Genomic DNA, 72,089 nt, shown 5'->3' with positions numbered 1-72,089 from the left:
CCATGACAAGAGGCTGAACTACCTGGCAGTTGAACTGCTTTAAAATCACAGACCAATTTTTGTTAACCCTTTTAGTCCCAGCTCGCGTTTTATTTCCTTAATAGTTATTTCCTGGCTTGTGTATCTCCATTCCTAGAACCTTGTGCACATTTTAGCCGTCTCTGCTTTCATACTTTATTATAAACTCTGAACACCAATCATCATTTCTTGCGTATAGGAGATGATCAGAAATGCCTGGTGGATTCATGAAGGAGTCAACAGAGCATTTTAGTTCTATTTAAACATACATTGACACAAGATTTTAAAAATTAAATTAGCGTGTGGTTAATAAATACTTGGTTACTATGATAAATTGATAACTCTCTTAAGGAGATCATGTTCCTTTTTAGAAAACATTTTAAAACTTATAAAAATGAGCTGTGATTTTTATAAGTGATTCCAATATTAGCTTTTATTTGATTGAAATGCTGTTATACAATTTAAAAAGAGGCCTAATCCTCAGTTACCCAGTGCAAATGGTCAGGCCATCAGTTTTCACCATACTAAAATTTAATAAGAGTGTAGAATTGTTGTTCTGAAGAGGCTCTAAAGTCAAATTACAAGTCATTTTACAAGAACTGTATTCTCACTGTGATTGAAAATATTTGTTAGAGGGGCACCTGGGTGGCTCAGTCGGTTAAGCGTCCAACTTCGGCTCAGGTCATGATTTCACGGTTTGTGGGTTCAAGCCCTGCATCGGGCTCTGTGCTGACAGCTCAGAGCCTGGAGCCTGTTTCAGATTCTGTGTCTCCCTCTCTCTCTTCCCCTCCCCTGTTCACACTCTGTCTCCGTCTCAAAAATAAATAGACATTAAAAAAAAATTTTTTTTAAGAAAAAAAAGAAAATATTTCTTAGAAGAAACGTAGCTTAAATTTGAACAATCTTTTAGCTACAAAGTGTTACTTTTCAATTAAAGGAAACTGAATGTTGTTTTTAGGCTCTGAGTGACCCAGGAGTGGACAAGTGCAATGAGAAACTACAAAGATTTTTGTGTGTGCAAAGTTTAGTCTATATTTGAAGAGAAACTATTGTTTTCTATCTTCATAATAGAGGATAAAGAATTAAGAGTGTTATTCCAGCCATATTTATCGACACATGATTTTTTTCCTTCAAATTACTCTGGCTTGTGCATGTAACCACCATAACTTTTACGTTTTATTGTGGTTTTCCATTGGCAGTTTTTAAAGCTTTTCCAGTGCCAAGAGGGAAAGAGATGGCAACATTCTGGATTTACAGGGGTTGAAGGCTTCTTTAAATACTTTTGGGCTTCTTCAGTATGGACTGATTAAAGAATTGGATGTTGTAAGAACATGATTTTCTTCTTTCCATACCTTAATGGCAATTATCACCAGCCAACCAATGACACAATCCTTGTATCATATCCCATATCTCTCAAGTGCGAGTGATATTATATAAGCCCACACATCACTTTCCACCTTATGCCACCCCAGCTCATATAGGTGAAGATCTCACTGATACTACAACATCCCAGGGACAGTCACATCCTATTTGCCACCAGCAATGGAACCCTGTTGGCATGTACATGGTGAGTGATCCAATCCAACTATTGTGTCCCAAGGATTTACTTTTGGTAATGTATTAATTTCACTTCTCCCCACCCCAAGTATAGTCTAAAACAAGGATTTGAGTTCAAGTAGTTTATTGGAAGGTAGATTCTAGGTAGCATGGAAAAATGAGGTCGTGGAAAAATGAGACTAAGAAGGAAAGAAAGTTGACTAAGAGATTTATTATTGTGGTCAGCTGAACCTGGTTTCACACAAAGTGATAGCCTCACGTTTCACACTCGTTCACCGAAACTCTGAGGTGGCAGTAGTATTTACCTACAAATTTGTAGATACCAGCTGTTAGTGTCAGGCGTTGTGCAGGGCAAAGATAGGAGTTAGAGTCAAAAAGAATTTTTGCAGTTTAAGGCTTTATTGGGAACTAAGGTTCCGGGCGAGGTTCCGTGACTCAAGGAGGGAGTCAGGGAAGTCGTGCCCGAGTATGGTGGGGTAGGGTTTTTAAGCTGTAGCAGTTCTGGTTTTAGGCTCCGGTGGGTCTTTTTCTCGGGCCACGTTGTGCTGTTACTTAGTAATTGGTTGACCTTCAGTTCTTTCTGGAGAGCCGCTCGGGGCTTTCCGCTGGGTTGTGCTGGCGCTCGGTGATTGGTTGCCCTTCAGTTTCTTCCGGAGCACTGGCGAGAGGGCCGTCCCCTTCCAGGATATCCTAATGCCAGCCATTGCTTGAAAGATGTTAAGGGAGACTAGAAGGCAGATATAAACTATGCGCTATTGCAGTTGGCATGGGCAAAGTGGAGCAGCTAGAAAAATTCCTCTGGCTAAGAAATACACATGTTGACTATTAGAAGTAAGTGTTACATATCATGGTTATTCTAGGAGCAAAACTGAGGAGCAACCAACAAAATCACTTCTCACTTTATATAACCCCAAAATATCAAGAGCAGATGAGGAGGAGGCTACTACAATGCAAAAATCATTGATCTGTTACCCCGTTTCTAGATGTAAGCCATTTCTCATTCCCAGTTCAAAGGGAGGTTGGGTGCTGTTAAGGAAGGACCCTATAACACCACAGCAGGCTTAGTAGGTATTCCTAATCTGTCCCCGGAGGGATCCGTGATATGTGTCCATATCCATATACATATATGCAAGGAAGAAGAATACTGAAATTCTTCAAGACTGTTGGATACAGAGTTGAGTTGTGACTGATACTGATGGCTCATTTTATGGCATAGGAGGTACGATAGACAGCATATGACCATGGACCCCACTGATTTTACTATATAACTTACCACCCAAAAGATGCCAGGCTGATAAAATTTTGGAATGGCCTCTTAAATGCCCAGCTGAGGCTTCATTCTGAGGATGACACCTTGAGTGATTGGGGGGTTGGGATACTGTTCTTTAAGATGCTGTGTGTGTGTGTGTGTGTGTGTGTGTGCACGTGCGTGTATTTTAAGTTTATTTGAGAGAAAGAGGAGGGGAGGGGCAAAGAGGAGGGGGTGGGGAGCTGGGAAATCGTAAGCAGGCTCCACACCCAGGATGGTGTCCAAGGCGGGGCTCAGTCTCACTAAGGTGAGATCATGACCTAAGCTGAAATCAAGAGTCAGACACTTAACTGACTGAGCCACCCAGGCACCCAAGATGCAATATATATTTTAAACCAAAAGCCATTATATGGTGATAGTTTCTCAAAAATCAGAATGCATGAGGGGCACCTGGGTGGCTCAGTCATTTGGGCATCCGACTTTGGCTCAGGTCATGATCTCATGGTCCATGAGTTCGAGCCCCACGTCACGCTCTGTGCTAACATCTCCAAGCCTGGAGCCTGCTTCAGATTCTGTGTCTCCTTCTGTCTCTCTCTCTCTTTCTCTCTCTCTCTCTCTCTCTCTCTCTCTCTCTCTCTCTCTTTCAAACGTAAATAAACATTAAAAAAATGTAAAAAAAAAAATTCAGAATACAAGAGGCTGAGTCTCAGGCATGGGAGCACAGGTAGGCTCTCTTATCATTACTCCTACTGGCCCATTTAAGGAATGTGTGCTTAACTCTGCCACAACTTTAGTAGGCCCTGTGGCATTAGAGGTAGTGGTTTAGGGAGGAGTATAGAATGGAATGCTTCTATCAGGAGACAAGGCAAGGTTTTGCTACTAAACCTATAGCTGTGGGTGCCACCTGGATATTTTGGATTCCTGATACCAAAAGACAAGTGAGCAAATAGTTACTATAGTGGGAGGGGTCATGGGAACTGATTATAATGAAGGGATAAAGTTGTAGCTAGTAATCAAGGCAGGAAAGAGTAAGTCTGAAGTTGAAATGGTTCTCTGGAATGTCTCTTGCTGCTTTGTCATCCCCAGCGATAACCATGAACAGACAATTATCCGTACACAACCAGTTATCACACAACATTTTGATGCCAGATTGATATAAAGAATGTCAAGATACTGAGGAAAAAAAATCTCTAAATTCAATTGAAATTGAAAAAACTTAATTGTTATCATTATTTTTCAGTATCCCTTATCCTTATAGAATAATTTTTTTTAATTAGAAAATGAGTTATGGATAATGTACAATAAAAAGAGATGATGTGATATATACAAAATCTAATTTAATACCAGAGCTTGTTTGAAAAGCTACAGTGTAATAAGACTTCAACTGAGAACTGAGGAGGTTAAGCCGTTTGACAGAGAACATCTATTTCTAATTTCAAAGATTATTAAAATCAATGGAGAAACTCTGTTTTGCCTCCATCTTCTTATTCCACTTCATAGCACTCGTATTGACCCCACGGGGCTGGCACAGTCACAGCAAGCCAGCTATTGTGCAGCAACATTTTAAAGCTTATCATGTAGTCATTAAGAACATTAATTTTTTTTCTAAAGTAATTTTCATATTTCTGATTAAATCTTTACATGGATTTATTTAAAAAGTTGTGGGACACATCAGAGAGGTATGATACAGTAAATGGAGCCCAAGTTGAAACCTTGTTTAAATCACTCTCTGATATTTTAACACGTTTAACCAATTTGCTTCTTGTGAGGGAGTAATTTTTTTGAGCTTCTCATTTTTTGTTTTGTTTCCACTGCTGTGCTGACTACCTGCCAGCATCCCCGATACCTTCTCCATCTTTTCCCACCCTGTTTTGTGCCTCGGGATGCTGAATTCAGCAGGCATCAGTGATACCCTTGCTCACAGGCTTTGGCTTCAGCCAATGGGACAAAGTCGGGAGATTGGAAAGAGTGAGGAAAGTAATGTCAAGATACGCATTCTTTCATATCCTGAACCTGGCTGTCTGTGGTCTGCTGACAGGCCACCTTCTCTACAGAGCTTTCATCTCTGAGATCTGATCAATGCTACCTCCCCTGGCCTCTTTCGGCCTAAGGTTGGTAAAGGTCCCGTGTTGTTAGTTACATAGGCTCAGTGCATCTCCTTGATGCTTTTTCTAAACTATGCTTTCACCATTGTAAAGTCCTTTTACTGAAAAATCTTCTTCATGACCAAACCTGAGTGCACATGTGTTTCTTACTTCTGATTGATATAATTACTCTATATTTTTCTTCACTACAATAAAAATCCAGAAAAGTTGTAACAGGCAATAATTACTTTAGAATTCATGACTTATACCTGCAATACTTCATTTCCTTAGACACACACTCCTGAGCTTGTAAACCCAATCTGGATGCCTTAAGTTCTTCCTTTACAGACAGAACACCTTTCTTCCTATTTTCTCAAATCAGTTTTATGATCAGTTTACCTTCAGCTCCTTTCTTGTGCTTCTCTCCTCCTGTTCTCAGCTTCCTCCTAGTGAACCAAAGATCTATACTACATTTTTCCATTACATCAGCCTCCTCTCCAACCAAAGCCTAGAATAACTCTCTCACTTTGGAAACATCTTAAGCAGTTTTCAAGTTCTACCTTTAACCAATGTCCAAATGAATACAATCAGTTATCTACTGGACATTTCTACCAAGTTATCTAGTATCTCTGACTTAATATGCTCAAATATTGTCTTGATTTTCCACCTGGTTTGCTATTTTTCTTGTATAATAAATGGTAGCATCATCCTTACCAAGCTATAAACTGTGTTGTTCATCCTCAACTTTTCATTTTTTCTTTCTTTCTCTGACATCAAGTAATAATGGTTATTATATTGATAGCACCAAGCATGAATTAATTACCCTATATGTCCAAGCTCTAAAATGAGTACTTCACATAAATAATTTTGTGTAACATTTACAATAATAGCTAATATTTATTAGGAAATTACATTTTTCAGATATCATGCTGAGTTTAATTTGTATTCGCTCAATCTTCATAACATTACTTTGAAGTTAAATATTATCTTCATTTTCCCAGATCATACTAAAGCACAGTTATATAATTTCTCAGTGTTACACAGATCATAACTAGCATGATCTGAATGCAGGTAGCTTGAGTTAAAAAAACGTGCTATTACCCACTACTTCCCCCCACCCCAATCTATAGATATGGGAGAATTATTATCCCAATTTCACAGATGAGAGAGCTGATTTTCAAAGTGCTTAATAAACTTGTCCAAGATTATATAGCCAGTCAGATGTGAACATAGGTACAACACATGATTTTTCTTTCAAAATTTCCAGAAACATAATTCTCATTAGAATTTGCTCATAAGTTCTCCAGAAAATATTTTTTTTTTTAACATTTATTTATTTTTGAGAGACAGAGGGAGACAGAGCATGAGCAGGGCAGGGGCAGAGAGAGAGAGGGAGACAAAGAATCTGAAGCAGGCTGCAGGTTCTGAGCTGTCTGCACAGAGCCCAATGCGGGGCTTGAACCCACGAACCGTGAGATCATGACCTAAGCTGAAGCCAGGCATTTAAATGACTGAGCCACCCAGGTGTCCTCAGAAAATATTTCTTCTAAAATATCCCCCAAACCTCAGTATTTGAGAAAATCAGTATAAAAAAATAATATTTATGGACCATTTTTAAATAAAAATTGTGCATACAACTTATGTTCTAAAAATACCAATACTTTGTTATCCAGCTAGCAAAAAGAGGAACAACGATTATGACTACCACAGTCTCACAGCATAGTCCAGCTCCTTCATCTATTCTGTTATTAAATATAGGAAATAACTCTTTAAATTGTTTCTATTTCCTCTCTATTTCTATGACTGCTGTCTCACCATTCCTTTTCTTGAGTTACCCCAATAAGTTAGTAATTGTTCTTCCTTTTTTCTTCTTCATTTCTCCCAACTCACCACTTACACTGTTTTCTGAAGGGTTTTTCTATAATCAAAATCCAATTACAGGGAAAGAATATTTGTAAAACATACATCTAATAAGGGGATACTATCCAGAATATGAAAGAACACTTACAACTAAACAATTAAAAGACAAATGATCCAATTACATCCTGGAAATAAAATCTGAAGAGACATTTCTCTGAACATGACATAAAAATGTCCAATAAGCACTTGAAAACAAATCAATATCACTAATTTATTGGGGATATGCAAATCAAAACCACAATGAGATATCACTTCACAACCACTAAGATGACTATATTCTAAAGGATGGACAAAAACAAGTGTTAGCAATAATGTGGAAATATTGGACTCTTCATACATTACTGGTGGGAATATAAAATGGTACAGTTGCTCTGGAGATAGTCTGTCATATTCTCAAAAAATTAACCCTAGAGTTACATAATACCCAGCAATTATACTTCTCAGTATACACCCAAGAGAACTGAAAATATATGTTTGCACAAAAACTGTACATAATGTTCATAGCAGCATTATTCATAATAGTAAAAAATAGAAACAACCCAAATGGCCATCAATTAATGAATGGGTAAACACAATGTGATATATTCATGCAAAGGAATATTTCAGCCATAGAAGGAATGAGGTACAATATGGATGAACCTTAACATCATTGTAAATAAAATAAGCCATTCACAAAAGGACACATATTGCATGATTCTGTTTATCTAAAGTGTCCGGCATCAGCAAATCCATAGAGTCAGAAAATAGATTAGTGTTTGCTACGGGTCACAGGAAGGAGAAAATGGGAAGTGACTGCTAATGTGAATGGGATTTTTTTAGTCCAAGCCTTTTACTACAACTGTTATAGTAGGTTATATTACATATACTATGTTAGTCAAGATAGACTTGGTAATGCCATTGGAATAAGCCATAGTAAAATCTCAGCAGCCTAACACAGTCAAAAGTTAATGTCTTATGAGTGTCATGAGAAATATCTCATATTTAGTATCATTTACTAGAAAAAAATCAACTTGACAAGCCACCGGTGAAATGTTAACTGTATCATACAGAGAATAAAGGGAAAAACAGATTTGCTTTGACCACCTTTCCATTGATAGCGTCCTTAGTAAAATAGATTTTTACAATATAGGCTATATTTTGCCATTTTTTCCCTTAAAAAAAATCCCTTACTAACTTATTAAATTTGAATGAAGCCCTGAAAATTATTACCCTTTAATGACCTATAAAGCATTTGTCTTCCTAGTTTAAACATGTTTTATGCCTAATTATAAATAAAATAAGCATCTCCATGTGGTGAATTTTCATATCATTTTATGACTATAAGAAATAAAATTGAATTTTGTAGTCAACAGCCTGCTAATTTTTGTGGTTTAGTAATAAAAGCTTAGATGTAATGAAAATATGTAGTGATTTAGCTTGTAAATTAATCAAAATCAAGTCCATTAAAATAATTAAGACATAGTTTTTTAGGATAAAGTAATTCATTTTTTGTTACTTTGAAAAAACAAATAGTTAAGACGTTACTTCTTAAACCTTAGAAAGTATTCAAAAAGTTCTTGGCAGTAGGTCAGATTTCAAAATTGCTATATTTCAACAAAATTTTATTATACAATGAGGCAGAATTTGAGAGTTAAGTAACACAATCTGTAACAGTAGGCCAGCCTCTTGAGCAGACAAAACAAGGGTTGGCCTATCTGATAGAATTTGAGGGTATGTCTCCAAAGACACTCCAGCTTGCTCTTCTGTCATAAATTCCAATTAAAGGTTCAGTCACACAACAAATATTTATTGATTATCTACTATGTATCACATTTTGTTCAAAGACTTGAGAATTCAACAGATAACAAAAACAAACTATGTCCATTTTTTGGAAACTTTATTCATTGTCACTTGGATAATGCTTGCCACGTGTATGTTTTCTGTGTGTGTCGTGAATTTATTAATCTCATTTGAGAAAAAAAAATAACTTTAAGCTGAAGTTATTATTAAGGGAAAAACAAATCCTGTCATTGGTGTGCTGGATAGTTTTTATTTGCTCAACTAGAACACTATTTGTTTTCCCCCTACTCTGTATTCCGGAGGACTGGACTTGTATGGATTACATCACCAAGCTCCCTTGTCATATGACATCCTATTCAATTGGGTAAGCCTCAGCTGGAGATTAGACGAAGGGAGGAAAATGAAGTCTGAGTATGTTTTTTTTCCCTGGCTTCCTTCCTGTAGAGTGACATGGGTTGATGGAGTCCCTCAATTAGATCTCAGCACCTGTCAAGAATTCCTGTCAAAACCATCCTTTTTATCCCTTCTCTCCTAAGGGTGATATTAGTGCCATGATTCACTCGTCCCACAGTCCAGCACTATTTCTTGTTGCTTCCCTATACTTTGTCCACACACTTAAAAAAAAGGAACAACAATCATTTTATTAAACATTCCTCAAATTATCCAATTTGAATGTATAACTTTTTTTTCCCCTGCTAGGCCCCTGACTAGCTCAGTCATTTATCTTCTGAAAAACTTCAGTGGTTTGGGACCAAGTATTCAGCACATACAATTAATCTTTCATAAGGAGACCTAATTTTAAATGGCATTTTACCATAATTGTTTTATATTTCAGAGAAAACACTCCACACTATCATTAAAAATCTGGGTCCTTGTTCTCTATTCTGTTATATCTTTATTTAAAGAGGGGAAAAAGTTTGAGAAATAAAACACAAAATTTCAAAAATAGCTAAAATCTCCTATTGTAAACACATATCAAAATAATTGTTTTTCTTGTTATAAATTAGTTTTCAAAATTTAATGACTGGTTCTGGCTACCATAGAGTAGCTAGGAACAAGCTTAAACTCCCTTGTGAATATAATAAAAACTGGAAAAAACTTCTAAATTTTATTTCATTTATTTATTATTTTTTAAATATAATTTATTGACAAATTGGTTTCCATATAACACCCAGTGTTCATCCCAACAAGTGCCCTTCTCAATGCCCATCACCCACTTTCCCCTCTCCCCCACCCCCCATCAACCCTCAGTTTGTTCTCAATATTCAAGAGTCTCTTATGGTTTGCCTCCCTCCCTCTCTGTAACTTGTTTCTTTTTCCCCCTTCCCCTCCCCCATGGTCTTCTGTTAAATTTCTCAAGATCCACAACTGAGTGAAAACATAGGGTATTTGTCTTTCTTACCTGACTTATTTCACTTAGCTTAATACCTTCCAGTTCTATCCATGTTACTACAAATGGCCATATTCCATTCTTTTTCATTGCCAAATAGTATTCCATTGTATATACATAAACCATATCTTCTTTATCCACTCGTCAGTTGGTGGACATTTAGGCTCTTTCCATAATTTGGCTATTGTTGAAAGTGCTGCTATAAACATTGGAGTACATGTGCCCCTATGCATCAGCACCCTGTATCCCTTGGGTAAATTCCTAGTAGTGCTATTGTTGGGTCATTGGATAGTTCTATTTTTAATTTTTTGAGGAACCTCCACACTGTTTTCCAGAGTGGCTGTATCAGTTTGCATTCCCACCAACAGTGCAAGAAGGTTCCCAAAAAACTTCTAAATTTTAAAAACAATAATTTGTAGGCAATGAAAAGCTATCACCCATGGTTACCTATGATCCTTGAGCAAAGGGAAGAAGATAAGGTGAGCCCACATTCACTGGTCTCTCACTGAGGCATTGTCCAAACAACAATCCAGGAAAACAGAGCCCAATCAGAGAGTGTATTCTCACTGGTTGAAAAGAAAATAAAGATCAGAGCTCAGAGTTACATAGTCAGTTGGGATTTGAGTATGAAAGCACTGAAGAGAAGAAGGCCAATAACATAAACCCCGAAAATCTGCATAAAAATTTCCCTGGTCTTTGGCCAACTCCTAAGCTTTGTAGGTTTAGTAAGAACCACTGGGAGGTCTAGCAGGGACTAGCTGTTGGGATACTGAAGGGCTGAGCAGAGATGTTGGAAGCTGTACACAACTGTGCCTTACAAGGACAAAAAACAAGGAAGAAGAATATAGAAACATAGACCAGGTCTACAAATCCATATATTAGCCCTTTTGAAGTGGGCGCTGTTAATTTATTGCTTGCTAGAGGAAAACATGACAGAAGCTAGAAGATTATAGTTAAGAACTACCACATAAAAGAATTCACAATGTTTGACATAAAATTAAAAATTACCGGGGCGCCTGGGTGGCGCAGTCGGTTAAGCGTCCGACTTCAGCCAGGTCACGATCTCGCGGTCCGTGAGTTCGAGCCCTGCATCGGGCTCTGGGCTGATGGCTCAGAGCCTGGAGCCTGTTTCCGATTCTGTGTCTCCCTCTCTCTCTGCCCCTCCCCCGTTCATGCTCTGTCTCTCTCTGTCCCAAAAATAAATTAAAAACGTTGAAAAAAAATTTATAAAATTAAAAATTACCAAACAAGCAAAAAACAACAGCAGGTAGCCAATTATATTTAAAATGTAATAGTCAATAGATTCAGACCTAGAGATAACTAAGGAAATGAATTTGAAGAAAAATACTTAAAATTACTGTGATTAATATACTAAAGATAACAGAGGAAAATGAGGAAATGAATGGAAAATGATTTCTATAGAACTTTAGAATCTATAAACAATTTAATGGACACTTTAGGACAACAGAATAGCAAAATATAGTATTTGAAATTAATAACATTCAATGGTTTTAGCAGCATACTAAGCAGAGAAGACAAAATTAGCAAACATGGGGATAAAACTTGACATAAAATCCAAGAAAAGTATGGGCACCTTCTCCAAGACTGTGGCACCCCAAAGTTTCTGATTTTCACACTAGTTCGTGCCTGCATCCCACAATTCTTCAAAGTGACATTTAAGTGTTCCTACCAATTTGCAATCCCTATCAAAATAATACCAAAATTCTTCACAGAGTTAGAAGAAACAGTCCTAAAATTTGTATGGAACCAGAAAAGACCCCAAATAACCAAAGCAATCCTGAAAAAGAAAACCAAAGCTGGAAGCATCACAATTCCAGGCTTGAAGATGTGATACAAAGCTGTAATCATCAAGACAGTATGGTACTGGCACAGAAACAGACACTCAGATCAATGGAACAGAATAGAGAACCCAGAAATGGACCCACAAACATATGGCCAACTAATCTTTGACAAAGCAGGAAAGAATGTCCAATGGAAACAAGACAGTCTCTTCAGCAAATGGTGTTGGGAAAATTGGACAGCAACCTGCAGAAAAATGAACCTGGACCACTTTCTTACACCATACACAAAAAATAAAATGGATGAAAAACCTAAATGTAAGACAGGAAGCCATCAAAATCCTCGAGGAGAAAACAGGCAACAACCTCTTTAATTGCAGCCGCAGCAAATTCTTACTTGACGTGTCTCCGCAGGCAAGGGAAACAAAAGGAAGAATGAACTATTGGGAGCTCATCAAGATAAAAAGCTTCTGCACAGTGAAGAAAACAATCAACAAGCTTAAAGGTAACCAACGGAATGGGAGAAGATATTTGCAAATGACATATCAGATAAAGGGTTAGTATCCAAACTCTATCAAGAACTATCCAACTCAACACCCAAAAAACAAATAATCCAGTGAAGAAATGGGAAGAAGACATGAATAGACATTTCTCCAAAGAAGACATCCAGATGGCCAACAGATACATGAGAAAATGCTCAACATCACTTATCATCAGGGAAATACAAATCAAAATAGCAATGAGATACCACCTCACAGAAGTCAGAATGACTAAAATTTACAACTCAGGGAACAGATGTTGGCAAGAATGCAGAGAAAGAGGAACGCTTTTGCACTGCTGGTGGGAATGCCAACTTGTGCAGCCACTCTGGAAAATAGTATGGAGATTCCTCAAAAAATTCAAAATAGAACTAGTCTGTGACCCAGCAATTGAACTACTACATATTTACCGAAAGGATACTGGAGTACTGATTCAAAGGGACACATGCACCCTAATGTTTATAGCAGCACTACTGACAATAGTCAAAATATGAAAAGAGCCCAAATGTCCATCGACTGATGAATGGATAAAGAAGATGTGGTATGTTTAACGGCATATTACTCGGTGATCAAAAGAATGAAATCTTGCCATTTGCAAGAATGTGGATGGAACTAGAGTGTATTATGCTAAGCGAAATAAGTCAGAGAAAGACAAATATCACATGACTTCACTCATACGTGGAATTAAAGAAACAAAACAGATGAACATAAGGGAAGGGAAGCAAAAGTAATATAAAAACAGAGAGGGAGACAAACCATAAGAGACTCTTAAATACAGAGAACAAACTGAGGGTTGCTGGCAGGGTGTTGGGTCATGGGCTAAATGGGAAAGGGGCATTAGAAGGGCACTTGTTGGGATGAGCACTAGGTGTTACATGTAAGTGATAAATCACTAAATTCTATATCTGAACTCATCATTACACTATACGTTAACTAACTTGGATTTAAATTTTAAAAAACATTTAAAAAAATAAAAAAATAAAGAGCAAAGGGAAAAAAATACTATCCAAACTAACAATTTAACTTGTATTATCCTGAATTTTGCCTATTTTGGATTGTTTTATATGAAGAATAAATGTTCTTCACCATGGTTGTATTGAACATAAGTTATTTTGGAATATAATTACTGGCATGTTTTTCCGTAAATGCATTTAATATAAATAAGTAAAAAACTCCAAATAAGTACACTAGGTCTAATAATTTATAAGCAACTATTCAAATTCACAGAGGCATCATGATTTTTTTCCTCAAGTAATTTGGTTTAATTCTACTTACATCTTCAAAACATTCAAAAGTGGTTCTTAGTTGCTCACTTGTCTTTGATGAGTTTAAAAATTTAATAATCAACTATAAAAATGAACTAATTATGTCCTTTTTCATGGTTTGGTAATAAATTTCCAAAAAAAAAAAAGAAAAAAAAGTGTTCCTACCAGTTTGCAGCTCCAGCAGCTTCTGCTCCAGGGAAGCTGATTTCATCTGTGATTCTTTGTGTTTGCTGATCTCTTCAGATTTGCATGGTGGTTTGCCTTGCAACCTCAATTCTCCAATAAGCCCAAGATAAATCGCTGATTTGCAATGTTTTTCAGCATTTTTCTTGTTGCAAGAATCTGGGTGATGACTTCTAAGTTCTTTACATATCAGAGTTGAAACTGGAAGTTTGCATACATTTTAAAATACACTTTTTAGGGGCGCCTGGGTAGCTCAGTTGGTTGAGCTTCTGACTTCGGCTCAGGTCATGATCTTGCGGTCTGTGGGTTCGAGCCCCGTGTCAGGCTCTGTGCTGACAGCTCAGAGCCTGGAGCTGCTTCGGATTCTGTGTCTCCCTCTCTCTCTGCCCCTCCCCCGTTCATGCTCTGTCTCTCTCTGTCTCAAAAATAAATAAACATTAAAAAAAATTTTTTTAATAAAATACACTTTTTATTTTACAATACTTACATAGAGTTTTCAAAGTTTTCTGTTAATTCAAAACTAAACCATGCCCCAATATCAAAGAGACATTTTTCTGAAGGTCTCTTTTTGGTTTTTCTCTTTTTGATTTCTTCTCCCCCCCTCCCTCTTTTCTCTTTCTTTCTTTCTTTCTTTCTTTCTTTCTTTCTTTCTTTCTCCCTTTGTTTTTGTTTTTGTTTTTACAGAATTAGTCTGTTTCCTCCAAATGAAACGCTGTATCTATACTTGTTTCTTGCATGTTTGCAAGTATCTCAAATGCAATTTGGGAGAGAGATGACCGTCTTCATTAATAGTGTTGGGCCGATTGGTTTATGCATATATTTTTTAAAAAGAACCTAGACCCTTATTTTATACCACATACAAATGATTTCAAGATTGCTCTCAGATTTAAATATAAAAGCTAAAGTGATCAAACCTTTACAAGATACAAAGTAAAATATTTGCATGCATCAAACCATAAAACTATTGTCATTTGTTAAAATTAAGAACTTCTGTTTATTAAAATAAATTATTAAGAGAAAGAAAAGTGAGCCAAAACTGAAGGAAAATATTCTCAACATATTTATATGAACAGGTTCACATCCAGACCTCCTAAAGACTCCTACTATTAAATGAGAAAAAGAACATTCAATTATTAATGAGAGTAGTATCTTAAGAGAGAGTATCAAAATAACCAATAAATGTATAAAAAGATCCCAAAATACTAGTTATCAGAGAAATGCAAGTTAGAACTACTCCACATCCACCAGAGTAGCTTAAATGAAAAAAAAAAAACAAAAAAACAAAAAAACCGAAAGACGATGGCTGACGATCTGGAGCAACTGGAACTTTTACTGTTCTCACCAATTTGGAAAACTATCTTTTTTTCCTGCAAATGCTAACCATACTTCCTGATCTACCAACTACTGCACAGTAATGAAAAGGAATTTACTGCTGATACGCATGGCATATATACATCTGACAGCCTTAATGTTGAGTGAAAGATGGCAGGTGCAAAAGAGAACTTGCCCCTGTTTATAGGAGGTTGAAAAAGTAACAAAATGCAGTAACAAAAAGTAATGTAGTGATTAAGGTCAGAGTAGTGCTGTGTGTGTTGATGGGGAGCAGGGAGGAGTACTGGTGGGTCCGGCAGGAGGGAATCTTCAGGGAGGTCTAGAACATTCTATATCTTGAATAGGATAGTAGCTCTGTGACTGAATCAGCATGGCAAAACTTAACCTGTGTATTTAAAACTTGAGCGCTTTATCTTATGTAACACATTCTCCTTTCCCAGGCAAATGAAATCAATATAAGGTAGAAATCTTTCCTCCCCACACAATCAATTTTTTAGTTCTGCACAGAAAAAATTGGGAGACATTATCTTCCAAAATTATAGTACAAATTTTCCTTTACAATTTAACTGGTAATGTATTTTTATAATAATGTTAAGCTTCCTTTTAATTGTTCATGCTATAAAATACTGAAGCAGCCCATTGACAAGTATTTACAGAACCATCTATCCTAATGTTTTGTTCAAATACTGAGAAGTGGGAGTGTGATACTAATCAGATCTAAAGCAAACATATTTTTAGGGTTCAACAAAAGTTTCTGTTGGATATTGCCCCTATAAGAAATGCCTCCTTCAGTGGTCCCTTCATTGTCTACTGAGGAGTCCTTAAATTAAGAACTAAGAACCATAACTATCCAGTTAACTTTTTATATATAGTTTTCCTTAGGTTTGCACAATATTTGCTTAGTAACAGTCAGTCAGTTCCACTTAAACCAGTAAGCAAAAATGTAACAGACCAAAAATCTACATGTCGGACAAGGGAATGTTTACAGAAACAGGGTCCATGTATAAGGTAAATTAGTGTAAACAGAAATACAGTCCATGTGTAGTATTAAATAGCTTTGGGGGCATTTTGTATTAATGGTAGATCAGCCATTTGGGAGGATTTTAACACAAAGATCCTGAGATTAGGAATCTGGCACCAACCCTATTTAATTACGGAGCCTTGGCTAAGGCTCTGGGTCTCAACTTCCTTATACATACATATAAAATGAAGGGTTATTTCTAACGTTCTCCTATTGGCTAAGAGAAAGTTCTATAATAATTTTTAATATACTGTATCATGATTTTCTACATCAATAGTCATTTATATATGAAGGCTTATTAGGAATTTAATCATTTTTCCATTTTATATTTAAATCAGTGCTTTGCTAACTTTTATATTTAAATCAGTGCTTTGCTAACTTCCAATCTCCTCGAAAAAGAGAGTCATTTTGTTATGTGTGGCAATACAATTTTAAGAAAATTTCATAGTATGCACAGGACTCCTCCATTCTCTTTCCCCTCTTGCACTGCAGCATGAAAGTATCATAAAAATACTCATCGAAATCAGTCATTTCCTCTCAGTCCTATACCAAAAGTTGTACCCAGTAAAGCCACTATGCCCTGTTACACAATCAGGTCCAGGTGTCCAACCAAAACACACAATAAGCAAGCCAACAAACTGTTAAGTAAGATATATTCTACTTTGGTAAAAACAAATACAGCCTTACAATTTTTTTTTTTTAATGTGGGTAAAGGGACAGTAAAATGGATAGCATAATCTCAAAATTAATTTCATTTTTTGCCAAAAACATTGTGGGACAAGGCAGCCTAGGCAGCAAAAGGGGAATTTTCTGGAAGGATTTAAAGTTTCTTTTTATCTGACCCAGTCCAGGCCTAGGATCCTCTGACCACTTGGTGATCTCAGGCCCCACTTCCTGGACTCTTCCTTAAAAGTCCTGTAAGAAGCCTGAGGCTAAAAGGCCATGCTCTATTTGAGACTTTTCAGAGTCTTCTTTGTTCTACAACTAAATGTAGTGATGGCAGGAATTGGTCCAGTCCCATCTCCAACTCTCTCCACTCTACCACCCACTCTTCCTCCCCAACCCTTCCATCCCCAGCATCACTCACCAGCCTCCTATGCCCAAAGGACACCCTCACATCCAAGACCCATGGACATCCCTGCTAACAGCTGTCTCTTGACCACTGCTGGGATATAGGCATGAATACACTGGGCTGAAAAGTGAGCTCAGAGTTTGTGGAACAGACATCCAGAGTCCTAGGCACCCATGGTCTAGATGGGGGAACACGATCTTTTGGATGGTCACATGCCCTTAGCCCTAAAGAGAGTGACATGGTGAAGGACAACTCCAGCACCTGCTGGGGTAGAGGCCCCTGTTGTCCAAGTCTAAGGGATGTAGTGATCACAATGGTGACCACAGCGATGTTCACCATGTACAACAGCTGTGTTCAAATATCAATGCTGTAAATAAATAGAATGCTGTCAAGAATATCCAGTGAATAGAAAATATGACCAGAGGCATAGGACTCTGATACTCATTGGCAATCATATCTGCTGCCAGGCAAAACATAAAGCATGTAGGTTTTGTATTGCTGTCCTCCCACCTATGTCCTCTCTGCCCTCTCTAGATAAGGAACCTGCTTGGGGCTCCTGGGTGGTTCAGTCAGTTAAGCGTCCAACTTCGGCTCAGGTGTGCAGACAGCTCAGAGCCTAGAGCCTGATTCAGATTCTGTGTCTGCCTTTCTTTGTCCTTCCCCCGCTAGTGCTTTGTCTCTCTCTGTCTCTCAAAGTGAATAAAAATGTTAAAAAATTAAAGAAAGAATAAGGAACCTGCTCAAAACTTGGTACAGACTTATCCCACCCAGAATTACCCTCCACATTAGGATGTGACCCTATTATTTTCTTTCTTCTAGAAATTCCCTTTACCTTAAGGAAAGTGATGTCACCTTAAGAGAATGGCAGAAACCAAGGATGAGAAGAGCAGTCTCTTCAACAGAAAAGTCTCAGAGGATTTTTCATTTTAAAAGATGATACTCACTGGCAGGAATCTTTCATTGGTGAAGATCGCGATAGTACAGCAAAACTTGTTGAAGAGATTGTTTGGGCCGATGTTTTCTACCTTTAGCTACCTAAGTTGAAATGAGGGAAATACCACAATCAGTGGTATTTTGGAAAATATGATAAAGATATATAGGGTTGTGAGGATTTTTTCCAAACTTAGTAACATCAAAAATACTATCGTATTGTATAAATAGTGATGGAGGGGAGAGTGGAAAGGCAGAATAGAAGACGTATAAACATAATGTATACAGTTTCTATTAAGTAATCAATTAAACAGACAAAACATCATTTCAATCTCTTCAGCGTAAAAAAAAAATCAAAATCTTAGCTGTCTTCTCCATTAAAAACTAGTAGTGTTTCTTTTTTTCAAATTCTTTATAGTCATTTATACACTGTCTATTCCAGATTTTTTTTTCCTACTTTATAACCTAGGAATGAATTTTTAGAGGCACAATTAATGACTCCATTCTCTTTCACTAATATGAATATAATTATTTCATTGGAAGTCACTACTATGTATTATTTTATACTTTATTTCTTCCATAACTTTGTTCATATATTAGACTCATACAGTGCCTACCTTATAAGATATTATAAGAAATCAGGAGAGATTTAATGTAGAAATAACTATGGTATATGATATCCCTACTTATTCATTTATGCTTGTATAACTTCAGAGGTGCTCAAAGAGTTCCACAAATATTGAGTCATTAAAGCTTAGTACCCCTGTGAGGTGCACTTGGTTATTATCATTATAGCTTATTATTATTCCTACAGATCAAGTTTCCCCTGGAGTGCTGAATGGCTCTTGCAGAAAGTGTTGGCTTTTTAATATTCTGCATCTGAGAATCACATTTCAGGCTTATAAAATTAGCTCATTTTTCTTTCTCTTGTGAGTTACCAGCAGCCATCCTCCACTTCAGGTTCTCACCAAGCTTTTAGAAAGCCTTCAAGTTAAAAGGGCATTTTGTTTCCTATCAGAGATATGGAGAAAAGGAAAAATACTTGAGGGATAAAAAGTAATCACTGGTGGGTGGTTTGCTTCCCACACCACCAAGCAATTCTCCAATTTTCAGTGAACACCAACTGGATGTTCCACAATTTTTACTCAATTCTGACACAATCTACCTGAACATAGCATCAGATCCTGTGGGTTTAGGCCTCAGCCTCATAACACTGCCCCTAATTCAGACACCAATTTCAAGTCTAGATGATCAGACGTCAGACCCACTGGCTAAAACCCGGGGATTCCATGACCCCTTCCTTGAATTGAATAATTTATTAGAATGGCTCAGAGAGCTCAGGCAAACATTTACTTATGTTTACGCGTTTTTATACAGGATACAGATGAACAGCCTGATAAACGGGTACATTGGGTGAGCCTGGAACCTGGAGCAGAAGGTCCTCAGTACAGGTGCTTCTGTGTCCCTGGGACTGAGATTTGTCACCAACCCCTACCCCCCACCCCTGCCCCCAGCACCTGGAAACCTTCAACCTGAAAGCTCTCCAAACCACATCATTTTGGGTTTTTATGGAGGTTTCATTAAACAAAACATGGCTGATTACATCATTGGCCATTGGTAATTGAACTCCTATCTCTAGTCTCTCCCCCACAAAAATCTCAAAGGTGGTATTGAAAGTTCCAACCTCTAATCACAAAGTTGGTTCAAGGGTAACCACCCCCCATTCTTAGGGACTTTCCAAATACCACCTCATTAGCATAAACTCAGGTGTGGTTCAAAAAGGATTTGTTATGAATAACAAAAGGCAATTTTATCACTCTTATCACTTAGAAACTCCAAGGGTTTTAGGACTTCAGTGCAAGGAATTCAATGAAGACCAAACACTGATTTCTTATTATAAATCACAACATCACAGTAGGTGTCATGTAAATTACTAGTAACTTAAATAGTATCAAAATACAGAGTATTTAAATGAATCAGTGTGGTCTTACATACAATCTTCTTCATACAGTAAAATGTGAGTTGGACTTATAGAAGTACACACAAAGAATGAGCTGATTTTTGACACAACAGCAATGTTTTGGCCTCCTTTCTGCATCATATTACAGAAGCCACCACTAAAATCAATAATGGCAAAGTAATGATGAAACATTATATATAACTATATATGTATATATATGACTATATAACTATATATATATATAAACTAAACCATGTGTTTTGTATTGGCTATTACAAATAAAAGACCTTGAAAATATTAAAACATGTTTAAAAAATTTTTTTAACATTTGTTCATTTTTCAGAGACAGAGACAGAGTACAAGCAGGGGAGGGGCAGAGAGAGAGGGAGACACAGAATCCGAAGCAGGCTCCAGCCTCTGAGCTGTCAACACAGAGCCCAACACTGGACTCAAACTCACGAACGGTGAGATCATGACCTGAGCCGAAGTCAGATGCTTAACCAACTGAGCCACCCAGGCGCCCCAAGAAGGTGCTGGTTTTAAAGTAAGTGTGGTAATATGAATATTCAAATAATGTACTTTTAGAAAATTCCATATTGCTTATATAAGCAATATGTTATCTAGTAAGTACACAAATTAACACATAAACAAGTGGGGATGTAATTTTGAAAAGTTACAATTTATAATGTGAACAAGTAACTTTTGGGCTAAAAGGCTTTTCACTCAAATTAGACAATTTCAGATACATGAAAGTTTACATCTGAATAAACACTTTCTATAAAACAGTTTAACTTTAACCTTATTCTTAACTTTACATAGGTTGTCACATATACCCAGTATCTCCTTTTGTATTTGTTCTCAACAGTAGAAATAATTGTTCACAAATTATCAACAGGGCAGAAAACTCAGTTTTGAGAAGTGTACCTTTAAAATTTAAGAAGTAAATATTTGCAGCATGTTAAATAACTTGGATTTAAATAAAATTTAAAAAGCAAATAAATAAATATCTGAAACAGATATGGGTTTAGAATTCTTTGTAGTTCTAGTCTCTTCTGGTAATTTTCTTTAAAAAAAGTGCTAGTAGTCTTAAATCTTTTTTTTTTAGTTCCCTTTGAAGACTAATCATTTGAAATATTGTAAAAATGGACATCACTAACTAGAAAGTTAGCAATTCCATTTTCCCCCTTTATTGCCATTTTTAAAGCTATCCATAAAATATAAACTTAAAACATAAATTTAAGCTTGTATTTGCTCACTTAGGAAATATGTTCTAGTCATACACCAAAGCAACGTAACAAAATTGTTATCATCACTAAACAAGTGGTTGTATGCTGGCTTCAGGGGCCACTGGGGAAAAAGCAGGCATGGACTCCAGGGATTCTGTTCTCAACTAAGCCCAAGTGGTTATGTTTTGTTATTATATGATAGGTAGGAAAAAGATAGGCTTCAGTAGGCAGAGAGGGGATGGATAGGACCTGAGGTCTCTGTGTGGGGAAAAACACAAATTTTGTAACAATGCTGGGAGGATCTGACTACAGCAAACCCCTTTGAGCTTAAGGTTCCTCTTAAGAACTCCCCTCAGGGGGCGCCTGGGTGGCTCAGTTGGTTAAGCAGCCGACTTCAGCCAGGTCACCATCTCGCACTCCGTGAGTTCGAGCCCCGCGTCGGGCTCTGGGCTGATGGCTCAGAGCCTGGAGCCTGCTTCCGATTCTGTGTCTCCCTCTCTCTCTGCCCCTCCCCCGTTCATGCTCTGTCTCTCTCTGTCTCAAAAATAAATAAACGTTAAAAAAAATTAAAAAAAAAAAAAGAACTCCCCTCAGGAACCTAACAAAAGACCTGACTAAAAATCAGGAGACCATAAAACTTACGACCCACAAGGAGCAGTATGGTCATAGACCACCCCTTATACAATGGAAAACAAGCCAATCAGGAATGGACAACCCAGAACCTAGAGTTATCCAGCCAATAAGGGCAGAACCTGAGAAGGAATGAGGGGGAAGGGAAGGTAGCCGGACCACAACCTTATAAAATAAGGACCTTTGCCTACTGTCACCGGCATTCACCTTCAAGGGTCTCCTCTCTGTAAAGAGGGCTTTCGTACTATTCTTACTTTTTGATCTGATGTGTCCACCTCTTCATTCTTTGAAGCAGGGAGACAATGAGCCCTAGGCATTGAGGTTTAAAAAAAGTTTTTTAAATCCTGGAAAATACTGGAGTTCTATGGAAGATGTTGCTTAAAGAAATAGGTTCACAACTAAAATAGTAATAAAAAATTCTGAAAACCACTGATTAAAGGAACAGAATCTTACCATAAAAAACAACAACAACAACAAAAAAAACAAAAACAAACAAGCAAAAAAAAAAAAAAAAACCTCATGAATTTGCTGGTGATTCTTCTTTCTCCCTTGAGAAACTGGCTAGGGAGAACACATCCAGCCAATCCTTCCCCCCCACCCCCATTATTCTATCAAGTTAGTTTTGGTTACATCTCATCTAACTTCAGATCATGCTACTTGATACAAGATTTTTTTAACTGTAATTAGAACATGTAACTGTAAGCTGGCAAAAAATGCTTGAGTAAATATCAATTAAAACAAAAGTTTAAAGCAAGTTTTAAGTTCAGTTCAAACAAAAAGTTTTAGATTCAAAAACAAAACCAAAATCTTCTTTGTGAGTGGGCAATTATTTTAAAAGTACACATTCAGGGAAAAGAAGTCACCAAATATTTGGGTGAATACTCAGGAAGAGAGGATAGGTGGGTGGGCCACTTGGGATGAAAACTGAAAAACAGACAAGATTGAGGGATTTAAAAAAATGTCCAAATAAATTTCACAGAAAAAGGGAAGAGAATGAGCAAAGTATAGAAAATGTAAATAACTATTTCCAAAGAATGGCAAACATCTCAATTTGGCCTGGACACAGGTGAAAGGCAATGACAGGAAAAAGGAATATGAATTTAGGTGGGGCCAGACAATGAAAGGTTCTCAACACCAACAGTAAGGGCCTGCCTGGGCTTTTTTTTTTTAGTTACAGAGTCGAGATACTACAGAGGTAGAACAGATAGAATTGACAACAGAATGGAAGCTATGTGGAGGAAAGGAAATCAAAGATGATGCAGAAGTGGAATTTGGGTAAGCACTAACAGGACCTGAGAGCTTTGAAGTAATGGACTTTCAGTATCTACCAGGATTGTTTATATGAAGAATTTCAAAAGTACAACCAATATACTTGACTGATACAAACTTTATTTTTCATGCCAAAATGTTTACAAATTTTATTTTTTCATACACAATTACAAGAGCAACAGTTACAAGTAACTAAAAAAATAGCATTTGGGGGCACTTCTATTCCTTTTGCTAACATAAGCATGTTTTGTTACATGAACAGCAACAATAATTACAATTACAGAACTGTTTAACTTGGGAATTTAGTGTTAGGATGGAGGCTAATCCATGAAACAAGCAAAGAGTAAGTGCCCAAACATAGTCTTTCATTCTATATTCTTCTTTATTCCATAATTAGAATCTACCCAGTAATGCCATCATTCAAATATCTGACCAGTTAGGTCAACTCAGCATTTTCCAAACTCTTACTTAATTTAGTTCTACAAGTGAATCTAAGACAAAACACACAAGGCATAGCTTGCTGATATCTGATGCCTAAAACAAACTGTTACATAATGAAGTTATGAATCTTATGCAACTTGGCATGTGTTCCATCTCACACAAGAACTAAAAGATGAATAGTACCTACAGCACTGAGAGTCACTCCACCACAGCTGATACAGTATCTCCCAGACTTCTAGTTTCTAAAATTCTGGGGGAAGTGGGACAATTTGAACAGTAATAGTCTACACGGTAGTAATATTACCTCTTGGCCATTGGCCCAATACTAGTCCTTTTTGTTTTTTAGTATACAAAATATGCTGAAAACATTTCCTTAAACACATTTCAATTAATGTAATTAAACAGAAGGCAACAATTTCCTTCTATAAGAGTTATTTAGCTATGAAAAACTTGCCATATATTTGTTAAATTAATTTACGGAATATTTTTAGGGTCAATACAGATATTTAATTTAGAGCCTATCCTAAACGTGTAAAAAGAACTACAAACATGATCACATTCGGTTTTTTTTTTAAACTGGAAATTACCATTTTTATCCCTATAGTAATTTTATAAATATATCACTTGCTTTTATCCAAATTAAGGATAAATTTCAAAAATCCACTGTGAAATTTACATTCTCACTAAGCACAAAAATACACAAATATTAGTTCTAATCAGAAATTTAAGCTAAGTGAAAATTTTTACTCTGAAATAAGTAGACCTGGGATATAGAAGTAAAAGTTTTGATCGAAGCAGATCACAAATATATTCTGTTTTCATGTAAAAATAATTTTTTTAAAGAAATAATGTTTAACAGTCTTTTAATCCCATCTTTTCAAACACATATTTTTCTTTTAAAATAAAATACTTTCAGATAAACATTTCATTTAAAATCTGATTTTACAAAAAAGAAATAAAATTAATTATTCTTAGATGTATTTGAGCCAGGTAGTTGCTGCTTCCAGATGTTATGAGCTACAAATCGATTTAGGACACTATGGTAAGTAACCTTTGGCTTCCAACGTAATAACTCGAAATTCAATTCACACTGCCTACCAAAGAAGTCTGATGTATATTTGTAAATTTAAAATTTTACATCTTTTAAAAAGAAAAAAATCCAAACAGATAAGTATGAATTATTTTAAAAATCAGTGATAAGCCATTTTTTATCACACCAAAGATCTATAAAATTATAATAAAGTCTCTTAATAGTATTTTTGAAAATACTATCAAAAACTTCAAAATCTTATATATATTAAGTACAACCAATATATTTTTAGAAAGAAAACATCTTCAAAGGCTGAAAAGGAAATATGCTATTTTTAAGAGCAATGATGTTTGAGTCAATCAGACATGTTTTCAATCTGAAATCTGCCACTTCCAAGCTTATGCATATTTCTTAACTTCTCTAAAACTCTTTCCTCAGATTTAAAATGGGGAGCAACGTCAGTAGCTACCTTAGAGGGCTTTCTGAGGAATAATCAGATAATGCACATAAGAGATTGCTGCAGTATCTGACAAAGTAACTAATAGATATTAGCTAGACTGAGCAGTAACTTCCTTAGGGGTCAAGTACCCAACAAACTATTTTCTTAAATAAAATGTAATCATTATATACAGAATTATTTATCTTAAGAATTAAAAAAAAAATGGTGTGGAAGGGGGTTGGAGACATTCCGTATAACAAAACACCCCTATATTGCAATAATGATACCTTTATTGTATTTTGGCAATCACTTTCTCTCTATTGTAACACTGTACTATATCACTTCCAAAATACAATTCAGAAGATCTAAACTGAATTTTTTTTTGTCACAAATCTTAGAGAAAATAATTACCTCATTGGCCTAAATAAATGAAAAAGGCACAGAAAAACTGCTCACAAATAAAACCACAGTCATTTACATATTATGTACCATAGTAAAGATGGTTATTTGGCAATTTCAAGCAATTTATCTGGTATCTAATATTGTCACACTGTTCTTATTTCAAATCTCAAATACATTAACCTCTATTATTTATATATAGCCTTGTGTGACAACCTATCAGTCATATCTTTATTGGAATGATCAAGAAATACTAAATTTTAAAAGAAAAATTCAGCTATAGATTATGCTCCAAAGTATTTCACAAATGCTCATTTTCCATTTAAAATATTTCAGGTACCAACTTAAAGATACCCAAATCTTAGTCCATCAGTATTATTTTGATTGTCACTAGGAACCATGTGAATGTTTTCTCTGATTTTTAATCATACTAACCTGAGTCAACAGGGCTTCTCAATGGACTCTATTTTAAATGACAGAGCACACACATAGGAGACAGAAAAATTAGGTATGGCCCCCTAAGATTATTTACTGAATATGTGATCTTCAGCAAGTCCCTTAACTTCTCCATGCCACGTCTCCTCTTCTAAAAGATAAGGATCCTGCCCTTCTCCTTTGTCTGACTCACAGGACCAGGTAAATTATATAAGAGAAACATGAAAGCTTTTACAAGGGCATATGTTAGCTACATACAATATCAACACACAGAGACTTGTTATAGTATTGGATTTGGTTAGGATGACCAGTCTATTAAAAGTGTAATTTAAGAAAAAGTTATTCTTGAGAGTATCAGGGGGAAAAAATTATAACATCTTTACCATATCCTTTGAATAAGATCTGAAAGCAGTTTTAAATTTTTTTTTTCAACGTTTATTTATTTTTGGGACAGAGAGAGACAGAGCATGAACGGGGGAGGGGCAGAGAGAGAGGGAGACACAGAATCGGAAACAGGCTCCAGGCTCTGAGCCATCAGCCCAGAGCCCGACGCGGGGCTCGAACTCACGGACCGCGAGATCGCGACCTGGCTGAAGTCGGACGCTTAACCGACGGCGCCACCCAGGCGCCCCTGAAAGCAGTTTTAAAAAATATATTGCTATCTATCCTATTACTATGTAAGAAAAAATACACTGGACAATGCTCATTCGCCTTCCCTGTGTTTTTCTCTTTTTTTAATGGCTGTAATTCTGTTTCACCTGAATGTATTTTTGTAATTTTATTAACTTATACCTGCTCTGTTCCAAGCTTATTCTGGCAAGTTATTTAAAACTTCTCTGAAAGTAGTCACAGGTGATCTTTTTTTCTACTACAGGTTTGCACTTATCTTAAATTCTAGGTTTTTCTACCTTATGCTTCATGGAAAGTAGGTACAATAAAGTGTTAATTTTTAAAAATGAAGAAAAAATATTCAAAACTAAGTCACTAAAAGCAAATGTTCCTTCACTTTCCTGTATCTTCAGCAAATACTATTCATGCACTCCAAAAGGATATCAGACCACAAATCAACAGAAAAATCCATTCACTTACACTACATACTCTTATGAAGTTAAAAGATAAACCAGGATTGATTTCTGAAGAAGGCATATCTGAAGGGTGATTATGAAAAAATGAAGGGTGATTTTGAAGTAAGGACAAGGAGAGAACAGAATATGATAAACATTTTTGAAACACTTTATGATTTACACAGTCAGTGAAATACTTTCATCTCTAGGTAACTCACTAAATGAGAAGAAGCCTGACAGGTGACTGGTCAGGTATACAGAAAGATTTGGAAGCCCTAATATAGATGATTGTTGGTTAAAGTCACAGGAGTAGAAATTTTGAAGCAAAAGAGGGTCTAGATAATAGTCACTGAAAGATCAAAAGACAGAATGAGGGAAAATGAAATGAGAATGATTTGAAAAATACAAATAGAATCGAAACATTAGAGGAGTGTTCAGTTTCAAGGAGAATAGGAGTAGTCAAAAATCATAGAAGAAAAAAACATGAAGGCTGGGTTTGACTAGTGAGTCTATAACAAATGTAATGGGGTGACTTTAATAGCAACGATGGGTGAGTTAGCAACGATTAAGGTAAAACAACAGTCCAAAAAAAAAAAAAAGTGTATTCTACCCATTTAAAATGTTCACTCAGGAAAACTTGGGGAAAATTATAATAACACTAAAGGGAGACCTGAGTGTGTTTAAAGGCAGAAAGGAGACTTCATTAGCTCTAAATAATTAAACAAAGCTTGTGTGTAACAGCTGAGAGAGTCCGACTGATAAACAGGTATGTTTCAGACCTAAGTTAGGCACTTTGAGGGAAAGGGAACCTGACTTCTGTCTCTAGGGAACAGAAAGAAATTAATCTCAAGCCACTTATTTATTTATTTATTTTTTTGGTATCACAGTTGGTCCCTACCCTCAGTGGTATATATTTACAAGGTAATTAGAACTTGGTAAGTGAAAAGGCACAAAGCCCAAACAGAAAATGGTATTGAAAATATAAGATGACAAAATGCAAAAATCAATAATTTCCACTTGAAAACAATTTTAAATAAAATCCAAACAAAAAGTTGAAAATTTAAAAACGTTAACTGCTAGAGGCTTGATATCCATGTGATGTGCAAAGGGATTAAATTTTTAAAAAGCATAATATAGGTTTAATTCTTATATAGCCACCATCATTTAATAAGATTTCTTGGAGAATTTCTACCAAAGACACAATTTCCTCCTTGAAAACAGGCATAAAATGGGTAACATTGGGTGACTTGGGTACCAAAGAGTTGTGAAAAGTGTCTCCACAACTTGTTAGTCTGAAAAGCAACATTAAAAAAAAGTGGAGCATCAAAACACTTTATTTCAAAATCACTTGATGCCTGATCCTGTATGTAACTGGAACCATATTCACATTCTATAAGTTTCTGAATTTCAATTTCCCGTTTTATTTATTTTTTATGAGCAACTTACTTTATTTTGAATCTGTACTTTATTTGACATTTATTTAAGCTGTATAAAAGCCATGCACAGTTTATTTACAATATTATACATTAACGATGTTTGAAGACTACACAAAAATTTCACAAAACTTACTTAGATGGAAAGACATGTGAAACAGGGAGCTTTCAAAAATTTTAGATTCAGAATTTTGCAAAGATTATTTTGGTTTCTAGTGTTCTGCAAGCACTGGATTGAAATAAGACTGACAAAAACGTGCAAATGAGTAGAATTTCAATAAATGAAAAACTACAAATGTTTAGCTAAAAGCTAAAATACCTTGAAATCCTACTATGTAGCAATGGGAATTTATAAAACAGAAAAAAAAAGGTTACTTTTAAAAAGTCTTTCATGAATAACAGGCTCTCAGTAATATTCTATAAAAACATTCAGAAATAAAGTTTCTCAAATTATGTCCATCATCAAAGTTAGGTTTTCAGTAGTGGCCGAAGCTGTGAATTGTAAATTACTTACTGTCCTACATGGGAAGTCTCAATTTCCCCCGCTAGGGAGAGGGGGAGAAGAAAATCAATTGGCAAATTTAGATTCAAGTAAAAGATCCTGGTACAGACAACATGAACACAGAGTGGATCGCTGCAGTAATGTTCGAGTCCACCTACTTTTACTTGTACCCCTAAAATGGAAGGTGTAAACTTTAGTTTTCTTCAATTTAAGATCTCCTATCAGGAAGTAAGTACCTCATTCTTCAGAGTTCTAGAAAATATCGATAGGGATTTCTTCTTCTCCACTGGCATATCATTCAATTTTTACTGTTGTGGCTGAAGTACATTTAGATACTCAGACTGCCCCAACTGATAAGTTGTGTTCCTTCCACAATCAACATACTGGTATCTTTCCTGGGATATCTGTTCAGAGTGTCCAAAGTATGTTGTTGTCACAGTAACTCTAAAAAAGAAAAATTGGGAGACATAACAAAAAAAAAAAACTCAAACAGGGAGACACATTATTATTTACATAGTTTTCTGAACTGAGAATACTTTCATATAGCAAAATTTTCTCCAGGGAGAGACTGATTAATGATAATATTGTGGACATGGGCCACTCAGGGAATATTTGCCCAACAGATAGCATAAATGCTGATTTAGCAAGCCTACTCCAATAATTATACACAAGAAACACCATGTTTTCAGAACATTTATCATTACTTAAAAATACGTAAGTTCATTTCACTTTTAAAAACAAAATTCTCTCATCACAGGAAAATTCTTTCATTCTTTCATCACATTTTGCGCCATTAGCTGATGGTCCAAACACCAAACCTATAACCTACAATGTCTTAATGGCCCAGAATAACACCCAATTTGCACATTAGTAACAGTACTTATTACTGTGAAGGACTATTTACCATAGATAACAGAACAATGGATGCTGAGCTCTGTCCTCTTTTTCATCCCAACACCTGCCATCTTCCTGTGTTCTTGCAAGGTCTAGATTCACTCTTCAACAGCCATGTGATCCTTCACTACTTCTCCGAGCTCCAATTTCCTCATTCTTAAAGTTGGATAATATTTACTCATCTCATCGCACTCTTTTAAGGCTTCAAACCCGACTGAACTGATACTTATAAAGGTGTTGTGTATGCTATAAGCCAAAGTTATAAATCTAAAGTTTAAAAAAGAAATATTTCTTTCAAAAAAAATTCATACTTACTGCATCATGAGTACGATATTATGTACTTTGATTGATATCAGTGTACAAAAATCACTGTTAAAAAGAAAAAAACAATGTGAGTAAACGTGGCTGATATTATAATTTAAAATCACTTAATTATGATTCCTTTCCCTATGTTAAAACTAAAAGAGATATGATACACAAGACATAAGTAAGCATTTATTGATGGAACATTTTCTGCACCTAATAATGATAAAGATTTTCATGACTTTTTATTCTAAAAACAGACATGTTTTACTACAGCAATTGTAGAGTTGTTGCACACTGGCTACAAATTACTGCTACTTTTTATTCATCTTTGAAATTGTAGTGAACAGTTTGTTAGAAATTCTGTATCAGCCTGATACTATAAAAGATGATAAAAAATCTTTTTTTTTTTTTTACTTAAGAGTTAATAATCACTTAGACCCAATGTAAAAGCTTTAGAAATTCAATAAGAGAACATTATACAATACTAGCATTTTTAGTTCTGCGATACTAAAGTCAACAAATACTAAAATGTGTGAGACTATGGTTCTTATAGTAAATAAAGTGACATGGTGTGCTGAATGGGAAAATTATGCAGCCAAGAATTCTTTATCCAGCAAGGCTGTCATTCAGAATACAAGGAGAAAAAAAGAGTTTCCCAGACAAACAAAAGTAAAGAAGTTTGTGACTACTAAACCAGCCGTGCAAGGAAGAGGGACTGGGGGCAAGGCAGTGAAGAATAAAAAGGACCAGAGAACATCACCAGAAACACCAACTCTACAGGTAACACAATGGCACTAAATTTATGTTTCAATAATCACTCTGAATGTAAATGGTCTAAATGCTCCAATCAAAAGACATAGGGTATCAGAACAGGTTTAAAAAAACAAACAAACAACCCACACACAAAAACAAGACCCATCTACATGCTGCCTACACAAGACTCATTTTAGACCTAAGACACCTGTAGATTGAAAGTGAGGGGATGGAGGGGCGCCTGGGTGGCTCAGTCAGTTAAGCGTCCGACTTTGGCTCAGGTCACGATCTCGCGGTCCGTGAGTTTGAGCCCCGTGTCGGGCTCTAGGCTGATGGCTCAGAGCCTGGAGCCTGCTTCCCATTCTGTGTCTCCCTCTCTTTCTGTCCTTCCCCCATTCATATTCTGTCTCTCTCTGTCTCAAAAATAAATAAATGTTAAAAAAAAATTAAAAAAAAAAAAGTGAGGGGATGGAGAACTATCTGCCATGCTAATGGACATCAAAAGAAAGCCAGAGTAGCCATACTTATATCAGACAAACAAGATTTTAAAACAAAGACTATAACAAAAGATGAAGAAGGCATTCTATCATAATTCAGAGGTCTATCCATCAAGAAGATCTAACGACTGTAAATATTTATGCCCCCAACCTGAAACACCCAAATATATAAATCAATAATGATAAACGTGAAGAAACCTACTGATAATAAAACCATAATAATAAAAGTTTAATACTCCGCTTACAGCAAATCAACAAGGAAACAATGTCTTTGATACAATGGACAGGATGAACTTAACAAATATATTCAGAATATTTCATCTTAAAGCAACAGAATAGACATTCTTCTCGAGTGCTCATGGAACATTCTCCAGAATAGATCATATACCGTGTCACAAATCAGTCAGGTCCAAAAAGATCAAGACCATGCCATGCATATTTTCAGATCACAACACTTTGAAACTTGAAGTCAACCACAAGAAAAAATTTAGAAAGTCCTCAAATACGTGGTGGTTAAAGAACATCCTACCAAAGAATGAATGCATTAACCATAAAATTAAAGAAGAAATAAAAAAATACAAGGAAGCAAATGAAAATGAAAACATGACAGACCAGAACCTTTGGGATGCAGCAAAGGCAGTCCTAAGAGGGAAGTATATTGCAATAAAGAATTAACAGGTGCCTGGGTGGCTCAGTCGGTTAAGCATCTGACTTCGGCTCAGGTCACGATCTCACGGTTTGTGAGTTTGAGCCCCGTGTTGGGCTCCGTGCTGATAGCTCAAAGCCTGGAGCCTGCTTCAGATTCTGTGTCTCCCCCTCTCTCTGTCCCTCCCATGCTCATGCTCTGTCTCTCAATAATAAATAAATGTTAAAAAAATTAAAACAAAAAAGGGTCTACTTCAAGAAGAAAAGTCTCCAAATACACAACCTAACCTTACACCAAGAGGAGCTAGAGAAGAACCAGCAAATAAGGCCTAAAGCTAGCACAAGAAAGGACATAATACAGAAAAAAACAATATAGAAACAGCAACAAAAAACGTGTAACAGATCAATGAAACTACATTAATGGTTCTTTGAAAGAATAAACAAAATTGATAACCCCCTAGCTGGACTTATCAAAAAGAAAAGAGAGGACCCAAATAGAAAAAAATCACAAATGCAAGAGGAGAAATTACAACCAATACCAGAGAAATACAAACAATTATAAGAGAATACTACGTAAAATTATATGCCAACAAACTGGGCAATCTAGAAGAAATGGACAAATTCCTAACAATTCACAAACTACCAAAACTGAAACAGGAATAAATAGGAAATTTGAAGAGATGCATAATCAGCAAAGAAAATGAATCAGTTATCAAAAATTTCCCAATAGGGGCGCCTTGGTAGCTCAGTCGGTTAAGCATCAGACTTTGGCACAGGTCATGATCTCATAGCTCTCTGTGCTGACAGTTCAGAACCTGGAGCTTGCTTCAGATTCTGTGTCTCCCTCTCTCTGCCCCTCCCCCACTGACACTGTCTCTCCCTCTCTCTCAAAAATAAAAAAACAGGGGCGCCTGGGTGGCGCAGTCGGTTAAGCGTCCGACTTCAGCCAGGTCACGATCTCACGGTCTGTGAGTTCGAGCCCCGCGTCGGGCTCTGGGCTGATGGCTCAGAGCCTGGAGCCTGTTTCCGATTCTGTGTCTCCCTCTCTCTCTGCCCCTCCCCGTTCATGCTCTGTCTCTCTCTGTCCCAAAAATAAATAAACGTTGAAAAAAATAAAAAAAAAAATTAAATAAAAAAAATTTAAAAAAAAAATAAAAAAAAAAATTTTTTTATCTCCCAACAAATAAGAGCCATGGGCCAGATGCCTTCTCAGGGGAATTCTACCAGACATTTAAAGAAGAGTTGACACCTCTTCTTTTCAAATTGTTCCAAAAAATAGGATGGAAGGAAAGCTTCCAAACTCATTCTATGAAGACAGTATTACCTTGATTCTAAAACCAGACAAAGACTCCACTAAAAAGGAGAATTACAGGCCAATATCCTTGATGAAACTGGATATAAAACTTCTCAACAAGATCCTAGCAAATAGAATCCTACAGAATATACATTAGAAGAATTATTCACCATGATCACGTGGAATTTATTCCTGGGCGGTTCAATATTTGCAAATCAATCAACATGATACACATTAATAAAAGAATAAGAACCATATATCCTCTCAATAGATGCAGAAAAAATATTTGACAAAATACAGCATCCTTTCTTGATAAAAACCCTCAAGAAAATAGGGATAGTAGGAACATACTCCATCATAATAAAGGCCATATATGAAAGAGCTACAGCTAATATCATCCTCAATGGGAAAAGACTGAGATCTTTCCCCCTAAGGTCAGGAACACGACAGGGATGTCCACACTCACCACTGTTGTTCAACATAGTACTGAAAGTCCTAGCCTCAGCAATCAGAAAACAAAAATAAATAGAAGCCATACAAATGGCAAGAAAGAAGTCAAATTTTCACTCTTTGCAGATGAGATGACACTCTACGTGGAAAATTTGAAAGAGTCCATCAAAACACTACTAGATTTCAGGGTGCCTGGGTGGCTCAGTCACTTGAGCATCTGACTTTGGCTCAGGTCAGGATCTCACAGTTTGTGAGTTCGAGCCCCGCATCGGGCTCTGTGCTGACAGCTCAGAGCCTGGAGCCAGTTTCAGTCTCTGTGTCTCCTTCTCTCTGCCCCTTCCCCGCTCATGCTCTGTCTCTCTCTGTCTCTCAAAAATGAATAAACATTAATAAACAACAACAACAAAAAATACTAAACTAAAAAAAAAAAAAACACTGCTAGATTTCATACATGATTTCAGCAAAGTCACAGGATATAAAACCAACATAGAGAAATCGGTTGCATTTCTATACACCAATAATCCTTTGCAGAAAGAGAAATCAAGGAATTGATCCCATTAACAACTGTACCAAAATCAGTAAGATACACAGGAATAAACATAAACAAAGAGGTAAAAGATCTGTATGCTGAAAACTATAGAAAGGTTATGAAAGAAATTGTAGAACTCACAGGGAAAAGGAAAAACATTCCATGTTCATGAACTAGAAGAACAAACATTGTTAAAATGTCAATACTACCCAAAGCAATCTACACATTCAATGCAATCCCTATCAAAATAACACAAGCATTCTTCACAGAGCTAGAGCCAACAATTCTAAAATTTTTATGAAACCAGAAAAGGTCCTGAATAGTCAGAGCAATCCTGAAAAAGAAAACCAAAGCTGGAGGCATCACAATTCTGGACTTGAAGCTGTATCACAAAGCTGTAATCATCATGACAGTATGGCACTGGCACAGAAACACATAGGTCAATGGAACAGAATAGAGAACCCAGAAATGGACCCCAAAATGTATGGCCATAATCTTCAACAAAGCAGGAAAGAATATCCAATGGAAAAAAGACAGTCTCTTCAGCAAATGGTGTTGAGAAAACTGGACAGGGACATGCAAAAGAATGAAATTGGAGCACGTTCTTACCCTGTATACAAAAATAAACTCAAAATGGATGAAAGACCTAAATGTAAGACAGGAAACCATTAGAACCATTCAGGAGAAAACAGACAGCAACCTCTCTGACCTTGGCCAGAGCAACTTCCTACTAGACATGTCTTTGGAAGGAAGGGCAACAAAAGCAAAAATGAACTATTGGGACCTCATCAAGATAAAAGGCTTCTGCACGGCAAAAGAAACAATCCACAAAACTAAAAGGCAGCCTACAGAAAGGGAGAAGATATATGCAAATGACGTATCAGATAAAGGAATAATATCCAAAATCTATAAAGAATTTATCAAACTCACCACCCAAAAAATAAATAATCCACTGAGGAAATGGGCAAAAGACATGAATAGACACTTTTCCAAAGAAGACATACAGATGGCTAAGAGACACATGAAAAAATGCTCAACATCACTCATCATCAGGGAAATACAAATCAAAACCACCATGAGATATCACGTCACACCTGTCAGATAAGCTAAATGAACAACTCCAGAAACAACAGATGTTGGTGAGGATGTGGAGAAAGGGGAATACTTCTGCACCATTGGTGGGAATGCAAACTGGTGCAGCCACTCTGGAAAACAGTACAGAGGTTCCTCCAAAAATTAAAAATAGATACCCTACGACTCAGTAATTGGCACTACTCAGTATTTATCCAAAGGATACAAAAATGCTGATTCAAAGAGACACATGCACCACAATGTTTAGAGCAGTGCTATCAACAATAGCCAAATTATGGAAAGAGCCCAAATGTCCATCAATTGATAAATGGATGAAGAAGATATGTGGGGGGGGTGTGTGCGCAGGGGGGGGGGGGGGTGGTGTGTGTGCATACATCTGTACACACACGTACACACACACACACATATATATATAATGTACACATACACACATACAATGGAATATTAGTGATCAAGAAAGAATGAAATCTTGCCATATATTATGCTAAATGAAATAAGTCAGAGAAAGACAAACATGATTTCACTCATATGTGGATTATAAGAAACAGATGAAGACAGGGGAAGGGAAGGAAAAATAAGATAACAGAGAAGGAAGCAAACCATAACAGACTCTTAAATAAAGAAAACAAACTGAGGGTTGCTGGAGGGGAGGTCAGTGGGAGGGATGGGCTAAACAGGTGATAGGCATTAAGGAAGGCACCTGTTGGAATAAGCAGTGGGTGTTATAAGTAAGTGGTCAATCGCTGGATTCTACCCCTGAAACCAATATTACACTATATGTTAACTAACTTGAGTTTAAATAAAAATAAATAATTTTTAAAAAGGTGACAAGGTGTATTTGACCTTAATGATGAAAAATAAGAAAAAAATGAATATTAAGGGTATAGACACATACTACACATAAATATTATGCATGTTGATGAGAGAGAAGACAATAGAGATGATCAGAGGCCAGAAGTATTCCAAATGTGATTTCCTGACTGCTAAGATTGTGGGAAATTAAAAAGATATCTATACACTCTATTCTTGATATTTTATAATTCAATGAGAGAACATTATTCAAATATCAAAACTTACTACATATAACTCATTTCTTCTGCTATGATAGTAGGTACCGTATAATCAATCTGAAAGACAAAAAGTGAAAATAAGACAACTAGAAAGAGGAGCAAAGCATCAAAGATTTCAGACATGTTTCACAATTTCAAAGAGTTAGAAATCTCTCCTTTTGCATGGCTGAGTCTAAGACTTTCTCTTATACGTGCAAAGAACACATGTCAAGTTTGTGAGGAAATCCTCCCCCTCCCTCAGATTAATATGATATAGAAAGTCAAAAGTCATTGAACTCCTCCAAAGTATTTTATGATGGAAACTTACTTGTTTCATATCCAGTGGGCCAATATTGGTTATGTTGTTTAAGCGAGCCTTTCCAATAACAGTTTTTGAAAACTGAACTTGTGCAGTGATATTTTCAACTTCAACAGAATAATAGTTATTGTTTGTTATATTTAGTGTGTTCTGTAAAAGAAAAGGCAAAAAATGTATAAGCATAACAAATATGTATCCAAAATCAATTTAAAAAAATGACTTCAGAGGTGCCTGGGTGGCTTAGTCCATTAAGCATCCAACTTCAGCTCAGGTCACCATCTCAGTTTGTGGGTTTGGGCCCCACATCAGGCTCTGTGAGGACAGCTCAAAGCCTGGGGCTTGCTTCGGATTCTGTGTCTCCCTCGCTCTCTGCCCCTCCCCCACTCATGCTCTGTGTCTCTCTCTCAAAAATAAACTTAAAAAAAATGACTTCAGCTGTGGCCACACTTCAGTTATTAGGGGGAAGAAAAATATTGCCAAAAATATCAAAGGATATTAAATAAGCTAATTATTTGGTTTTATGATGAATACTATGTACATAATATGCCAACAATAAGCACACAATTAAAAATTAACAGGTCTACGGGGCGCCTGGGTGGCTCAGTCAGTTAAGCATCTGACTTTGGCTTAGGTCATGATCTCACGGTTCCTGAGTTCAAGCCCCGCATCAATCTCTGTACTGACAGCTTGAAGCCTGGAGCCTGCTTCAGATTCTGTGTCTCCCTCTCTCTCTCCTTCTCCCCTGCTTGTGCTCTCTCTCTCAAAAATAAATAAATGTGAAAAAAATTTTAAAAAATAAACAACAGGCCCAGAAAATGTACATTATAGGAATATAGAAAATGAATGTTAGAAAATGTATTTATGGCCTTAGAAAAATTCTATAAAAATAATTTTTAAATTTCATCTGAATTTCTACTAAATGTTAATATATAAATATCTTCACAGACTATATTAGTAATGTATTTCCTATTCTATCAGGTACAAAAATGACCATTTAAAATGTTAAACAGTACTTCATATAAACTTTTTTGTCTAAAAGAAATTGGTATTTTAACTTATACATGAGTAGAGATTTCTACTGGGTCACTTTGGAGAAGAAATGGGATAGATTCAAGTCTATTTGTTGGAAAGAAATTGAGCTACATCATTTCTGTACTTAACAGCAGGGACAATTTCCACAATTCTAATTCACAGTTATGTCAAATTATTTTAGAAAATGAGCAGTGGGGGGGCGCCTGGGTGGCGCAGTCGGTTAAGCGTCCGACTTCAGCCAGGTCACGATCTTGCGGTCCATGAGTTCGAGCCCCGCATCAGGCTCTGGGCTGATGGCTCAGAGCCTGGAGCCTGTTTCCGATTCTGTGTCTCCCTCTCTCTCTCTGCCCCTCCCCTGTTCACGCTCTGTCTCTCTCTGTCCCAAAAATAAAAATAAACGTTGAAAAAAAAAATTAAAAAAAAAAAAAAAAAAAAAAGAAAATGAGCAGTGGGAAAAAAAATGTTAAATCAAGAAATAACAGATAACAAAACATCTAAAACAGTCATCACAAATGAAAATCAATAGTAACTAAATGATGAATGTTAAATATTCATAAGGCAGATTGTAATGGTTACCATTTATATACAAAGAGCCCTCACAAACTGAAAAGAAAACAACAATATCTTTAGAGGTAAAAACAAACAAAAAAAGTAAAGCATATGAATAAACAAATCAAAAGAGTACAAATATAATTGGCCAAGAAACACTTAAAAACCCTGAAATTCATTTAGAGTTAGGAATAAGCTAGTAAACTTAATATTCATTAAACTAGTAAAGCTTGTAGAAAGCAACAAATTCTATTCTTGGTAAGGATTTGAGCACAAGGGTCAATTTTTACATTACTGGGAAACGTGAAGCATTGCAGCCATTCTGGTAAGTAATCTAGCAATATCCATTAAAATAAAAATACATATATCCTTTGACCTAGCAATCCTACTTTTGAGCATTTATTCCAAAGAAATAAAAACATCATGATGTGAATGAGAATAGTGGCAAAAACAAAAAGAAAAGAAAGTGAATGACCATCCACAAAAATGATTAGTATTAAATTATTGCATGGAGTGTTACGCAGGCCATTAAAAAGAATGTAGTAAGTCTAAGACACAAATTCAGGAGAGATTTCTACAAGGTATTAACAAGTGAGAAAACCAACATGCGTAAAATATGTACAAAATATTCTTTTGAAAATAAATATTACTTTAAGAAAAGCTGACAATGTGAGCTTATAAATTAATATAAATATGGAGAAAGATGAAAAGATGCAATAAGGGATAAGTGGAAAGAAGAATCTTAGTAAAAAAGGATTAAAAAAAGAATGTACTAGTGACCAGCAATTACATGATCACATTTATGTATTAATTTAAATCATAGTTATAAATGTAGAGTTTTTCTTTTAATTTCCTAATATAGTAGAAATAATCTTTACCTAAATATACAAACGTTTTTATCTACTTGGCTCTTAATACCCATGTCAACTTAATTTCTAGACACTGCAGGAAAGAGATTGTTAATTTGAGGTCAATGGACCTTCTGATACAGGCCAAAGAATGGGATTCAGAAGAATCTTGGAATCCTTTGGACATGCAAAATAATGTTGGTAGAGGTCTTTTTCTGAAGTGCCACAGCTTTCATGAGAACATTAAAAGGATCAATCATATATTGAAGGCTAGAAAGATGACAAAGATAAACATTAAGAAAGACAAAAAAAAAAAGGACAAAAAGTTTAGTACTAACAGACATATTGTTACTGAGAGCAGTGAGAATCCACTTAATTTGTAAGTCAAGAGAGCACAAGCATAAGCTTTCAAATAATGATTTAAAAAAAAAATTTTTTTTTTAATGTTTGTTTATTTTTTGAGAGAGAGAGACAGAGTGTGAGCAGTGGAGAGGCAGAGAGAGCGAGAGATACACACAGAATCGGAAGCAGGCTCCCAGCTCTGAGCTGTCAGCACAGACAGCAGTGTTTTCCTGGACAGTAAAACACTATGGATATTTCCCCATATACTAATTTATAAGAGAAATCAAACAGGCACTTGTACCTTATCTTTAGACACAATACAGGAATAGTCTGTTAAAACGGTAAAAATTGTATTTCACCATAAATAAGGAAAAGAAACTGTTACCTTTATAACATTTATAGAATCAACCTACTTTTAACACTTTGCAAGAAGCTATTCAAAGGCTGAAAAGTAAACGGACTATAAATATTCTTTCGTCAACAACAGTTTAGTTTATTTACCATTTTAAAGGCAACTTCAAATGCTAAATGATTCTGTATACACAATCACCAGTACTTACTATTTGCCATTTTCGGCACAACCAGAAATGATAGAAATCATCAACAGCAGATATACAGAAAGCAAACTGACCAGTGTCACATTTAATATTCTCTCAGAGGGACAAAAGTGTACTTAATATAATAAAGGAATGTAATCAAATATTTTAATGTAATTTTGTACTTACCGTGATATTTAAATATACTGTACGCTTTTGAACATCATAACTGACGTATGCTGATTTTACGCCAATGTATTTCACGTCAATAGAGCGAGGGAAAAGGAAAAACACAGCCAATCCAGAGAGGAGCAGACAGACAAACACAGAAGCCATCACATACAGCTTTCTGAAAACAAAAATGAGAGTAAGAAAATACATGTGCATCAAAAATTACATAATGAAACATTTAGAGAAGTTTTTTCAACTTGAATTTTTCCCCTATTATACCAGCAGGAAAAGATGTATAATTTTACCATTTTTTTATATTATAAAAGTAATTAGTAGTGTTGGGTCTGGTCTATAAAGTGTTAAAATGTTCTCCTTAAAAGATGTATGTACCTTTTTGGAGACTGGGATTTCAGGATTACTGAAGGCAGAATATTAACTACAGTCATTCCTAAACCAGGCTGCACACTAGAATTAATTAAGCTGGAGAACTTTATAAAAACATGGATTTCAAGAGTCCCTTCTCTCCCTTCTGAATTTAGCAGAGCAGAATTTTCACGTGAGTTTTGCATGTGAGTCCCAAAGTGACTGCTCATCAGAACCACCAGTGAAGCCCTTAAAAGCATAATGACATAACCACAAGCCTCATGAATCCCACTAAGTCTCACTAAGACTTTTTGAGTCTCCTCATCCCAAAGTATTTATGTACTCAGTTTTTAAAATATTGTTTACATTAATCAACTCTGTTTTGATGATGCTATTAAGCTGTTTCTTGAAAATCAAGAAAGGGGATAATAATATGCAGATATAAGACAAGAAAAAAAAAAAAAAAACAAAAAACTTTCCATGCCTTTCCTAGTCTTCTAACTCTCCTTGACAGGTATCTCTTCCATCTCCCGCTCTTTATTTCCAATCTCCAGAGATAAAAATTGCCTCTATCTTCAATTTTATCCTCAAAATAGGGTTTCAAAGTAAAATTTTCCTGGTTTCTCCAAAAAACAGCTCTCAGCTCAAAGCCCACAGCACCTTTTATTTTTTTTAAAAACTAGGTCTTTTATATTACTTAATCTTTTCTTTATGTTCTAGTCATTAAATAAATACTCATTTTATCCTTTCTCCTACTTTGTCTTCCTCACCAATTCCCAAATCCCTTAATAGACATAATCTTTGCCTGGCCCATAACTGCTATTTCAAATGACTCTTGCACATGTTTTATGTTTCTGAGTATTTTGTCTAAGAAAAGAGAACAAAATGGTTTAAAAAAAAAAATAAAACAAAGATTCGCTAAGTCACTGCCACTAGGCCCACACTACTGTTCTGAGCAAACAAAGACGTTCCCACTCACTCACTCTAGATTTCCTCGAAATGAGTAGGGTGATGATCACTACTAGATCACCTACTGAATAGTTTAGCACACATTTATAGTACCTACTCTACACCAAACCCCTAAAAAAGGTATAAAAAAAAAAGTTCAAAAATCATGACTAAAAAAATCTGAACTTTGTTGAATTTTCTTCTATTTTAGTGTTGTTATTTTTAATTAGTGCTAGGTGAGCCCGCCGTAATCTATTTAGGGTTTAGGGCCTATAAATCAGCTCCGGGTGTTAATATATGATCAATGTCCTAAATTACTCTGCACCCCAAGTTTACAGCCATGAATCTGATGGGATAAACATTCCACATAGTATTTCCTACCAAATTGAAAAACTGGCTAGTACACTGATGAAGACTATAGATGTCTATTATAAAATTCACCAGTCATCATTTTTCTTATGGCTCTAGGGACAGTAATGAATCCTAGGAGGTATAGAACTGATAAAGCTATAAAGATCATGTGGCTTATTTGGACTCAAGTTACATTTCTACTTTTGCCATTTCCTACTTGCAACACTTTCGGCAATTTGCTTTTTTTCTCCACTCTAAAATGTGTAGATTTGTTTTCAGGATTAAATGATACAGCTAAAATATGCAGACAAAAGCAATAAATAAATATAATTTCCTAACTACCTCATCACAACTCCCCCAACTTAAAGAACCACAGTTGTTCGTAAAATATTATAGTTTCACTAAAAAATGAGTCATTGTTTTTTCACTGCACATCTGAAACTCCTAAAAATTCTTAAGGGGCTTCCTACGGTTTTCAGATTTCTTAGCTTACTAATGGTGTGGACCTTGCTACTTTCTCAAGCTTCATCTCTACCACTTTCCAACAGCAGCATTTACTTTACGCAAACATCTGAATGCCAGCCTGTTACTCTCATCTATGCACATACTGTTCCTTCTGTTGAAACGGTCTACCTCAACTTTTTCTACTTTTCTAAAATTCAGCTAATGCTTCATCTTCTTTGGAGCCTTCCCTAATTCCATAAAATAATTTAGATTCTACCATACTCTGCTCTCATAGTACTCTGGAAATACCTCTAACAGGTAAGACAAAGGTACTGTAATCACCAGCTTACATGTCTATCTCCTCGATAAATTCATAATTCCCTTATACCAAAGATACTTTTGAACAATTTGTATCCCAGGCCTTAGAACAGTGACTGATTTCACAGGTACTCAATAGGTGTCTAGGTTGCCGTCCAATAGTATTTTTCATTCTGAATACTTACTATTGCTATGTATTTAAATTCACTCCTTTTTCCTGAAGTGTCTAATTTGTTGTTAACTCTTCCCATGTAGTTTTCATCTTATTCAGATATTGTAGTTTTCATTTCTAAACATTCTATTTGGATCTTTTTAAAATATCTTCCATGTCTATTCTTAAGCCCCATCTCTTGAAACTACAGAATATAGTTAAAGTAAGTATTTCACTGTCCTTGTCAAATGCTTTCTTCTATGCCATTTATTGGTCTGTTTCTATAAATGGTCTTTCCCATTATGGGCTCTATTTTTCATCTTCTTTTCACGCTTGGTAATTTTTAATTGGATGACAGACTCATATATTTTACCATGTTGAATGCAGGATAGTTTGGAATTCCTACATATACATTCTTGAGCTCTGTACTGGGATATAGTTGAGTTTCTTGCAAAGAATTTAAACCTTTTGACGTTTGCTTTTAGGTCTTGTTAAGCATGAGTACTGCAGCTTTTAATCTAGGGCTAATTCTTTCTGTTACTGTGGAAATAACCTTCTGAGTACTCCACCCGATTCCCTCTGAATTATGAGATTTTCCACACTGATTGGTGGAAACTATCCCTGGTCCTATATAAGCGTTAGGGACTGCTCCCTCTGTTTTGTTTTGTATGTTTCTTCCTTCAGCCTCAGGGGCTTTCTTCACACATATACACTGATCAGTACTCAGCTAGACACTCACAGAGTACCCAGTGGTAACTCTCTATCCTCTGGTACTTTGCCCTACTAACTGTGGTCTTGGCCTCTGAGATTCCCAGGACCATCTATCTCCTCAGTTTAGGGGTACTGCTAAGCTCTGCCTGCACTCTTTCCATTGTACTGTGATCTGATATCTTTTCCTAGACAGTAAAGTGGTACAATCATAGGGTTTACGTCATTAGCTTTCCCTTTCTCAGATATCACTGGCCTGTACTGGCTGATGTCCACTGTCTAAAAATATTGTTTCATTTATCTGTCCAGTTTTTTAGTTGTTTCAGACATAAGAATAAACCTAGTCCCTATGATTCCATCTTTGGTTGGAAATGAAAAAAACAAATTTATTTGATTTTGTACTTGTATCACTTTGTTTTTAGGCTAAGAATCTTATTCCCTAATGACATTAGTACATAATTACTTACCTGCTTTACATAAAGAAGTTTCAAAATTACACTAACATTACTCCTAACAATGCAGCTACTGAGTACAGTTTAAGCTTTTGTTGGTAGTTATCTTTGTCATTTAGAACACATCTTCCTAAACACCGACAGTCAAAGTGCAATGTTTTCAAGTCACTTAAAGTGATTCTTTCATCTGCAGTCATGCCAACAACCGGATATACAGTTAGATCATTTGTTTCAGTTTGTTTCAATTTTTAGCACTTTTTAAATTTTACTTCCAATTTCCAAACTTTTAAATTCTATTTAAAAAAATGTACATGGTTGTAAAGTTCAAACAATATAAATATATACACATACACACAGAGATCTCACGTGTTTACCTGTTCCCTCTTCCAAGTTCCTTCCCAAATTCTGAGTAATCAATTGTATTAGTCTTAGGTTTATCATTCCATTGTTTCTCTCTCCTTCTCTGTATGCATGTGTGTGTTTTCAGATAGAACCATACTCTAGATATGAACTGTAGTGAAATACAGAGTTCTTCCTTTTCCATGTTATCATTGCATAGATGTAGCGTGACTTATCTACCCGAATCCTATTATTGGACATTTATATTACTTCTAGTCCTTTGCTATTATAAAACACTGGCACAGTGGATAAAAACCATACTTTATTTGACAATTATCCTCAGGAAAACATTTTCAAAGTAGAATTCCTGAGCGAAAGGGTAAATGTGTTATGTAATTTTGCTAGATAACATCAAATTCCCTTTCACCAAGGTATGGATGTGCTCATTTCACACAGTGTTGCCAACAAAATACACTGTCAAAATTTGGAGCCTGGCTGATCTGATAGATAAAAAATGGTATTTCAATGTTTTAATCTGTATTTCTTTTATGATCAAGACTGAACATCTTTTCACATGTTTAAAGGACATCTGCATTTCTTTCTTGTGGATGAGCTGTTCATATCTTACTTTTTGTTTGGTGGTGGCCTTTTCCTCTCAAATTGTGAAACTCCTTATAGTGTAAGGATATTGGCCATATGTTTGCGGTAATGTGCAGACATCGCTTCCCAGTTTGCCATTTATATTCTGGCTTCAACTAAGGTTTTGTTTTCAACCTGTAAAAGTTAACCTATACTTTGTCAAATTAATTAATCTTTTCTTTCCTCACTGGATTTTGAATCATACTTAGAGAGTTTTTTTTCATCCTAAGATTATAAAGGAATTAAGCCTAATTTCTTGAATATGCATAACCATCTACATAATTTATAATAAAGGGTCACATTGACTTTTTAAAATTTTTGGTTCATCTTCTTTCCAATGGTACATATTTAAATATGCTGCTCTACTGATTACTTGTTTGGAGCACTGTGATCAAGAAGCATGCCAATCTGATTTTCTGTCCCTTATAAATTGATCCTTTTGCCTGGGATTTTTCAAAGGGTTTTTCTGTTTTGTTTTGTTTTTTTACCATCAAAGTCCAGTACTTTCACTAGGATGGGTAGCACACAATTTAAAATCATGGCGTGTCTTTTCAGTATGTAGGTTCATGTCTTGTTTTACCTCAGGGAAGTGTTCTCGAATTGAGTATTTAGTATTTGTTCAGTTTGATTCCTTTGGTTTTTCTACAGGGGCTTCAATTACATGTTTGTTCAATCTTCTTTCCTTGTGTTCTATACCATTTTACCTTAAATACTTTTCATTAATGTGTCTGTGTTTTCATTTACTCCTTTGTACGTTCTATATCCTTTGCCATACTTTCCATGGTATCTGTTTGCACTATGTTCTTTCAGTCTTGTCTTCATATCTGAAATTATTTTTTTCTAATTCTTTCAGGGGTTCATAGTCTTATTTCACGTCCTCATATTGTTTAGTCATCTCATTTCTGAGCTTTTCAATTTCTGACTCATGCTGTTCTGTCATAGCTTCTATAGGTTTCTTAAGTTACAGTTTTCATCTGTTTTTCTGATATGTTTCCATGATCTGTTAACATTTTATTTCAGTTCACTTTCTTCTTCTTTCTTTTTAACTGCTTTGTGTGACACTTCACTGCAATATTTTTTGTTGCTTGTGTTTAAATGAGATGTTTTTGTACATTTCACAGAAGCTTTCCATTTTCGTGAAGATGGGCCAGGGTGGCTTTCCTGAACTCCATCCTCTGTTGTAATAAAGTTGTTGTGTTTTTTTTTTTTAAGATGGCCTGTATGTATGTCCACTTCTATGGTTCTGAGATTCTCTCTCTAGTTTTTGAAACTTTCTTCCTTTTCCCCTATTCTTTCCCTGTACAAAATGGATCTAATCCCCAGTAGGCTTTTCCTTAGGATATGTCTGTCCTTTTGCAAGAGTTTTTGGTGAGTTTTCCTAAGGTCTTTGAGGGCTCAAGGTGGTCTAGTTCCTTCTGATCTTCTCAAATCCCCTTAGTGAATCTCTGTGGCCTCTGTGTACCTTTTCTGCCCTCTCTCCAAGGTACAGGAAGTGGAGGCCTCCCAGGTTATTTTTTGACGGGTTACTCCCATAAGTATTTGCTGGAAGTGGGATCCTCTTCTTTTTGGGTACTATGTATCAGAGCATTTGCTTGGTATATCAGGGCTCTTAGGACCTTCTGCAATTCTTCTTGTGTCTCTTCACAAATTCCCCACAGCTGCTAACACTTTCTGATCCTTGCTCTGTCTTCATTCTAGGGTGAGTAGGAGAACCTTAACACTCATTTTTGATGAAAATGTTTGTGTATCCTACTGCTATTCTAGGTTTGTCTGTTTTAGTAAATAGATTTTTGAGGAAATTCAGATGCTATGCTGCTTTGAAGACCTTACCCCAACCAGGAATCCTTTTTTTTTTTTTTTTTTTTAAATAATACAAAGCATCTGATGGCATAATTTAACAACCTGATGACATTTTTCATTTTAAAAGTGTTAAACTAGAGTAATTACACATAATTCAAAAAGCAAAGAATACAAAAAAATTTGCTATTTTCTTATCACTTACGTCCTTCTTGGCCTTAATCTCTGATCACTATATGGAATCAATGCCACAAGCTGGTTTTCTTGCCCTAAAAGTAAAAGTACATTTAGAAATTTATTAACACTATTAATTAAAATATAGTAGATTTCTATCTAAGTGTGGTTTAGAAAGATCAGACTACAACCCAGCTCTCATCTCATTACTTTAGTAAACTGCTCTCAAATCTTCAAAAATTATCAAGTAGACATTGAGTTCTAAAAGAGGTAATTTATCTTTCAGAGCTTGATGTCTAGACAAAATAATACAAAGAATGAGAAAGAGTAATCTTTTTACTGAAAAAAATCTAAAAAGTCCCAGCTTTCAGAAGATCTGAATTCACCAAGACTTCCTTCAACTGTGTATTTTCCACTTAGATTCTGATTTGGGTATCTGGATAAGGGCAGAAGAAATAGCGCTACCTTGCTGTCCTGAAATCACTATAACTACAGAGGTTCCTACACTATATTCTTGAAAATCAAAAGTGACACACAGAAAGTCTCATGCTTCAAGAGCTTATACAAAATGAGCCTCCCACAACTCATTTAGGCCACACATTGTCTGCATTATGTGACTCCAAAATCCATCCTTTATTTCCTGGGTTGGGCTATATCCAGATTTAACAGATAAGTAGATCTTTAATACGCCAATTTTTCCAATCTCATCAGAACTAAGCTGTTTGTAGTAACTCTTAAAGCACTAGAGTCACATTCTCTCTTTTTTTTTTTTTAATGATTATTTATTTTTGAGAGACAGAAAAAGACAGAGTGTGAGCAGGGGAGGGGCAGAGAGAGACGGAGACACAGAATCCGAAGCAGGCTCCAGGCTCTGAGCTGTCAGCACAGAGCCCGACGCAGGGCTTGAACTCAGGAGCCGTGAGATCACAACCTGAGCCGAAGTCGGATGCTTAACTAGCTGAGCCACCCAGGCACCCCATAGTCAAATTCTCTTTTAAAGCTTCCTGTAATGCTTCCATTATTCCTCCCTGCCCCTTCCACAACTCTCTCCTCATTTACACTACCTCCCCACACCACATTTAAATATATATTACATACACATATCTTTTTCTCTGTGTACACATATCCCGTCTTTTTTGGTGATGTTCATTTGGCTAAACTAAATCCTGCTTAAAAGTAACCTTTTAGCTCCTACGGTGATATCCATACAGCTAAATATTAACAGAGAAAAACATACAACTATGCTCACTGGCTTCATTTAGATCACTAATCACAAGTGGCCTTTAATGTCAGTCATCATACATTACCCAGGTCACACTCTTAATCTGACTCTCCAAAACCACAATTTCACACTTCAACTTTGTCTTCAAATCTCTAATAGCTCCTTCCCTATCCTCACTCTTAGCTCCTCATGTGACAAAACAGAACTTCCACAAGCTCCCACCACCACGTCTATGCACCTACCTGTCTCTGTGTCCATACACTCTACATTCTCTCCTATTACAAAGAGTAAACTACAGGTGCTCCTCTGTAAGGGCAGCCTCCTGCTCTTGTGTGCTACATCTAATAATTCTCCCATCTCCTGCGCTATCACCTTTTTTCCTCTATGTATCATTCTCATCAGCATACAAATTATTCACTCCATCTTTTAAAAACTCCCTTTCCTGACTCAGAGCCCCCCTCCCGCTACCGTCTCTATTCTTTGCTTATATATATAGTAAAACTCCTCAAAAATACTACTTTCTTACCACATAACTTCACTCCTCCTATGCACTATTGATCCCACGCTATACGTGCTATATGCAACCTGCCACAGCTGCCCTTTTAAAGGTATCCAGTGGTCTCTATCCACATCACCAAATCCAATGGTCAGTTCTCACTCCTTACATTACCTGATCTATCAGTAGCATCTAACAGTTGTACACTCTCTCCTCCTTGGTACACTTTCTGCATTTATTTCCAGGACACCACAGATACAACGGAATTTCCTCCTTCTACTCTAGCTGCTTTTTCATTGTCTTTGCTAAATCTTCCTCCTGTCACTGAGTTTGAAATGTTGAAATGTCCCAAAGTTCAGCATTAGGGTCTCTTTTTTTTCCATTCACACTGATAAGCTTGGTGCTCTCATCCAACTCAGCTTTAAGTACCACCTGTATTATGATGACTCCAGCCAAGGCCTTGCATTTGAATTCCAGACAATTATAACTAAGTCCCTACTAAATAGGCCCACTTAGATGTCAAATATGCATCTCCACACTTACATCTCTAAAACAGAACTCCTGATCTCTCCCTGGATATACACACTCAAACCTTCTTTTCTCCATTTTAATTAACAGCTACACCATTCTTCCAGCTATTCAGACAAAAATACCTTCAGAGTCATCCTTGACTTTCTACTATCCACAATCCACTTCCAGGCTGCCAAAAAAGCCAAGTGGTTACACCTCAAAATCATAACCCGAATGCCAGAATGGTCCTTTTTTTTTTTTTTTCTGTCTTAGCCTAAGGCACTAATCCCTTCACCTACAAAAATCCTTTTATTCTGTATCAGGTACTTATCCCTGCAATGATAAAGCCATCACATTGAAAGGCCAACTCATATGTAAACTTCCCCAATCTAATGCATTGCTTAGAAACTCTGGTATACCTTATGTGGACACTGCCCTTCCCTCATGGTTTCTCCAGGGTTACCTATCAACTTCAACCAGGCAGAAAATGAGGATGGCACAAAGTATTTTCATGATTTCTACTGTCGCCAGTTCTACTAAAGTTTGTGTAGGCTACAAGCAACACATGAAGATTACTCCCTTCTGAATTTCCCTATGATATGCCACCAACTGATCCCCCCCACCCCCCCGTATGACCCATCTGAATTTACCAACCCTTTTCATGTAGTTCCTCTTAAAAATAACTAATTAGGGCATGACTGGCTTGCTTTTATTCTTTACATCGTGAACTAAAAATATTAGGTCACCAAATTACTTAAATTGTTCCTAGTGCCCAACGTGATTATGACCAAATAGGACTAAAAATTTTCAGTCAAAAGACACTGCATATCTAGTATCACAAGGGGGAAAGAAAACAATACTAGACGTAGAGGGGTGGTTTTCATTACTGCTTTGTAAACCTGAATGTGTTTATGGGTTTTTTTTTAATGTTTATGTTTGTCTCTTTGTGTCCGTTTAACTGAAGATAACTGATACACAGTTTTAACTTTAATCCTACAAGTTTTTAAAACACAAAGGGCTGTGCTTTGATCTATGGGTTTGCTATCATTACAAATTCATTACAAATCCAGTGCAAATGCCTGGAATAACTCTTTAAAGGAAAAATAACACAGTAACACATACCCCTAGGAATTCTTCCTGTTCCTTGACAAGTGGGACAAGTGACACTATCTCTTCCTGTAAATTCCACATACGGAAACTGAGAGACATCTCCACCTCTTCCATCTTCATTATGGACTTCATTATTAACCAGTCCATTCCTCATATTTTCAGTTGATGTGACTCCATCATAAGCATCTTCTTTATTTGAATGCAAAGGCAAATGAGAAAAAGACTTTCCCATGTCTAAAGAAAAAGAAATATCTTACGATAAAATCAGGGTAAAAGTACGTACACTCAAGAACATTATGGGATTTTTATACCAATATAATTAACATAGAGCAAACTTCAAGGGAATATTCAAATTACTTTTGGATTAGAATTATATTTAATCAGGGTAACAGTTGAAACAAGGGAGCCAAGAGTCCAAAGTGTTTTTTTCTAACAAATTATTATAAAATGGTATCATATCAGACTCATGATGAGAATGGGCTCTCAAACATTAAAATTGCACCTAAGTTTGCACTTTTTAAGGTTCTCTGAAAAGAAAGCGGTCTTCACTAGAATACAACAAAAACATATTGTACCTTTAAACCAATTAGCACGAAAGGCTAAAGTTGCTTTAGGCAGATTATGACTGTTATTATATTGGATTACCAGGTAAGTTTGAAAGAAGACTTTAACCACCTCTTGTTCCTCCTCAGTCTGTACTTTCTAGGTGCTTAAATTCTTCTTTCCAGCTTATCTCTTCTCAGGCAAAAGACCCTGAGGGCCAAGCATCCTGTGATGGTAAGCAAAACACGCCCTTCAAGCAATAAGGGCTTTCCAGACCCCAAGACAATTATCGATCTGAACTTAGTGGCTACCTGCACGTACCCATCCACCTTTGTCCCACATTTTCCTTATATAAACTCAGAAGTATTTTTAGCACTTTGGAGACAATCTTTGTGACTTTAGTCACGGTCTTCCCATGCTGGCCTCACTGAAATAAATTCTTCTCTTGTTTCGCTACCACTTGTCTTTCTGCCTTTGGATATTGTTAGTGGTGAGTGGTTGAACCTCGTCAATTTGGGACCCTCGGAACCACGTGCTCTTGTACCCCTAAACCGTGGCTCCAAGTCAAAAGGAGTACTTTTCTGGGGCGCCTGGGTGGCTCAGTTGGTTAAGCATCTGACTTCGGCTCAGGTCAAGATCTCATGGTCCTTGAGTTCGAGCCCCAAGTCGGGCTCTGTGCTGTCATTTCAGAGCCTGGAGCCTGCATGGGATTCTGTGTCTCCTTCGCTCTCTGCCCCTCCCCCACTCACGCTCTGTCTCTCAAATAATGAATAAATGTTTAAAAAAATTTTTTTTTAATAAGTAGAAGTAGTACTTTTCAGCCTTTTAAAATTCATGCGCTTTTTGATAAATAAGATCCACAATCCTTCTCATTCTCACATTTCTAGCTTGAAACTTTTAAAGTTTCAACAAAAACTCAAAACCAAATCCTGCATTTGTCTTTCATTCAACAGTTGATGAAATTTCAAAATTACATTGAAACTAATATCCCAAGATATTTAACAGAATTCACCAATACAAAGCAACATTTAGAACAATTAATTTCAAAACTTTAGGGTGACAGTATCAAAAATAACATGGGTAAAATTTAAATTTACATTTAACATAAACTTAAAACCAAGTAAGAATAAGTGGTAGTACCTACATATATACCATACCTATACAAAATCACCTCTGCAGGTACGTAATGCAAGAGTACTGCAGTTGAGTCATACAATTTTCAGGATGAAATGAACTTAAAAGTCATATAATCCAATCTGCTGACATTCTCAGGGAAAATTAATAAAAAGGGAAAGCACAATTACAAATAACGTTTCTGCTCTTTCCAAATTTGACCATTTATCTTTTATCAGTTCCTAAAAATGTATTATTATAGACATTCATACAAAGAGATAAGCATGTCTTTTAGAAATTCTTATTGATTTGAGTAAGGAAAACTGACACTCAGTAATTCAAGTTATAGTATAATATGGAGAAAAGTTTACTTTTTAATACTGGCATGCCACCCACATCCTGGGATCATTCAAACATAGTATATACATCAGGATAAAAAATATTCACAACCAGATCAATTTACAATTGTAGAAAGATGAAGGTGCTTATTTTCACTATTTTACTATTTTAAAAAATCTATGCACACATTATCCATGTAAGCTGAAAAACATAAATGATCTATAACGTCCACAAATGCATCATCTTCTCTTGGCTTGTCTCAGTGACATTAAACCCAGGCCAAACCAATTTGCCACTCACAGGTGGTTCAGGGGTGAATTAACATCACTATCTCCACACACTGACCTTGGGACCTGTCTGGAATATCAGTTGAGCAGGGATCAGGGGCCTCAGCAGTGTGGCCACCGAGCCATCCTTTCTGGGATCTTAGCACAACAGGAGTGTTAAGATGTATCCCAAAGAATCCTTTGGGGGAAGGGGGCTGGGCGGACAGGGAGGCACAGAGGGCAAGATCAAGTGGCTCTCAGTCTGGACCTGTTTTCTTTCTGTATCTAACAGTTGTCTTGATGAGTCTGCCTCTGACAAGTGTTTATTTCAGCAACGCTAACTGACAAGCACCAGACTTAGGCACTAGGTATCCCCGCCCTCCCTACTGGATATTCCTCCCATCAAACAGTATTTAGCCACTTTTATTCCTAAAAACCCATTGGTTTATGAAGAGGTGCTACACCCCCCTTTCTTTTCCCTATATGCAATGTTTTCATCGCAATCTCTTACTGAAAACCCAACATGGATCTAAGACTTAGCAGAGAGGGGGGAAAAAGTACAGCATTCCATCCAATCTAAATGGGTCGTTTTCTTCTATGATAACGAAAGCCGGCACCTTTTGTAAGCTGCATAAACAAAACACAGCACACAGCCTACTCTGGAAAGGTTAAAGATAAGATCAAGGCAACCGTGCAAAAAAAACTAAAGAAGAGCAAAAGCAGGGGACACCTGGCCGCACAAGGTGTGGGAACCTGGAATCAACCCTAGGCAGGAGACTGGGTCCGGATAGGTGGTGACAAAACACCGCCATTATCCAACCCTGAGCGCCCCCTGGGTCGCTGGGCTGGGCTGGCTCCCCTGAGGCCTCCCCTGTTCTACCTCTTTCCTCCCGCTTGACTCTTTCCAGGACGCCTCCGCTGGGCTCTACTCCGAAAAAGGGACCGAGGGCCTGCGCGTTCAGATTACTCACCTGCACGCAGAGCGCTGCGCAGTACCGAGCTGCTCCGGCGCGCACTGGCCAGGGAATAGGGTCACGGGGTCTGCAGTCCGGATCGCTGGGGCTGGGACTACAGGCCTACAAGCGGCGGCCGCGGATTCGGAGCGGGGGAGGGGCAGCAGAACCACTGCTTTGGCTGAGGCCTGGCGCTGCTGCAACCTGCGTCCGCGCCTGCGCAGAGCTCTCTCCTAGGAGGTGTGTGACCCAGCAGTGCGCACGACGCATGCGTCTTTCCTCCGCCCTGCTAAAGTCCGGAAGGGCAACTGCTATGAGTGTGCACCCTCCAGGTTATGTTACCTTGGTCTCTCTCAAGTCTTGAAGGTAAAAATTGGCCGCTCTCGCCCTGGAAAATTTAAAAATAATAGTACTTCCTTTTTCTTTCTTTCTTTTTTTCCTGTCAGGCCTTTTCCTTTTGCAAAGGGGGAAAAACAAAACATACACTATCTACTTCAAACCCTCAGCTAAGAAGCTTTCTATCCACGCCTTGCGAGTCGTCCGTGATTGACACTCGGCGACGCTGGGAGTAGGATAAACTGGTTGGTAGACACGCGTCTGACAGCCGAAAAATCACATCATTTGCAATTTAGAAACTAACCCAGTAGAAGGAAACCAAGCTTGGCAGGAGCCCTAGTTTTGTTTGTTTTGGTTTTGCTTGTGTTTTGCACATGGTTCACCGCCCTTCACTCCCCCTTCTGCCCCCTCTCCCTTAAGTACGTAGTTACAGCAGGGTAAGATCCCAGCCCAAGTCCCTGTGCTTCAACTTATCGCTGTGGCTTGGGGCTACTGTCCCCAGCGTCTCAAAGGCTAGGTTATCTCCTTTGGAAGATGAGAATAACAATACAATTGCAGACTAGACTCGCGGCCTTCAGAGAATTTAACGTTTAATGAATGTTACCTATTGTTACAATTACGGTCACAGCATACATAGTAACCAAGAAAGGAAGTGACAGTGTTTTATTTCTCTTCTGACGGGATCAGTGTGTTTAACTGGTGGAATACTAAGATGTAAAAATAAGAAATATAAGTCAAAATAATATGCAATTTAAGATTTAAAGTTATTACATACACATGTGAGCCAATAAGCCTTCTCAGCCAATGTTGGGGAAAATGTAGTTTCATAACTTTCTGACAGGCATTTTAGCAATACATAACAAGAGAATTAAACATTTGGGGACACCTGGCTGGCTCAGTCGGAGGAGCCTGTTGACTCTTTAGCTCCAGGTGGTGGTGAGGTGGTGAGTTCCAGCACCTTGCTGGGTGTAGGGATTACTTAAAAAAAAAAAAAAAAAAGACTTTTTTAAAAAGAGTATTAAAACTTTTAATTTTCACATTCTTTCGCCCAGCAAGCCCACCCTTTGGAATTTATCCTAAAGCTAATGAGAACTCTCAAAAGATTTCTGTACAAACTGTGTTCATTTAACTTAAATGCCCAATAATGAGGCATTGATTAAATCACTCAGCCTCTCTTGTTTAGCCAAATCTTTCTCAAAGGTGGAGGAAGGGGGAGGGGCTGGCATCTTCCACTAACATTGTTTGACTTTTCAAAGTAGCTTGACTACACAAATCAGAATCTTGGAGACCCCCTCTTCTAGTGGCAAACAAAGATACACAACAGTATTTTGTATACATTTTCAAAGGGTTCACAGATTTTCATAAAGTCCGTCCATTAAGACCACTTGGAAAAACCCTGGTTGTAAAATGACAAAGTATTAATGTGGCAAGAAAATGGGTTATAAAACCCATTTAGATAAAAATGGTTGTATGTAGACCTAAATCAGTACAATAACGGTGTTACATTTTCTCGTTCGCAAAAGTTGTTTTAGGAAATTATAATTATGAATTAGAGATAGAGGATTCAATCATGGTATATTAATACTAGGTGACCCACATTTCAGAAAACTCTGAACAGATTCATCCTCTTTTCACAACTTTTTAAAAATTTCCTCAATTAAAAAAGTATCATCATTATTTAAATTGGGTTTAACATTTAAAGGAATGAGTTTTAATTTTTATTTATGAGATGGGACACCCATGATTCTGGCTACAGGGGTTCTTCAGAGTTCTTCAATGGCACCTAAGGTGATGAATTGTGGAAAGATGTCCAAATAGATTCAGTGTTTTATGGGTCCTCATTTTAAAAAATACAAATGCCTTAACCATATAAGTAATCCTTTAATATAATGCAATAAATTTGAGGTAAGAATGAATAAAAAAATCAAATTAAAAATTTAAAGTGTAAGTCTTAAGGGAGCTTCTATAGTAAGAGAACTTATTATTTCCACATCTAGTATCCTTTGACTCAAAATGTTTTAAAAGATCTAGTTAGAGGGGTGCCTCGGTGGTTCACTTGGTTGAGCATCTGACTCTTGATTTTGCCTCAGGTCAAGATCCCAAGTTCGTAGGATGGAGCCCCAGGTGGGGCTCTGCACTGAGCCTGGAGCTTGACTAGTATTGGGCTCGACTAGTATTGTCTCTCTCTCTCCTCTTGCTCCCTTACCACTTTGCATGTGTGTTCTCTCTCTCTCTCTCTCTCTCTCTCTCTCTCTCTCTCTCTCTCAAATAAAAATAATAATTAAAAACCGAGTTAGAGCCCATAAATAAATTTATATTTTTTCATTACATGTGAAATCTGAAATAGGAACTGGAAGTAGGTGAGAAACTGAAAATTGAGTAGCGATTCTGCATACGTAATTACCCAGTGTAAGTCTCTAGTTCTCCAGTCTTCCTGAATCACCCTTTCTAGCAATATGCAAATGAAATAACCTGAACCTTCTGTAAGTAGAAAGAGGTAGGGGTCCTCAGAAAAGGAAGTCATTTTTAGGCCCCCAGCTATTTTCCATGATCTTACTGGCTCTCCTTGCCCTAACATACTTGTGGAACTCCCTAGAAGGTGTCAGAATTACAAATAAAAGCAGAAACCTCAGTAGTCAATGATTTTAAGGAAATCTTAATGATTTCAGGAAATTTTAAGGAAATGCAAAAACTAACATCTCTAAGAGGCCAGGACAGGGCCTAACTATAACAGAGACAATAAATTAGTAATAAAACTCCCAGTGCCATTTTAAAAGTGAGCCAGGCCCAGCATGCCTTACCTGAGACCAGGAGCTCCAGACATCATCTAGTTTATAACTGCTCTGCGAGCATGCCCATAGCTCCTTCTCCTTGTCCCACAGTTACCTCTGCTTCATTATGTTAAAGTCTCCACCCATGGAGGAGTACAGGCTTTATTTAGCCTAAGATGCGTGTATTGGCATGTTTTCTAAGTGTGCCTGTGCAGTGTTATACCCACCTTTACTTGTGATGTCAAAGCTCCCATTTCTGGATAGTCATCCTAACCCTAAATAAAAGAAACCCACTTAATGCCACTCAGGGAATCATGGCTTTGGAAGTTAGTCACAGTGATCTACTGTAGTTGCTGTAAACAAAGTTTCCTTTGTGTGACAACTTCACCTGGTGTTGTCTCCACCTGTGAGGCACCAAAGAAAGGACTCTAGTTACTTGCATTACACTTCCTCAATGGAGTGCATTCCCCAGTTTTTCTAAATATTTCTGAGAAGAAGGGCTTACAGCTCTGCTGATAATTTACTGTCATTATTCGATGTGCTTAGCTCCTGGCTCAAGTCTTGGTCACTGTGTGCTGTCTCGTCACTGCTTCTGGATGCTTCTTTGTTCTCTCTATCCCTTTGCCACACGTTTAAACACAGTTCTTTTCCATCATATCACAAGTCACCATGAACAAAAAGCTGTATGTGCAACAGTTTACCAAAGGCTTGTAGAAATTAAAAAGTGGTTTAAGTACAAAAAACAAAAAAACCAAAAACCAACGGAACAACTTAAAACATTATCAGACACTGATTTTTCACTAAAGTTCGAAGTTCATTTTCTGCCAAGAGTCATGTTGTAGTGATTCCCCTTCTTCCTAAGCCCAGTGTCTTCCATCTCTCCTTCCCCAGCAGCCCACTCTCACTCTCCATTGAGCTTTTTCCCAAATGCTTTTCTATAAGTTCTGAAGCCCAGAACCCATTTTTCTCAAGCTGCTAGAGATGAAAATGGGGAGTTTCTCTTGCACAGACCAGTTTGGGGCTACCTTTATCTCAACCGCTCTCTTATGAGACTAGCCTAGAGATTACTTTTTATAACAGAACGACCAATTAATATTTGTTCACCAACACAGCGATATCCTTCCAGTGCTTTCAGAATGCAGTGACACTGGGGCACCTAGGTGGCTCAATAGGTTAAGAGTCTGACACTTGATTTCAGCTCAGGTCATGATCTCACAGTCTGTGAGTTTGAGCCCTACGTCCAGGCTCTGCACTGACAGCTGAGAGCCTGCTTGGGATTCTCTCCCTCTCGCTCTACCTGTCGCCTGTTCACTCTCTTTCTCTCAAAATAAATAAACATTAAAAAAAAAAATACAATGACACTGTTATCAAAATTTTAGAATTCTTTCTTCTTTTGTTCCTCTATTCAAAATAGAATGACTAGAACTTAAAAGAACTAACTATAAATATGGAAATTCTTCCTCTGAGATGCCAATTATCAGTTCAAGCACTGGAGGAAAGTGTTTATACCACTGCTGTCCCACAAAAATGTAATTGAGCAATAAATTTAAGCCATATATGTAATTTTAGCTTTTCTAGTAGCCATGTTAGAAAAAATAAAAGGAAATTTGTAGGTTTAATTATAATAACCCAATATGCCTAAGACATTATTGTTTCATAAAAAGTAATGAGATATTTTACATTTTGTTTCATATGAAGTAAAAAATTTTGTGATTCAGTTCTGAGTAGCCGCATGTCAAGTTCTCAACAGCCACATGTGGCTGGGACATATTCTTTTAGACAACACAGCTCCATACAATAATACAAAACACCCGTAGAGTTCCTAGGATTTTCTGATTACATAGAGCTAAAAAGTTTTAATTTAAGAGAGAAAATATCATTTACATTTACTTAAAAATCTTTTTTTAATGTCATTTATTCTTGAGAGAGATAGAGAAGGAGCACGAGCAGGGGAGGGGCAGAGAGAGAGGGAGACACAGAATCCGAAGCAGGCTCCAGGCTCTAGGCTCTAGGTTGTCAGCACAGAGCCCGATGCTGATGCGGGGCTTGAACTCAGGAGCCATGAGATCATGACCTGAGCTGAAGTCAGTGGCTTAACTGACTGAACCACCCAGGTTCCCCTCATTTACATTTTCATCTTAATGTGTGCTAAGATTTTTGTGCTAACCTCAAACTGTCCTTTAATTTTCATTGTGCTTGTTGTCTCTTCCTAAACACTGCTTCTAAAGCTCCTCCATGCCTTGACTTCTAAATTAGGACAGTTTGGTACAGCTTGGTCTGTTAATTTTACTATTTGTTATATTTTCTAACATGGGATCCCTAGAAAAGATTTCTGGGAATTTTCATGAGTCACAGAAATGCATAGGATGAGTCAGTTAGGTTTAGATTTAAGACAGAGGAGGCAAATAGAAGCTAGCACATCTGTAAGAGATATGTCAGAATGTATGTCTTTGACATGCTAATTTCAACTTTTCAAAGTTCTTAAATATCACTGTGAAATATCGCATGTTCAGTTCTGCTGATTTCCAAATTACTCTTCAGATTTCGAACACTAGTAATTAATAATGATGACCTTAAAAAATATTAGTAAAAATATTAGTAGCATTATATTAGTAATATTAGTAAATTAGTAAGAAATACTAGTAATATTAGTAAATATTAGTATACAGAAGTGGGCATTGGGTATCAGTACAGGACAATGTCCATTCAAGTCAGTGTTCTACTTTGAACAGAAACAATGTATGTTTCTGAAAGGACCTTTTTTTATCTCTAAGAAATCAATCTCAAAAATAATATCTGTCCATCTATATTGATAAAAATCTAGTAAGCTAACTAGGTAACTCAACAAAACAATGAAATATGGTAAGGTATGTGAATGATAGAAGAATGCTGTGTAAACATACGTATATACTTGTGAAACCGTAACCGTCATCAAAATAATGAATCTATTCACACCCACAAAAATTTCCTTGTGTTCTTTTCTTTGCAGGGGGTAGGGGGGAATGCTAGTGCCCCTTTTTTTTTTCTTTATTTTGTTTTATTTTATTATTATTATTGTTTTTTTTTTTTAATTTACATCCAAGTTACTTAGCATATAGTGCAATAATGATTTCAGGAGTAGAATCCAGTGATTCATCCCCTACATATACTACCCAGTGCTCATCCCAACAAGTGTCCCCTTAATGCCCCTCACACATTTAGCCCATCCCCCCACCCATAACCCCCCCCACACCAGCAACCCTCAGTTTGTTCTCTGTATTTAACAGTCTCTTATGTCCCCCTCCCTGTTTTTATATTATTTTTGCTTCCCTTCCCTTATGTTCATCTGTTTTGTGTCTTAAATTCCACATATGAGTTGAAGTCATATGATATTTGTCTTTCTCTGATTAATTTTGCTTAGCATAATACACTCTACTTCTATCCACATTGTTGCAAAAGGCAAGATTTCATTCTTTTTGATTCTTGAGTAATACTCCATTATATATATATAAAATATATATATGTATATATATATATATAATATATGTATATGTATATGTATATGTATATATGTATATGTATATGTACATATGTATATATGTATATGTATATGTATATATATGTATATATATTATATATATAATATATATATTAAGGGTTTTAAGGGTTACTGATGAACATGTTTTCACGTGCTTATTTGTCATCTTTTTAACATTTTTGGTGAAGTGTTCAAAATTTTGTCCATTTTTTATTGTTATTTTGTTTTCTTTTTATGGTTGTGAGAGTTTTTAATTCTGAATAAGGCTGGACTCTATCAGACATGATGTGCAAAAATTTTACCCCAGTTTGCTGTGGTGCTTTCATTCTCTTAACTATCTTTGAAAGAGCAGAAGTTCTTAATTTTGATGGCATCACATTCATTAATATGACTTAGAGCCTAGTGGGGAAGAGAGTTAAGTAAATCAACAATTACAACATAATGTGATAAGTGCTATGATAAGAATTTGCACAGCAGGTATAGAGAATGGCATTTGGTTCTGACTTAGGGATTAATAAAGACTTCCTAAAGGAGGAGATATTTGTGAAGGAGTTAGCTGAATAAGGCTGGAAATGGAGTTACCGGCAAGAAAAGAAGATGTGCACAAGCCTGGAGCTATAAAAGTATGATATATTTAACTATAAACATCTGTATGACTAGAACATGGTCTATATATGAGGACAAAAATGCAAAATTAAATTAGGCTAAAACTGAGAAAACAAATTAGTCATGAAGGATCCTGTGCGTTAAGGAGTTATGACTTAATGCTAATCATTATGGCCATATATGCATTTTAGAAAGATTATTCTGGAATTGTTACCGAAAATGAATGAGGAGTGGGTAGATGGGATGTGGAGGCTGACCAGATAAGAAATATGAGAAGGATCCAGAACAAAGTTAATGATGCCTGGGGAACAGAGAAGATGAATAGGTAGGGATAATTGGGAAATAGAATCAACAGGATGTGGTTATTACTGAGTATTTCCTGAAAGACTGTGGGAGGAGTTAAATATAGAATTTGGAGAAAGAAATTTTTAAACCTAAACAAAATCAATGATGTAGCTGAGGAATAGAGCTACATAATTTGAAATTTCATGAACTTGTTTAATATATTTTATTTCCTGACAAACTGTTGTAATGAGATCAATGAGATGGCTGATAGACCAAGATGGCCATTAGATTAGTAATAGCTACTGGGAGTCAAGAATTAGTTGAAGCCCACCATAGTAAAAATATATATACATATGTTTTCAAAACTGAAGATTATTAGCGATTCTATAGAGATCATATAGAGATACTATAGAGAATAATATATTCTTATAGTATTATAGTATGTTATTTACTATCGCCTATGTTTATATTTTGAGGTTATGTGTTAAATAATCAGAACAGCAATCCAGGTGAGACAACAAATCCAGTATGTTATTTGAAAGACACTGGGACTATGCAAGTTGGAGTTCTTGTACTTAAGGGAAGGAGTAATGACAAAAATAATTTTTCTTCTTCAGTGGCCATAGATATAGATGAAGTCAGAGCATGATAACAAGTTTTATGCGCTCAGTTAGATAACTAGTCAAGTTCAAAAGGTGAGTCCAGCTGAGAAGCAGTGTTTTCAGATTTTAGGGTTAGACAAGATGGTTAGTATTAAAGAAACAAAAAGTTTCAGGAAGAATAAATCCTTAAAATAGAATAAGAAACTCTGAACAAAAAGCCAACATAATACAAGTTCAGCCAACAAAAATGAGTAATACATTTTTGGCAGGTACTAATCCAATAATTGAGGTTAATGATAACCAAAAGCCTTAAGGTAAGTTCTACTTATATATATATATATGTCTGCACAAAGGTCAGACTTGTTTTCAAAGTACAGGGAAACCCAAGTATGCACAGGAAGAAAAGAAGGAAGACATGACTGGTATGAGAAACTCAGGGAATAAGAAACAAGGCCAGATATGAGTCACAAGGGATCAAGTAGCTTTTTATGACATGAATGCAAGGGAGAACAATCAGCAAAATTAAGTGGTTAGGGGAGAAAAGAAGAAGTATTTTCAGTTTTTTAGTAGGAGATTATCACCACTTTGGCAAAGTGGAGAACTGGGTCCAGAAACCCTTGAGGAGGTGTTCTGAAAGGATTATAATATAGGAAAAATACAGAGCCCAATCAGAAATTTTGAAGTTACAAGAGACTTTTGCTCCAGTTCACAAGCACAAGCAAGAAAGGATTTTAAAAATGGCCGGGGGGGACTTATCAGACCTGAGGACACAAACTTTAATGAATTTAAATCCAAAAGGTAATGAGAATTTCCTAACAGAGGAGAGAATCACAGCTGCTTTCATTTTTTACAGAACAGTTTATGGTGCATACATTGCCTTTATACTACATAAATGCACCATAAACAGACATAAAGAGAGACCAGCCAATGTTTAATGGTTGTGTGTGGGTTGGAATGATAGATGACAATCTCATGGAGCTCCAGTCAGAGTAAGTGTGCATCCACCCTTTAACTCTATTCCAAAGGTCTTAACTGAGTGCTCAGAAGTAGTATGTGAAAGGCAGGAATGAGGCAGGATTGCTGGGAGCAGTCCCTTTGAGGATTCCAAGCCTTCATTAAGTTGTATTGCAGCAGCCCTTGGAAGGCTGGGGCAAGGCAATGGGGTGGAGAGGGTTACATTCAGGCACAGTAAGACAGGCAAGACAGGAATAAAGACAACCCTCAGACATGCTGGAGGCTGGACTTTTGAGCTAAAAGAGTAGCACTTTAGTGGATGAGCTATCAGGTACAAGTAATCTCTAGAGCTTTTCCAGTGCTGAGAACCTAAGCATGTTTTAAGCACTAAACCCTGTAATTAAAGCTTCAAAAGAATCCAGACTTAGCAAATCCAAAGTATTAATACACTCAAATTTCCAAACAAAGAAGTCCAATAAAAAAACTGGCAAGATATTTTTTAGGGCAAATACTATTTAGCCTTCTCTCTCTCTGTCTCTCTGTCTCTCTCTCTCTCTCTCTCTCTCTCTTTTTTTTATATCTAGCATTTAATAAAACTTATGAGATGTGTGAAGGCAAAAGAAAATGTGGGCTTGGTCAAGAGTGAACTGTTAATAGAGGTAAACACAAAAATGGCTCATTTGTTGAAATTATCTGAAAGGGACTTTAAAATCACTATTATAAATACGTTGCAGGGTCTGTGGAGAAAGTGGATAACATGGGAACTGTTAAAAAATTGAAATACTAGAAAAATTAATAAAATATCAGTCATAAAAAAATCTTCATAGTATTACCAGCTAAATGGAAGTAGCAGAGGAAAAACTATAAATTTAAGACAGATTAATGGAGATTATACAAACCAAATATAAAGAGCAGAAAAAAGGACAAATGGAAGAAAATATCTGATATCTCCAGGACAGTATCAAATGACCTACCACACTATATGTGGAATACTTGGAATACAAGGAGATGTTCTGATCACCAGAACATTTCTAGCAGAAATTTTAGAAGTTCTTTAGGCTAATGTGAAATAATACCAGGTAGAAATCCTGCTATATGAATAAACATATAGCAATAATTTTTATTATCTTTATTTTATGTATTTCATCCATTATATCTATCTATAGCTGTATATCTTGAGTAAATATAGTTATGATATAGTTTGGGTTTATAACATACATAAAAGTAAAATATATACCAAAAAGGGCTCAAAATGTAGAAAGAAATGTAAATAGAATTATAGTATTGCAGTGTTCTTATATTTTTCTTTATTTTTTGAAGGTAAACTAAGATTTGAAGATAGATAAAGTAAAAAAAGTAGGGGAGAATATACTATGAAAACAGTAAGCATAAGAAAGAATGTACCACCATAGTAATATAAGAAAAATAAAACTTCAAGAAAAAGAGTATTACCAGAGATACAGGGGAAAATTCATGTGGTAAAAGTCATTGTTTAAGAAGATATAACAGTTTTCAACATGTATGCAGCTACTAACAGAGTCTTAAAGCCACAAAACAATAATTGGCACAATTAAATGGAGAAATAGACAAAACTATAATAAATAATTGATCAAATAGAAAATCAACAAAAGTATAGAAAATTTGAATAACACTATGTACAAACTTGATCCACTGAAGTTAATACAATATGAAATCCATTAATTAAAAGCACAAATTCCTTTCAACTGCACAAAGAACACTCAGCAAGATAAACCAATTATTTGCTAGCATATAAAAAAGCCTCAATAAATTTGAAAAAAATCAGAAACATATAATACATGTTTTGTGACCACAGATTAGAAATCAGTAACAGAAAAATATCTGGAAAATGGCAAAATACTTAGAAATTAAGTAATTCTTTTCTGAATAATCCATGAATCAAAGAAGAAATCACATGGGGAAAAGTGAGAAATATTTTAAATTCTATAATGAGAACATAATATATCAAAATTTATAGAATGCATCCGAAACTGGTGTAAAATGGAAATTTATAACATTAATTGCCTACATTAGGAAAGAAGAGAGGTGCCTGGGTGGCTCAGTTAGTTAAGTGTCAGACTCTTGATTTCAGCTCAGGTCATGATCTCACAGTTCATGGGTTCAAGCCCTGTGCCAGACTCTGTACTGACAGTGTGGAGCCTGCTTGGGATTTTCTGTCTCTTTCTTTCTCTGCCCTTCCCTCTTTTTCTCCTTTTTTTAAATATAAACTTAAAAAAAAAGTTGAAGGCACAGCTTCTACATTAGAAAACAAAAGAGAAGATAAAATTAAACGCAACTTAAGAAGAAATGAAATATTACATATAAAAGTAGAAATTAATGAAGTAAAAGATAAACTGAGAAAATAAAGTCAAAGTTTATTCTTTGAAGTGATTAATAAATTTGATAAAACCCTAACAAAAAAAATGAAGAAATTATAAATTACCAATATCATTAAAAAAATAGGGGACATCATTACATATCTTACAAACATTAAAGACACAATAAAGGGATATTATGAATAACTTCATGCCCATGTTTCTCAGGTGGGGACAGTTTTGCCCAGAGGGGATATTTCACAGTATCTGGAAATAATTTGGTTGTCACAACCGAAGGGAAGAGGTGCTACTGGACTCTTATGGATATAGGCCACGGATGCTGCTAAATATCCTACAAAACACAGAGCATCCTCCCATAGCAAAGCCTCAAATACCCATAATGTTGAAGTTGAGAATCTCTCCATTGTGTTAGTAAATTCAGTAACTTAAATAATTGAGTGAATTTCTTAAAAAATACAGCTTACCAAATTGACACATAAAGGAATAGAAAAATCTATGTAGACTCACATGTATTAGGGAAATTAAATTGTTATCAAAACCTCACAAAGAAAACTCAAATTTCAGGTGACTTTACCATTAAATTACATCAAGTGTTAAATAAAAAGGAAAACTAATATTAAATAAATTTTTAAAAAACACAGGAAGGAACACTTCCCAACTCATTTTTATGAAGCAGCATAACCTTGATATCAACACTTGGTAAATACAATACCTGAAAGAAAAATTATAGACCCATACACCTTCTCATGATCAAAGATTCAAAATTTGTTAATATTAGCAGATTCAGGGGCTCCTGGGTGGCTCAGTCTGTTAAGCGTCCAACTCAATTTCGGCTCAAGTCATGATCTCCCGGTATGTGAGTTCAAGCCCTGCATCGGGCTCTATGCTGACAGCACAGAGCCTGGAGCCTGCTTTGGAGTCTGTGTCTCCCTCTCTTTCCATTCCTCCCCTGCTCATGTTCTGTCTCTATCTGTCTCTCAAAAATAAATAAATGTTTAAAAATATTTATTAGCAGATTGAATACAGGAATACATTAACGAATAATACTAGTGGCTAACATTGAAACTCAATCTATGTAATTCACAAAATAACAATATAGAAGAAGAAATCATGTCATCATCTAAATAAATGCAGAAAAAAGTAAATTGACTAGTTTTTCAATTCTCATTGATTATAAAAATTTCACCATAGAGGATAGAATCATATATGATGATAAATTGGTAAATGACTTTGTGTCATCATTTCACCGTAATTCTTAGCCAGTGCACTAAAGCATGAAAAAGATTGAAATGCATGAAGTTTATAAACAAAATTGTAAAGAAACAGGATTTTGTGTGTAAAATATTTTATGGGTCCCAGAAAAATATTCCAGAAGTAATATATTATTTTAGTTAGTTCATAGGACACAAATATACAAAAATCAATTGTAATAATTTTCAAATAAAAATCTAAAAATACCATTTACAATTGCATTAAAAAAAAATTAAATACCTAGGAATAAACCTAATAAAACTCATGCAAGATACCTATATTAAAAACTATAATCTATTTGAGAGAAATTAATGAAGACTGAAATAGAGATACTATTTTCACAAATTAGAAGGTTCAGTATTAAGGTGTTTCTTTCTCTTCAAGTTGGTCTATAGATTCAATTCAATATAAATCAAAATCCTTGAAGTCTTTTTTGATAAAATCAACAATTAGATTCTATAATTTATATGCAAATGGAAGAACTTAGAAGAACCAAAATAATCTTGCCAAAGAACAACAAAATTGAATGACTTGTAATTCCAGATTTCAAGCTATAAAGTTAATGTAATTAAGATAATGTATCATTGTTATTAGAATAGCCGAATAGAATCAATAGAACATAACAGAGTTCAGAAGTAGACTCATGCATTAATTGACCCATGATCCAATTAACTTCTTACAAAGTCAGCTCAATAGTGAAAGGACCAGTCTTTTAATTTGGAATCACTAGATGCTTATATAGAAAAATATAGGCCAATGTGTGGGGCACCTGGGAGGCTCAAGTCAGTTAAGCATCTGACTTTGGCTCAAGTCATGATCTCGTGGTCCGTGAGTTTGAGTCCTGGGTCGGAGGTCAGGGCCGACAGCTAAGAGCCTGGAGCCCGTTTTGGATTCTGTGTCTCCCTCTCTCTCTGCCCCTCCCCTGCTCATGCTCTGTCTCTCAAAAATAAGTAAACATTATAACATATATATATAATATATATATTTATATATATATTATATATATATGCCAATCTGAAAAGGCTTACTGTGATTCCAATTACATGACCTTCTGGAAAAGGCAAAACTACATGAGGTAGTAGTGAAGTAGGTGTTACATGAGGTAAAAAAGATCAGTGGTTGCCAGGCTTTCAGCAGAAGCGAAAGAGGGTTGAAGAGGAAAAGCACAAGGTATTTTTTTAGGATGGTGAAACTATTTTGTATAATACTGTAATGGTGGGCACATGACACTATGGATTGTCAAAACCCATAGAACTTTACAATACAAAGAATGTGCCTAAGTGTAAGTAAATTAAAAAAAAAAATTACTAGGTGTGAGATCCCAGGAGTGATGTAGACAAAATCTATTATAAATATATGAAATGACTTTGCTGAAGGTATTAGGAGAAAAAGATACTGACCTAAGTAACTTCAGAAATGAATAGAGTCTGTAAGTCTAAAGGCAAGAGAAAATGTATATAGGCACAGTACTATAGTTCATAAAATTGTTCCATGTTGAGCTACAGAATACGAATTCTGATACCACCATACATATATATGGGAATTGAACCAGTAAGTAATTGCATGGTAGACAGGTGGAGCCAAGGTTTTTGTTATTGGACTGAGAAGTTACAGATAAGCACGGGGAAGAGGCTACAATAATAAATGTAGTATGGGTTGCATTTGTATATGCCAGTATAAACTCATATTTAGCTTAATAGGGATATGGATAATTACATACAGGAATGTTTACAGATTCTTGTATATACACATTAGTATACACACAGATTTCCTTTCTCTATCAGTTGAGAGGGTGTGGAAGCAATAACACCTCAGTACCAATGAGCACACCTAGTAGCCAGAACTTAATTTCTAATATCATTCTTTAATAATAGGAGCTAGAGCTCCTGGGAGAAATGGATTATTCTAGAACTGAATCAGGAAATATACAAGATGAGCCTGGAGAAACTTGTAGTGTCAGAAAATAAGAAATTGCTTAAGGAAACAAATAAACACACACAAGTCATAGGAACTCACAATGAGGGGGATATATCAAAGGGACACAACAGCCAAAGGAAAGAGTTTCCAATGGCCAAAGCTTTTACACTTCAAGCAACAATATAAATAAGGTGGTGGTAGATGGTAATCCAATTTATAAAATATACATCCTTGAGTTCATACAGATATATATATATATATATATATATATATATATAAAAGACTTATATAAGATATATATATATATATATAAGACTTATATATATATATATATAAGACTAAATAAATGGGGATAAATAGACAAATGATGTATGTAGAGAAATTTGAAATAATTTATGTAGATATTCTTCTCTCAAGGGAGTGGAGCATAACTCCCTACTCCTTAACTGTCGACTGCATATGGTGATTTCCTTCCAAAGAGCACAGTATAGAAGGGGGAAAAATAGTAACTTTGCAGTTGAGAAATCTGATCCACATACCTCAGACAGGCAATCAAGGTGATAAGTCATGCTGATACTATGTACCTTTGGTATAATGCAATGAGAATGGCACTTTACTTCTTTATAAAGTCTTTGTCCCCCAGACCTGTAACTCCACTGTATTGGTCAGGATCCTCCAGAGAAACAACCAACTGGATGTATCTCTCTGTCTATGTGTATGCTGATATTGAGATAGAGAGAGAGAGAGAGAGAGACAGTGAGAGAGAGAGAGAGAGAGAGAGAGAGAGTGAAAGTTGGAAACCCAGGAAGAGCCAATGTTACAGTTCAAGTCTGAAGGCTATCTGCTGGCCAAATTTTCTCTAGCCCTGGGAAGATCAATCTTTTATTCTATTCAGGCCTTCATCTGATTGAATGAGGCCCACCTCCATTATGGAAAACAATCTGCTTTCCTCAGAGTTCACTGATTTAAGTGTAAATTTCATTCACAAATGCCCTGACAGAGATATCCAGAGTATGTTTGTTTAAATGTTGATACTATGGCCTGGCCAGGTTGGCTCATAAAATTAACCATCACACTCAATCGAATCTTGAGAAAAACAAAAGATCTTAACTGAGAGACATTTTATAAAATACCTAACTAACACTCCTCAAAGCTTTCATTATTAACAATGGAAGTCTGAGAAACTGTCACAAACCAAGAGGAACCTAAGGAAACATGACAACTAAATGCAATGTTGTGTCCTGGATGGGACACTGAAACAGAAAAAGAATCTTAGGTAAAGCCTCTGGAAATGAGAATAAAGTTTGGTAAATTTATCAATATTGATTCATTAATTATAAGAAATGTAACATGGGATATTGGGTGTAAGGTACATGGGAATTCTCAGTACTATTTTCTTACTAACTTAGGGCAGGAAAATATTTATTAGATGATTTGTTTATTAAATTATTTATTAAATAGATTATTTATTAAAAAGATTTATTAGGACTACAAAAGGAAATATTGATGTATTTGTTGGTCTTTGTCAAAACTAAGGATTTCTTCTTATCAAGTACACCATCAAATAAGCAAGTTAAGGATGGGGAAATACAATTATGTGACAAAAGACCTTTATTTTTACAAATCAACACTAAAAAGATAAAGCATCCAATTAAAATGGGCAAAAGACATAGCAGAAACCTCGCAAAAGAATACATAGTAATGGACAATTGGAAAATGAAAAAGTAATGAATATCATTAGTCATCAGGAAATGCAAATAAAAAGCACAATGATACACTGCCTGTTATCCATTTAAAGGGCTAAAAACAAAAAAAATTTGACAATACCAAATGCATCAATATTGTTTTATTATTTATTACAAAGTTACCATACTAATATAAAGTATCAATATTGTAGGGTACATAGGAACTCTATTGGTGAGTATGTAGAGAAACTAAAATGCTCATAAGTTGTTAATGGGAATGTAAAAATAAATTATTTGGACTATCTGGCACTCTCTTATAAAGTTAAACATACATCTCTCTTGTGACCCAACTATCTATGGAAACATAAAATATACACCCACACAAAGACTTGCACATAAATATTCATAGCAGCCTATTCTTATTAAGCCAATATTTGAATTAAAACCCTCCTAACAGGGGTGCCTGGAAGGCTCAGTCGGTTGAGCACTCCTCTTGATTTTGGCTCAGATCATGATTCCAGAGTCGTGGAATCAAACTCTGCATCAGGCTCTGTGCTGAGTGTGGAACCTGCTTAAGATTCTCTCTCTCTCCCCCTCTCTCTCCCTCCCTCCCACATACACACACACCTCTTCCTCGTGCTCTCCCTCTTTTAAAATAATAATATAATAATAGATAATAGTAGAAAAAATTAAAACAAAGAAAAAACCCCCAACAAATATCCATCAACAGGTAAACCAAATGATACACATTTGTACATTCATATAATGGAATACTACTCAGAGAAAAGGAACAGACTACTGATACAAGCAGCATGGATGAATTTCTAGAATATTTTGTGATATTAAAAATCTACATGCAAAAAAAGAAATGCATACATTGTAATTCATTTACATAAATTCCAAGAAAAGGTAAAACTTATTGTTTTAGAAATTGTTACAGAAATCTCAAAGTAATTGCCTGAGGTGGAGGTAGAAATGGACAGGAAATGGGATATAAAGAAACTTTCTGTTGATTATATAAATGTTCTTGTTTTGAGGGATAGTTAAAGGGTTGCATGCAGTTACCCAAGCTCATTGAACTGAATACTTAGGATCTTCATCTTAATGTATGTAAACTATACTTCAATAAAAATTTAAAATTCATGCTTAATAAAAAGTCAAAGTATTAGGTACACTTTTCCTTCTCTTCACCTCGCTTCATCTTCCAGCCTGGAGGTTCCTATATGTCTTGTCTTTTCATTACTGAGGCTCAATACATGTTATTTTTACCCTCACACAAATAAGGTCATAAATCTACTTGATAAGTTTGGTGCCCTATTTGATGTGGGTATCCTATGATTCCCATTAATCTTCAGGGTTGGACTCTAAATTCCTATTCTGTGAAGGTTTGCCTTTGTCTGGTCTGTGTTGCCCAGTCTTTTTGTTTCATTTTCTTGTCTCTGTTGCCCAAATTGTTTTCTAGGATGTTGAACCCATTTGACCTTCTGTACCTGCATGAACTTTAAAGTTGCTTCTTGTGTCTATGTATCTTTATCATTCACTGTACCATCTCCACGATGCAACACCATGGAATAGAGGAACCATATGTTGTTTTTGAAATACATGTTAACATGGCATACTATAATTTTGAAAGAAATTAATTTTATAAAAATAAAATAATGAGGGTGGATAATAAATGGGAATTGATGCTTTGACTGTATTTGAATAGGTGCATTGTCTCCTATACACCTGGCCTGATTTGATCATAAATAATTTGGATAAAACTTTTAAATTCAGTATGTGTAGTAAATGTCATGAAAACAATTGCATATTACACATCTTAAGTTCTTTTACATGCTTACTGTTAGTTGTGTTCTGATTTATTTTTAAGGTATGGTTCGACAAAGGGGCACGTGGGTGGCTCAGCCAGTTAAGCATCTGACTTGATTTCGGCTCAGGTCATGGTCTCATGGTTCGTGAATTTGAGCCCCGCACTGAGAGTGCAGAGCCTACTTAGGATTCTCTTTCTCCCTCTCTCTGTCCCTCCCCTGCTCACTGGGCATGTGCTCTCTCCTTCTCTCTCTCAGAATAAATAAATAAACTTAAAAAAAAAAAAGATTTGGTTGGATGAAATGACTACGATGAGATATAAAATCGGCATGTGATACTCAGAATTTTGAAACAGACAGTAGATATGGATTGAATCCTGTAAACCAAAAGGCAATGTTGATGGTGGCTTAAAGTAGTTAATATCAGATGATAATAGCAACATGCCATTTGCACTTGAATCTAGAGAAGGAGTTAGAGAATATTGTTAGATATCA

General features: G+C 36.1%; 1 protein-coding gene across 7 annotated transcripts; it reads right to left on the bottom strand.

The window, feature by feature from the left end:
- Positions 1-26,694: 26,694 nt before the first annotated feature.
- LOC121026792 (transmembrane protein 106B) lies at positions 26,695-53,736 on the bottom strand. Of its 7 annotated transcripts, XM_040469576.1 has the most exons (8): positions 53,527-53,735; positions 50,307-50,528; positions 46,988-47,051; positions 40,291-40,450; positions 36,804-36,944; positions 36,504-36,553; positions 30,176-30,229; positions 26,695-29,410 (listed from the first exon to the last, which is right to left on the bottom strand). In XM_040469576.1, exons 2-8 carry the CDS (start codon positions 50,524-50,526, stop codon positions 29,272-29,274), a joined length of 828 nt encoding a protein of 275 aa, XP_040325510.1. In that variant the 5' UTR covers positions 50,527-50,528; positions 53,527-53,735; the 3' UTR covers positions 26,695-29,271. The 7 variants fall into 7 exon arrangements, with proteins under 7 accessions (XP_040325510.1, XP_040325508.1, XP_040325505.1 ...); XM_040469574.1 differs by lacking the exons at positions 26,695-29,410; positions 30,176-30,229; positions 36,504-36,553 and adding an exon at positions 50,970-51,063 and having other exon boundaries at positions 36,654-36,944; positions 53,527-53,736; XM_040469571.1 differs by lacking the exons at positions 26,695-29,410; positions 30,176-30,229; positions 36,504-36,553; positions 53,527-53,735 and adding exons at positions 51,995-52,096; positions 53,436-53,491 and having other exon boundaries at positions 36,654-36,944.
- Positions 53,737-72,089: the final 18,353 nt, after the last annotated feature.

This window comes from Herpailurus yagouaroundi, unplaced genomic scaffold, assembly GCF_014898765.1.
Source record: "Herpailurus yagouaroundi ecotype Mexico unplaced genomic scaffold, PumYag 162483, whole genome shotgun sequence".
Lineage (NCBI taxonomy): Eukaryota > Metazoa > Chordata > Mammalia > Carnivora > Felidae > Herpailurus > Herpailurus yagouaroundi.
Note: the sequence above shows the minus strand (reverse complement) of the source record. Positions and strands in the feature narration are given on the sequence as shown.

Excerpts from the sequence above, each read along its gene's own strand:
- LOC121026792 (XM_040469576.1), bottom strand. The coding sequence starts at position 50,526 with ATGGGAAAGTCTTTTTCTCATTTGCCTTTGCATTCAAATAAAGAAGAT. Across the intron at positions 36,945-40,290 it reads CAGTATATTTAAATATCACG|AACACACTAAATATAACAAA; the intron begins GTAAGTACAAAA and ends TTTCTTTTACAG. Across the intron at positions 36,554-36,803 it reads GCCCACTGGATATGAAACAA|ATTGATTATACGGTACCTAC; the intron begins GTAAGTTTCCAT and ends TTTGTCTTTCAG.